General features: G+C 41.9%; 1 protein-coding gene across 1 annotated transcript; it reads left to right on the plus strand.

The window, feature by feature from the left end:
* The first annotated feature begins 1,064 nt into the window (after window positions 1-1,064).
* syt17 (synaptotagmin XVII) lies at window positions 1,065-52,592 on the plus strand. Its single transcript, XM_068003060.1, has 7 exons — window positions 1,065-1,079; window positions 2,255-2,403; window positions 8,299-8,444; window positions 26,742-27,364; window positions 29,177-29,297; window positions 29,490-29,645; window positions 51,077-52,592. Exons 1-7 carry the CDS (start codon window positions 1,065-1,067, stop codon window positions 51,271-51,273), a joined length of 1,407 nt encoding a protein of 468 aa, XP_067859161.1. The 3' UTR covers window positions 51,274-52,592.
* The last annotated feature ends 10,490 nt before the right edge of the window (window positions 52,593-63,082 follow it).

Consider the following 63,082-nt stretch of genomic DNA (forward strand, 5'->3'; position numbering starts at 1 on the left):
GCAATTCATTACAATGAGAGTGATTTTCTCTTTCTAGTTGTTGATCGGTGCAAGCATTTCTGTCATTTTCTAGACAGATTGGCCACTGCCATTGTTCGCTTGTCAGCTGCTTCGTTATCACATTCCATTCCCGTGCTTAATCTCACGAATATTGATTAAAAGCCCAAAAGGATCAATCTACTGCTATTTCATTCCTTTGTGTGTGTGTGCTTGCAGCAGCACAGACCAGGCGGGATCAGTTTGGACATTCTGCTGGGAAACATGGTGTGTGTGAGGGATGGGGACGCAGTTTTGTGATTTTTTTTTTCATTTAAACAGAATAAATATTGGGTTCTACAAACTGAAAGTTGAGAATTTAATAAATGTGACATGTTTGTCAGAGATGTGCAAATCTTTGTCGCTTGTCCATTTTCTATCCAGGCTGCAAGAATAGATGGATAATCCCAATCTAAACGGTGAGGCTTTTAATTTGTGCTACACAACAAACTCAGACAACACAAAGCAGGACACTCACTTCAACACACGCTTTGTACATTGAGAAGCGAGTCAGCGCCAGAAACACACAGCGCTTTCCCCATCGCTTCCCTTTACAGGAGTTAGTTCTTCCATCCGCTTTCCATGGAGTCTCATGGCAGAGCAGGCTGGTGTCGGAAAGCCAAGGATGCGGACGCACTGTTGCGCCATTTGGGCTCGGGTCGCCGCGGCTGATGCGCTGATGGGGAGAGGGCTCCAGGGAATTCCTAGCCAGTCCATGTTTCCCTGAAACGACAAATGTCGGCGAGGAGATGACAGGTCTCAAAGCGTGGCATTTGCACTTAGTGTTGTCCGAGTAAATAAGAGGAGCGGACACGGGGAAAGGGGGACCGCACAGGGAGCTCGCAGCTGGGGGGGGGGTGGGTCTAACAAGAAAAGTGGAGGTGAAGAGGGAAGAGGCGGCAGCAGCGGATTGTTGAAGAATCTAAAAGTAAAATCGGAATGGCCAGTACTATCATTCACACAAGTCACGTCTTTTTGGAGACGCCATGCGCAGGACGAGGTATGAAATAGTAAGACACTGAGCGAAGATGGCGTATATACAGGTAGGTTTGGAAACATTTAAAGGTAAATTTACAGTGCCGCCGGCAGCCTTTTTAAAATGCAGTGGGGTTTTCAAGCAATGTTCGCATAACAACTGGCATTTTTTCTCCCTGATCAGATCAACACCAGAGTGCTCATAATGAACAGCTCTGGGACGTGCATTTACATAAAAGACTGTCTTTGGGCACAATTGTTAGATAATTATTGTTGTAAACATTGTCTGTCTTGCTTTATTTAATTGAAAGCTGACATGTTTTGCATCAGATTCATTCTGGGGCATACTAGTTTTCAATGCATTTTTTTTCCGGTGAAAGCAACTGTTGCTGTGCAAACAGAAATGCTTTTTAAAAATGTCACGTTCTCTCGCTTTGCACCTTCAATTTCTTTAATAGTGGTACAGATCAGGCGATGCGTCAGCGTTCTGGCCATAGTTTCCATGGTGACAGCCACAGCTAATTGAGAAGACAACATTCCACTCCTAAAGCCCATGGCTGCAGCTGTGGCCAAAAGATCATTCCCACCCAGCTGTTCTGCACAGTCAATTCTAATCTAACATCTCCATCAGATTTTTAAAATATCACCTGGTTTTTAACAAGCGAGTTCTTTCATATTTTTCTATTATTTCCAATGGTTTCAATGCCAATACCTGTAGCTCGTACAAGATGATGGGAGAATTGTTTGCTATTAGAACGCTAAACTGGTTTTTTTTTTGTTCTCTCCTTTCCCCCTCTCCTCGTGGGTCTCTAAAAAGGACAGTTGGAACCAATAAACCAGGTGAGTATTTCTTTTCCAAACCCTACAAATGAAAGAGAATATCACTTTTAATAACAGCAATCCACACGCAGCTCTTAATATATTTCAACCGCTTCCTTTGTTTATTGAGATCTAGAAGTATTGCCTTACATAAAGCACAGGAAAAGCTAGCTGCGCTTTCCGTTTATTGTCCTGTGGGTGTGAGTGGTTTTTATTTGTTGCTATCTTACTGTTATCAACAATGGTGGTGGCGAGTACCAAATAAAAGCCAGTGGAGAGAGGGGAAAAAAATCAAGAACTAACAGCAGCTGTTGAGGCGTGTACCTCAAAGCAGCCTGAAAACCTGGGGCACAGAAAGAGTACTGATGTGTGCAGCAATACACCGCCTCGTTGTTAATTCCAGTTTATTTTCCATGTCAAACAGGGGTTTCTGTCTAGAATATCAGATTTCCTCCTGTGCAGATGGACTTGTAGGAACTGTTGTCAAAAGTGTTATGAATGTAGTTGCTGTCAGTCCAGTGAAGATGAAGTGGAAATTTTAGGACCGTTTCCTGCACAGACTCCGCCATGGTTGTAAGTCTTATTTTAAATTGCACTTGTTTTTTTTTCTTTTAGTACTAAAGCATAAGTTTGTGGATGCAACAAGTGATCAAACTGTAACTTATTTAATGACGTGCATTCAATGCATGGACTGTTTGTTAGTGTTTATTTTCAGGGTGTTGTCACTCATCCAGTGTTAGATGTCTAGATGTCTGTTATGGCGAGTCAAACGCACATCAGTGTTGTGGTGTCGCATGGATCGTCTAAAACGGATCATGGGAGAGCCCGTGTACAGGGACCGTTTGATTGACAAAACAATACGTCCGGTGTCCTGCAGGGTGCAATAATAAAATGACATAATCAACAATAACATGTTCAGATCCTTCACTTGTAATACTGAAGGGAAGATGAATAGTTGTGATACCATATTTGCCAAGGTCACAACATTACGAACAGTGAGATTTAATGAAAAAAAACCATGGAGAAACAGTGAGACAGATTGCTAACCAATTGAAATGAGCAAAGCTAAGCTTATTTTATTTCAGTGAGATACACTGAGACAGATTTTAAAATCTGCCGAATTCAGCTGAAAATATGTGAGACTTGAATGGGCCGAGGTACAAAGATGATGTTAAAACTGATGCAACAACATCATAACTTTGTCTAAGAAAACAACTTACATATGGCCTTTCATATAAACATCTCAGGGCACTTTACAGTGGACACTGAACAGGTAGTAGAGGAGAGTTAGCAGCGGTGACCAAAGTCGCATTCAAAAGGGTAAGTTTTGAGGAGGCCTTTACAAAGGTGGGGGGGCGGGGGAAGAGTTAACAATGGCCCAGATTTTGCTGTAGCGGGACATCTGTCTGCCGTTAGTTAGACTTGCCCTTGCATGTCAATTTTTTGCATGTCAAGTTGCTGAAAGTGCGAGCTCATAACTCGCAGGGAGGGAAACAGGGCATCTGGGACCTGAGTGAACAGGGCAAGCAACTGGGTATCTCCTTAACCAATCAGATTGAAGGATTGTGAAATGAACAGTGCAGAGTGTGAACCAGGAAGTGTAAGTTAGAATAGTGAATTCAATGTCAAACCAGGTACAGAAAGAGAAATAAAGAGACGGAAAGAAAGATTGGATTAAGGGAGAGAAAGGAAAAGTAAAAAAAAATGTAAAATTAAAATCTTACGTTTTTAAAAATCTCCAACAACAGTTAATACCTGAAGGAATGAGACTCCACACATGTAATAGTTAATTTTCAGTGTTAGAGAGGTCGATTGGCAGTAATTAACACTTATCACATTGTTAAAAGGATACTTAGACTTGAAATGACAAGACTTAACTTTGTGGTGAGTTTATTTCATTTCAACCACACAAATACAGCAACTTCACACCATTCAATGCATTTCAATGGTGAGGCAGACAGCGAGATGTTGATTTTGTGAAGTTAATGGTGGAACAGTGCAACTCTGACAGCAACTTTTGGATATTGTCATTTAAATGCCCACCTGCTCCTCGCCTGAAATTGCTGTACCATTTGCATATAAATAACGGCGAGTGCCATTAGCCTCACCATTATTTTGAGAGCAAAATTTGGCCCATTGTAAAGAAGTTCAGGGGAAAAGCCCCAAAGTGCAAGGGCCTGCTGGATGAAGGCTCTGCCAATGATGGCGGAGCAGAGGGAAGGGGAAGTATGCAGTAGACCGAAGTTGGAAGGGGTGAGGGTGTGTGTTGGGAGGTAGAGCTGGAGAAGATTGCAGATGTAGGATGGGGTGAGGCTGGGGAGTAGATGGAAAATGTGATTGTTAATGTAAATAGCAAAATGCATAGTGTGTGCGCATGCATCTTTGTCTCTGTGCGTTGGTGCGTTTATGTATAATGTTTCGAGCCTGCGTGTTTCTATGTTTTGCATGTTTGTACACCTCTCCACCTCTCTCCTCCTTTTAAGATGCTCCTGAAAACATACTTCTTTGACCAATGTCCTTATATGGCTCGGTGTCAAATTTTGTTTGATAATGCTCCTGTGAAGCGCCTTGGGACGTTTTACTATATTAAAGGTGCTGTATAAATGCAAGTTGTTAATGTTGTTGCATGCCATTGTATTATCAGTCATTAACAATGTTCCTGTTTTTTGTATGTTATGTAAAAAATACATCTATTTTAAAATACTAATTCTGCACGTCTACTGGTATTACTACAGCACTTGTTAAACAAATGCACTTAACAGCTGATGTTAAAATATAGGACAGCTTGTTTACAGATACATAATTATTCCCAGAAACATTATTTAATTCTAAATTTACTGTTTTATGTGCTTACATAAAATGCTATTCAAAGCATAGGCTGACAGTTATGCAACATGTCCAGCAATGTAATGCAATTTGGGAGGAAATTCTTCTTATTTATTCTAATATTTTGTGAAAAATCAGAAAAGATGGAGATGTAAATTGAAATGGTTCAGTAAACGGAAACATGAGTTTGGTGAAATGAGCAAATGCACCTAGGTCAAATGTTCACTCCAGTTCAGTCTAAGATCATGTTGGAATGTATAAACCGAGTCATGTTATTTGAGGCATTATATTCCAGTTTGATGCAGCTACCTAATAGAATGGGTTGCAGTTTGTGACTCATGATGGGCTTCTGTTATAGATTTTGCTGGAATGTAGGTGTGCCTACACCAGCAGTCACTGGAGAATACTATGGCTAGTTTTCTCAAACTCTTGCAAATTCAAGCTAAACATGTTTAAATAATGATACATTGTTATAAATATCAACAGCAACTTTGAATTGCACTGTCCACCTCAACTTCACCAACACATAGCATTCAGCAATACTGCCTGTGGTTGGAGGTGTGCTTTCTGAGACAGTACATGGGCTAGCTGTTAAATATAATGGGGTAGAAATTAGTCTGGGCCTGATTTTGTGCTGCCTGCCTTGCTAGCTGTGACCCTTGGGTAAGTTCCATGATGGGGATTGGAGAGGGAAACAGGGTGTGGGGGGGAGGGCGATCGCCTGACTGTAAAGTCGGGGGGAGTACACCTGCTCCTTCGGGCTCCACAGACAGGCTCTTTTTAAAAAAAATTAAATTAAAGTATACTTTTAGTTGGTAGCCACAGCGGCCGCTGATGAATCCCAAGCTGGGCATGCCCAATACCTGTCCCGCTCATCGGGAATCAATTTTACACAGGGGTCCTTCAACAGCTATTGGGCCCCTATTTAACATATTCAAGGGGCCTAACACCTGTTAAAAATGGGCACCATGAATTTAGCAGTGGGACCAACACCTGTGCAGATTGGGCATAGGCCGTCCCGTAGGCTTTGCACCCATTTAATGCCCGATTAATGAGCGCAATGCACACCCAATTTCTACCCTAATAGAACTATTAGTGATGCCTAAGGGAAAGTGACCAAATTTGGTATTAAAGGAGTTATATTGTCTTGTTAAAACAAAAATCTTGCAAGATAGAAACTGTGTGCAGCCAATTTAGGGATATCCAGCACAGAATTAACCATGAAGTCCATTATAATTTTTATTATCACAATATTTTTGAACAATTCTAACAATATCATTTTCACTGTCATGTTATACACTGAACTATCAGTTTGTGTCTTGCGAGTCAAAATTCTTCTTTAATTGTATCACTAATAGCAACCAATTTCAATTAGAGTTGAGAATAAATCACATACAAATGAATAGCCTCTTGTGTAAAAAGTCGTAGTGAATATGAAACCGTTTTGACTTTTTTTTAACAGTTAGGAGTTTCTATTTTTCCTACCAGAAATCCTGACAGTAGTGCACTTTTAAAATATTTTAAAATCCCCTTAGTACAAAATTAATTTCATAATTTGAGGCTTCATTTATACTACTAGTGTAGTGTTGGTGCAAAATTGTTCATCTTAATCATTTTGCACTGAATTGATTCCAGAGCGAAGTAGAGTGAAGCTTCCTGAAGGAAACAATCTCACTCTGGAGTCGGATTGGTCCCTGACTCTTGATTCACAACAACAACTTGCATTTATTTAGCGTCTTTAATGTAGGAAAATGTCCCAAGGCACTTCACAGGAGTGTAATCAGACAGAAATTGACACTGAGCCAAAGAAGGAGATGTCAGGATGGAATCAGATAAAATCTTGGTCAAAGAGGTAGGTTTTGAGAAGCATCTTAAAGGAGAAGGAAGAGGTGGAGAGGCAGAGAAATTTAGGGAGTTAAATCCAGCCAATGATGGGGCAAAGGGAGTGGGAGATGCACAAGAGGCAAGAGTTGAGGATTGCAGAGTTCTCAGAGGGGGGGGGGGGTTGTAGGGCTGGAGGAAGTTACTGAAATAGGGAGGGGTGAAGCCATTGAGGGACTTGAACATGAGGATGAGAATTTTAAAATTGAGGCGTTGGTAGACCGCAAGCCTATGTAGGTCAGCAAGCACAGGGTTGATGAGTGAGCGGGACTCAGTGCTGGTTGGGATACTGGCAGCAGAGTTTTGGATGAGCTCAAGTTTATGTAGGTGGAGGATGGGAAGCCAGCCTGGAGAGCATTGAAATAGTTGAGTCTGGAGGTAACAAAGACCAGCTGGATTGCTCTTGCAGAGAGTCGGCACAGACTCAACAGGCCGAATGGCCTCCTTCTGTGCTGTAACCATTCTATGATTCTATTCTAAAAGCATGGATAAGGGTTTCAGCAGCAGATGAACTGAGGCAAAGGCGGAGACAGGAAATGTATTGGAGGTGGAACTAGGCGGTCTTTGTGATGAAAGGCGCTATATAAATGAAAGTTTTGTTTTTACGTGGGGAACCTGACACCTTCAGATGATGTCACCGAGGGTCAGTATTTCAATGAGAAAAGAGGAGGCCAATGATACATCCTTGGGGGACTCCAAAGGTGATGGTGCAGGGGTGGGAAGAGAAGCCATTGCAGGAGATACATTGGCTATGACTAGATAGGTAAGAGTGGAACCAGACAAGGGCACTCCCACTCAGCTGGAGCTGGTAACAGAGGAGAGGCATTGGAGTAGAATGATGTGGTCAAGTGTGCCAAGGGCTGCAGAGAAGTCGAGAAGGATGAGGAGAGAGAGTGCACCACGGCCATAATCACATAGGATGTCATTTGTGACTTTGATTAGGGCTGTGTCAGGGGCAGAAACCTGATTGGAGAGGTTCAAACATGGAGATGTGGGAAAGATAGGCACGGATTTAGGAGGCAACAACATATTCAAGGACTTTGGAGAGGAAAGGAAGGTTGGAGATGGGGGCGGTAGTTTGCAAGGACAGGGGGTTCAAAGAAGGGTTTTTTGAGGAGTGTGTGATGGTGGTAGATTTGAAAGGGAGAGGGACAGTACCTGAAGTCTTGAACTGTTTACAATATCAGCTAACAGGGGGACCAGGAAGGGAAGTTGGGTGGTCAGCAGTTAGTAGGAATAGGGTTGAGAGAGCAGGAGGAGAGTCTCATAGACAAGATCTCACAGAGGGCATGAGGGGAGATAGGAGACAAACTAGAGAAAGATGCGAGTTCAAGGCTACGGCGGATCTACAACATCTTAGCGTCAGCACTATGTGTAACTGCTTTGCACTGACACTACAGTTGTAATGTAAATGCAGGTTTAGGTACTGAGAAAACCTTTGGTACTAATTTTGTCCTAATTATGTTGTTTAAAGATAGCCACTATTTTGTGTATAGAACAGAAATAAACGCGGTTTAATGAAATAAGCTCAAGACCACATTGTAAAACTATAAGTGTCAATATTTGTTTGAATCCTTTGCTGTCATCATAGAAAAATGTTCCATTAGATCAGAGTGGATAACACCAAAGAAAATTTAAAAGACAAAATAAACTTGGTGGAAAATTATTTAGAGAGCTGTTTGCCACACTGTTTTAGAATAGGATGTATCATAAACATACATTGGAAACATAAAAACATCTTATTTTTAAAAAATGAAACAGAATAAGCGATCGTAACAATGACCAAGAAGCAGATGTCGAGAATACTAACAGCGATCCTCCACCAACTCCCCAAGGCATCTCTCCTGACAGAAAGAGTTCCTCAGATACATCACGGTCAACCTACAGCTTCACAAGACGAATTTCAAGTAAGATTGGGACACGTTAAGTGTATTTCTGTTTACATACTTTATTCAACATAGAAACATTGGAACAGAAGTAGGCCATTCAGCTCCTTGAGCCTGTTCTGCCTTTTAATTAGATCATGGCTGATCTTTATCTTAACTCCATTTACCCACCTTGGTTCCATATCTATCAATCTCAGTTTTGAAATGTTCAATTGACGTAACTTCAGCAGCTTTTTGGGGAGAGAGTTCCGGATTTCCACTACCCTATGTGTGAAGAAGTGCTTCCTGAGATCACCTCTGAACAGCCTAGCTCTAATTTTAAATTATGTCTCCTTGTTCTGGACTCCCCCACTGGAGGAAACAGTTTCTCTCCACCTACCCTAGCAAATCCTTGAATCATCTTAAACACCTCAATTATATCTCCCTTTAACCTACTATACTCGAGGGAACACAAGCCTAGTCTATGCAACCCGTCCTCATAATTTAACCCTTTTTACTGGTGAGTAAAGTTTCTGATTTGGCCAAGGATTAACATCTAACATCTGCCATATTATCCCAAATAGAATAGGCAGATATTCACCTGAGGTGAAGAAGGCTGAAATATAAGAGCCAGTGTTGAACAAGGAGTTATTGCATATTACATTGTTATTTTCATGTTTTAATGACAACTGCACTGTTTTGTGAAGATGGTGATATTTTTGTTCTTGATGTTTGATGTGTCTTGACTTGTGCAGGATATATAGGGAATAATGAATACCTGGGATTAACTATATAGAAAATAATGGATACCTTGAAGTGACTACATATAGAATAATGGTATCTAAGAGTCTTACACAGAGAATAATGTATATCTGGGAGTGATTAGGTGGAGAATAATAGAAACCTGAGAATATTTGTATAAAAACAATAGATAGCTTGGAGTAATCATGAGAAGAATAGAAATTTAGTGATTAAAAGAAGTAAACTTTGAGACTGAAACTCATGCAGTTTGTAGTTAGCATTTAAATCTAGGGATGAAGTTTTAGGGTTGATTTTGTGAGTCTCTGCTGGCAGTGCAGAAACTGGTGGCAAGTGTGAGGTGTAAGTTCAAGCAAATGATGTTTCATGCCTGACTCACTGCATTTTGTGACATGCGATTTCAGGTGCCATAATGAGGTTGCACTACATATTTATTTAAATTGGGTCTTATGGCAAATTTCACTATTTGGGGTGAAGCTTCTCCCCTGTCATGCATCTTGCTCCTATAAAATGGGTGCATGAGTGCTGAACAGGCCTGGAGTGCTTCTTAAAGCAAGGTTGTTGCTGTTTCAGTTGCTGCTGAAGTCTAGATTTTGGCTGGGATTATTTCTGAACTTCTGCATCGAGCACCTTGCGTACTTTTATTTCCTTTTTATATTCCTGTTTTTTGCTGCTGCTGTTGCACGTCCTCACTTTGCTTGTCAATTACTGCTGCAATATAGGTTTTAGTGATAAGGTTGGGAGTATGTGAATCTATGGATGAGGAAGACCAATTCTTGAGGAGTCAGCAGCTACGGGTCCAAAGATAGCTCAGACAATATTATTCGTTCCTGCCTACCCAAGTACCTGTGTTTATAGACCACACCAGTCCCAGCTGGGAATGTCAGAGGAGACTAGACTTCACGTCACTGCAGAGGCAGCGATTGAGCTATGGCATTTGCCTCGAGCTGACTTAATGACATCCACAAAGATTGGGATGGCTTTTCGCATAACTGTGAAGGTCATAATGGCATTAAGTTTCAATGCCACAGGATCCTTTCAGGCTACGGTAGGGGACATCGTCCAGATAAGTCAGTCTGTAGTTCATATCTATATAAAGCAGATGACTGATGCCATGTTTGCCAGGAGGAAATGTAAAGGATCCTGTGGCACTATTTCGAAGAAGAGCAGGGGAGCTCTTCCCAGGGTCCTGGCCAATATTTATCCCACAACCAACATCACTAAGAAAACAGATTGTCTGGTCGTTATCACATTGCTGTTTGTGGGATTTTGCTGTGTGCAAATTGGTTGTCATTTTTCCTACATTGCAACAGTGACTACATTTCAAAAGTACCTCATCAGCTGTAAAGTGCTTTGGAACGTCCTGAGGTCATGAAAGATGCTAAATAAATGCAAGTATGCTTTTCCTGATGAATAAGTGAAACCAAATAGAAGTGACACAGAACTTTTACTGCCAGCAGGTTTCCAAAGAGTCTGGGACATTATAGACATGGCTCCACATGTCACCCCAAATGCATATGTGAATATGAAGGGATACCACTTCATAAATGTTCAGATGGTTTCACACCACAGAAATGTCACTCTGCAAGTTAAAGCCCTTTATCCAAGCAGTAGCCATGATGCGTTTATTATGTAGCAGTCCACATTTTCAGCATTATTTGAAGGTCCCCAGAGAATGAATTGATGACTCCTGGGAAACCCTTTGCAGCCGTGGCTAATGACCCCAATAGAAACCCTAAAACAGCAACAAAGCACTGATGTAACGAGGCACATGTCACCATCCGGTTACTGTCAAGCCTACCACAGGGATGCTGAAGCAATGATTTCATTGTTTGGAATGCTCAGGGGGAGTGTTGCTCTGGAGTTTAGCCAAAGTTTACAGAATCATCACCGTCTTTATATGCTGGACAAATTTGCCATTCAAAGAGGAGTGAGCATGCACCAGCATGAAAAGGAAATGCAAGGGGCTGCAGTCCCACAGGAAAAGGATCATGAAGAGAAGGATGACATGAAGGAAGATGACGTATAGGCCTGGGGGTTGGTGCAGAACTCTTGTGATCAAGAATTACATCCCGTTGTGGACACATCCTGCTACTGAGCAGCTTTGGCTTTTTTGGTTAATTCCCACACATTGTAGCCCTAAGAACATGCTGCACATGTCCCCTACTCAGGCTGAACTGCCATCTTTCAGGCCCTCTCAGCACATAACCTTGCTACATCCTACCCAACAAATACCATCCAGATGAAGGAGAAATAAAAAAGATCAATATTTATTTCATGATACATACAGTCAAAATTTTATCTAAGCTGTATGACCATAAAGGTGACCCTATAAAGTTTGCTTGTCGCACTGCTTAATCTAAGGCTAAGTTTAAGTGCTGCCTGAGTGGGAGGAGCAAATGCAGTGGCAGGTTAAGCCTGGATGGTGTAGCCCTGTTGAGCCCTGTTAGGTCTTGAACCTAAGGGTGCAGGGCCATGCAATGACTCTGCAACAGCTGGGGTTATGTCCAACTGGCTGCTTACGTTTTTTCAAGCCTTTGAGGGGTCTGATGGAGTGGTTGATATGCGGCCACCTTGAGAGGAATCTGCCTCATTGGGCCCTTCTCTTGCCATGCACTGGTGCTGGTCACTGTGGCTGAATGACCAGCGATCTGCATGAGAGAAGTCCGTAGGGCACCTTTGTGGGCAAAGCCCGCCATGACTGCTCTTTGCAAACAATCTCCCAGTCAAATCCGACAACAACAGACTCATGCATCTAGGTTCCCAAGGTCTCAATAACACCAGTCATAACGCTCAAGGTAGGATATTGTTCAGCGCTTGTTCTCTCATTGCTTTGGAGATCCCCAGCTGATGGCCGTGAAGATGCCACTCACTCCATGGTACTCTGCATTTCCATGAATCCCTCTCATAGGAATGCCGTGATGTTGGAGATGCAGCATTGCATAGTCTCTGCCAGCTGTTGCAGGCTGCTCATGTTGTCAGAGAATATACAGTGCTACACCTTTATTGTGGCCTCAAAGGATGTACCAAATGCCTTTGGCTCCTGCATTAACTCCCATGTGTAGGCAGACCTAGCAGGACACCAATACAATTGACATGCTGTGGTTTTGCAGCCTTGCCAGATCTTTCTTCTTCCTCTCTTGCTGCCCTCACTTGCTCCTCCTCAGCTATGAGCTGTGACTCACCCGATGCACCTTTGTCAAACTCACACTGTAAATTCTTCAAGTGTTAGGATCTTTGCTGAACTTGGAAGCAAGTGAGATTCTTGACACAAGTTGCTGTGATGTGCCAGGGTCCATGGTGCCACTTGGTCTAGGTGCATCTTGGGAAGATCCAATGCAAACCAGGACAATGCCTTAAAGAGAGCTAAGCGCAGAAGACATTTTATGCATTATGCAGCTACTTAACTATCACTTTCCTCCTGGTGCCATTGCATTGCAAATGAGGTAGAATGGTGTTTCTGTTGTCAGTGCTTTATGCAACCTGAACTTTGACCTGCTATGTGCAAAGGTTCACTCTGCCCCACCACAATTGTGCCTACCATCATCTTTCTGCATAAAATAGTGTTGTAAAAATAGGAAAATGAACTCTGCATGTTATCTCGCTGAGCATGTAACAGGAAAGCATTTCCACTCTGGACACACCTTCCAAGGATGGACAGCAAGTACACATACAAAGGTGGGTACATTTAACCTGGCACTTCTTTAGGTACCAGCAAACTTCTTCCTCATTTGCTCCTGTGTACAAATTGTCCAGCCACCTTGCTCCTTGTTGCTTACATCTTTCACAGGAGGGTACTCCTATCTCATACAGAGCCACCTTCCTTTGCTGCAACTTGTCTAGCAGGTCCTTCAAGTTATTGTCAATGAATGGGGTACTTTTGCTTTCACTTCTCCTTGCAGCCATTTGTTTCAGCAGCCAAACAATTTTTTGTACCACAAAATCTGGTCTCCCCATTAAAGGGCCAGCAGCAGCCCTTTAACAACTACTGCCTGGCTAAATTTAGTGACTTCCAGCATACAGTCTACCTGACCATGCATTGGGAGCCTATTTGAATGAAGGGGAGGGATTTGCCTCACAAAATGTGATGAGGCCAGTCCTCTCCACTGCTGGCATGACTGTACACAGGTGGGTGCAATCCTGCGTTTACCATTGTTGCTAAATTGAGAGTTTTATGTTCAGCCTTGGTCATTGTCCCTTAGACTGTGCTCATTCTCCTCTTCTTGAGTCATCTTGGCAAACTTTAAAGAAATATATTACTAGCTGAAGGAAAGTCATAAAAGTAATTGTCATATTTTATACGGTCTTGTGATGCCCTTTTTTCTTCCCAGTTTTGTCCTTTCTTCTGAGGCTGATGACTCATGCTAGGATATTGTTGTACAAGTGCCAGCAGCTAATCTGGTAGCCATTCTCCATGTGTGAGCCTCAGCAGTGAGTGTCGCCATGTTAATCAAGTATGATAGTATCACAATCAAGTCCTCAAACAATATCCAGATGCACACCTTCAAACAGAAGCCACTGGATAATAATTAGGAGAGGGACTTATGGCTGATTTTTTCCAGTCTGTAGCTTGGAGATGCCAATTATAGCAACCCCTCCATCTCCCTGCCACCCCAGATGAAATCAACTGATAACTCGCAAAAAGGATTTCAACTTGGTCTTACTGACCTGTGTGGCTCAGTAACACACTACATAGTGCATTCACTCAGTGAGCTATCAGGAGGATCTAGTGCACTTTCAGTGAAGGAAAGGCTTATATAGATATAACCCTCGTTATGTAGTTGTGCATGACTACAAAAGCATGGCCTGTTATTGGTGACAACACATCAAGAAGTTAATGATTCAGCTTTGTGATATCTTAGGGAAACAGAAACTTAGCAGCCAGTACGCTTCTAATGGTCAACACAGACTCATTCCATAATTACTCGCAATAAGTTATAAATAGATTTCTGTCAATACGCCAGAGTTTTCTGAAGCTCTAATGTGCTGTGAGATTGCCTATCTGATACTTCTCACGGATGGGTCAGAATTTCCTCCAATTGAAAGATGAGAATACTGAAGCCATTGTTTTTGGAACATGCCAAAAAAACTCTGCATCGTGGCTATTGACACTTGTCCCCTCCTAAGCTATTCGCTCAGGATGAACCAGGCTGTATGCAGCCTCTGCATTATGTTTGATTCAGAGCTGAGCTTCAAATCCCAAATCTTACCAGTCACCAAGACCGCTTACTTCCACCTCTACAACATTGCTCACCTCCATGATCACCTCATCCCCACTGCTGAGGAAACCCTTGTCCATGCCTTTGTCACCTCCAGACTCAATTTCCCCAATGCCCTCTTTGTCAGCTTCCTGATCTCCAACCTTTACAAACTCTGAATAAGCCAAAACTTCATCACCCATATCCTGTCGCACTTTAAGTACTGGCAACTCATACGGCTCATAATTTACACTCCCCCTGACCTACACTGGTTCCCTGCCTCCCACCCCTCCCCCACGGATCAAATTTAAATTCCTTGTCCTCGTCTACAGACTACATCATGACCTCACACCAGCTTGCTTCTGCAACCTTCTTCAGCTGATTGTGGCCTCCTGTGCATCTCACCTTCCTCCACCTCACCTTTGATGGGCACAGGTTTCAATTATCTCTTTGGTACTGTCTCCCTGAATCCCTCCTTCTCTCTGTCTCCGTCTCTACCTTTTTAAAGCCTTTTCAAAACCCATTTCTTTGACCGAGGTTTTGTTCACCTCTCCTAACCTACTCCCAAAGGCTCAGCATCTCCTTTTCGCCTCTGTAAAGCACCTTGAGACATTTTTCTATGTTAAAGGTGCTATTTAAATGCAAGTTGTTGAAATGTTTCTATAAACTTTGCATTAACCGTTCTGAGCACTTTCTCTTTTTTCAGATGGAGTCTCTTTTTAAGGTTCTTTCTCCAATAGCACCTTTCTGCTCCCCCTGTGCTACATGCCATCTATGGCTAAGAAGGTGGGCAACTGTCCTGACCCCAAGGGGTAATTTTAAACTGCAAGAATGGGTGGGTTGGGGATGGGTGGGAGGTTAAAGTAGCAGCTTTTTGGAGCCGGACCCCATCCCGGTTCCAACTCGCCCACCTCCAGGTTTAACCCAGGCGCGTTAGCATGCGCGCGCACAACAGAAACCTGAAGTCCCATCCCCACTTAAAGCCGGCGGGTCGATATTTAAAGGGCCAATTCAGGTAGTTGAAACACTTTAGGTACTTGGCTTTTTGTGGATTCTGCAACAGAATCGGATTTAACTCCTCCTGAACGTGTCTCCCGTGGCTGCTGAAACACGCCTTTGAAATGGAGGCGAGTTGCAGCCGAAGCTCATTTGGACCTTTTTAAACCAGTGATTGATACATCTCAATAAAAGGTGAGGTATTGCAGCTGGGCACTCAGTTCTCTCAGACAAACGTGTGGCTGGGAGTCCTTTGTATTTAGACTGAGATTTCTTTAAGACTGAGAATTCTTGTGTTCGGACAAATTTACCAACATTTTGGAGCCCCTCAAACTGACAAGATCAGGACGGGGGGGGTCGCAATGGATCTATTCCAGGGTACACCTGAGGAGGAGAAAAATGAAGATGGGGAACCCATCACCAGAGCAGCTGGGCACGTTGCTGCCCGGGATGCGAGGGATGCCCTCATCTCTAACTGGTTCTCATAATGAGATGTGCAAATTGAAGACTTTCAAATACTCAGGCCGCCTGGAACAACCACCACCACCATCAACCCACCGCTCCTCCCTTTGCACAAAACAGTCCTTCAACCATGCATCCATAAGAAAGAGGAGCAGGAGTAGGCCATACGGCCCCTCGAGCCTGCTCCGCCATTCAATAAGATCATGGCTGATCTTCGACCTCAATGCCACTTTCTCGCTCGATCCCCATATCCCTTGATTCCCCTAGAGTTGAAAAATCTATCTAACTCAGTCTTGAATATATTCAACAACTCAGCATCCACAGCCCTCTGGGGTAGAGAATTCCAAAGATTCACAACGCTCTGAGTGAAGAAATTCCTCCTCATCTCAGTCTTAAATGGCCGACCCCTTATCTTGAGACCATGCCCCCTAGTCCTAGACTCTCCAGCCAGGAGAAATAGCCTCTCAGCATCTACCCTGTCAAGCCCCCTCAGAATCTTATATGTTTCAATGAGATCACCTCTCATTCTTCTTAACTCCAGAGAGTATAAGCCCATTCTACTCAATCTCTCCTCATAGGACAACCCTCTCATCCCAGGAATCAATCTAGTGAAGCTTTGTTGCACCGCCCCTAAGGAAGGATATCCTTCCTTGGATAAGGAGACCAAAACTGTATACAGTACTCCAGGTGAGGTCTCATCAAAGCCCTGTACAATTATAGTAAGACTTCCTTACTCTTGTACTCCAACCCCCTTGCAATAAAGGCCAACATTCCATTTGCCTTCCTAATTGCTTGCTGTACCTGCATGCTAACTTTTTGTGTTTCTTGTATGAGGACACCCAAATCTTTCTGAATACCAACATTTAATAGTTTCTTACCATTTAAAAAATATTCTGTTTTTCTATTCTTCCTACCACATTTCCCCACATAATACTCCATCTGCCACCTTCTTGCCCACTCACTTAATCTATCTATATCCTTTTGCAAACACTTTGGGCACGATTTTAACATTGAAAAACGGGTGAGCTGGAGGCGGGAGGCATTGAAAAATCGCAAACGTGCCTCCAACCTGCCCATGTACGGGCAGGGACGAGGGCCGGGCAACCAGGAGGCAGATTGGTGATTAAAACCTTTCAAGAAGGCTGCGGGCCTCCGTTTTTGCAGAGATTCCAATTTCAACCCCTGGGGGCTGGGATTCCTGGGCCTTCTCTTTCATGCCACGTGAAAGGAGGCGAGAAGGCCCGAAATTAACAGTAAGTGCCTTTCTGGCACAGCTTGTGGGCCCAGAGAAATGGGAGTACTTCCCCCAGACCCAACTAGCCTATCTGCAGCTTTTCCCCCCACGATCTCCGCGGACCCCCTCCTCTCGATCTCTGAAGACCCCCCTAATGATCGCAGATGACCCCCGATCCCAACCCCTCTCCCTCAGTGACTGACCCCTGATCCCTCCCTCCATGACTAACTTCCCCCCCCCCATGCCCAACGGTGCCCCTGTGCCCACCCATGTTCTCATGCCCCCTGTGCACCCCCCCTCCCCCATCCATACAATCAAAGACTTACCTTAAGACTTACCTGAACACGTCTTCTCCCAGGCTGCTCTCCCGTCCGACTGAGACCAGCTTGTCAATCAGGTCGGTCAGTCAGACAGCAAACCGACAAAAAAAAAAGACGTCTTTACGTCAAAATCGTAAGGACATCCGGGAAACCCGTACTTCTGGGTTTCCCGTCTGCAATTTGACCACCCCCCCGCCCCCTTCCCGGCTCGGGGTCAAAATCCTGCGCATTGTGTCCTCCTCACAGCTTACTTTGCCACCTAGCTTTGTATCATCAGCAAACTTGGATACGTTACACTCAGTTCCCTTCATCTAAGTCATTAATATAGATTGTAAATAGCTGAGGCCCAAGCACCGATCCTTGTGGCACTCCACTAGTTACAGCCTGCCAACTTGAAAATAGCCTGTTTATCCCTACTCTGTTTTCTGTCCATTAATAAATCCTCTATCCATACTAAATATATTACCCCCAACCCATGACCCCTTATGTTGTGTAATAACCTTTTATGTGGCACCTTATCGAATGCCTTTTGAAAATCCAAATATACTACATCCACTGGTTCCCCTCTATCTACCCTGTTAGATACATCCTCAAACAACTCTAATAAATTTGTCAAACACGATTTCCCTTTCATAAAACCATGTTGACTCTGCCTAATCATATTATGATTTTTTAAGTGCCCTGTTACCACTTCCTTAATAATGGATTCTAGCATTTTCCCGACCACTGATGTCAGGCTAACTGGCCTGTAGTTCCCTGTTTTCTCTCTTCCTCCTTTCTTAAATAGCGGGGTTACATTTGCTACCTTCCAATCTGTTGGGACCGTTCTAGAGTCTAGGGAATTTTGGAAGATCATAACCAATGCATCCACTATCTCTGCAGCCACCTCTTTTAAAACCCTAGGATGTAGGTCACCAGGTCCAGGGGATTTATTGACTTTTGGTCCCATTAATTTCTCTAGTACTTTTTCTCTATTGATATTAATTACTTTAAGTTCCTCACTCTCATTAGCCCCTTGGTTCCCCAAGAGGAACATAGGAACAGGAGTAGGCCATTCAGCCCCTCGAGCCCGCTCCACCATTTGATAAGATCATGGCTGATCTGTGATCTAACTCCATATACCTGCCTTTGGCAAATATCCCTTAATACCTTTGGTTGGCAAAAAGCTATCTATCTCAGATTTAAAATTAGCAATTGAGCTAGCATCAATTGCCATTTGCAGAAGAGAGTTCCAAACTTCTACCACCCTTTGTGTGTAGAAATGTTTTCTAATCTCACTACTGAAAGGTCTGGCTCTAATTTTTAGACTCTGCCCTCTAGTCCTGGAATCCCCAACCAGCGGAAATAATTTCTCTCTATCCACCCTATCTGTTCCCCTTAATATCTTAAACTTCGATCAGATCACCCCTTAACCTTCTAAACTCTAGAGAATACAACCCCAATTTGTGTAATCTCTCCTCGTAACTTAACCCTTGAAGTCCAGGTATCATTCTAGTAAACCTACGCTGCATTCCCTCCAAGGCCAATATGTCCTTCCGAAGGTACGGTGCCCAGAACTGCTCACAGTACTCCAGGAGCGGTCTAACCAGGGTTTTGTATAGCTGCAGCATAACTTCTGCCTCCTTGTACTCTAGTCCTCTAGATATGAAGGCCAGCATCCCATTAGCCTTATTGATTATTTTCTGCACCTGTTCATGACACTTCAATGATCTATGTACCTGAACCCCTAAGTCCCTTTGGACATCCACTGTTCTTAACTTTTTACCATTTAGAAAGTACCCTGTTCTATCCTCCTTTGGTCCAAAGTGGATGACCTCACATTTGCCTACATTGAATTCCATTCACCTAATCTATCAATATCCCTCTGTAATTTTATGTTTTCATCAACACTGCTTACAATGCCACCAATCTTTGTGTCATTGGCAAACTTAGATATGAGACTTTCTATGCCTTCATCTAAGCCGTTAATAAATATTGTGAATAATTGAGGCCCCAAGACGGATCCCTTTGGGACTCCACTTGTCACATCCTGCCAATGTGAGTACCTACCCATTATCCTTACTCTCTGTCGCCTTTCGTTCCGCCAACTTCCTAACCAAGTCCGTACTTTTCCCTCAATTCTATGGGCTTCTATCTTAGCTAATAGTCTCTTATGTGGGACTTTATCAAATACTTTACCAATCTTTCTGGTATGCTTTTTGTGTCTTCTACAGTGAAGACAGATTCAAAATATTTGCTTAATGTCTCTGCCATTTCCTTATTCCCTATTTTATAATTTCTCCTGTCTCAGCCTCTAAGGGACCAACGTTTACTTTTGCTACTCTCTTCCTTTATACATACCTGTAAAAGCTCTTACAATCTGTTTTTATATTTCTTGCTAGTTTACTTTCATATTCCATTTTCTCCCTTTTTATCGTTTTTTTTGGTCATCCTTTGCTGGGTTCTAAAACTCTCCCAATCCTCAGTCTTACTACTCTTCTTCGCAATATTATAGGTCTTGCAACACCCGTTGTGCACGCACCCAATGGGTGGCATCATGTCTTGGCATGCGTGATGAAACACATGAAAAGGCGAATTCACAAATGGGACTCAATAATGGCCAAGACGTGGCAGTGGTGGTGATAATGATAATGCACCATAACATATAAAATGTAAATTAATAACATGACAGCTCGTCAAATACCCTTGTGCATACCCTTGGTGAATTACAATTGCTTAGCCTTTCTCTTTCTACCGCTTCTATGTGGTGCATCTCCTGTGGCTTCAACAGATGTATTGGCAAGTTGCTCAGATCCCTGCCCTGACTGCTAAGATGCTTTTGGCCTACGCCATCTGGGTTTTGGAGCCCGTGAAGCCCCTGCCAATGACTGGTCCACATCTGCTGGGGCAGACTCAGCCATGGGGGAGAGGATACTGGTTGAGGAGGAGGCAACGGGTGAGACATGGCTTTGAGTGAAGTCCCTACTTCTATGTCCTCTTTCGCCATCATCCCTCTCCCGGGCCAGCGCAACATCACTCCCACCACTCTGCTGGCCAGCAGGCTGATGAGCAGATGTGCCGCGTTGTAAGGCCACGGGTAACGTATCTGTCTGCTTGTTTAAGGCGGCAGACATGTTGGCATTCAGAGTCCGCACAGTCTTTGTCATGGCCTGCATAGACTTATTTGAGAGACGTGCTTGAAGTTCTCTCCAGCGCAGACATTCTCGCACTTCCCTCGCCACCAATCCACTAGCGAGTGAGTTGGACTCCTCCATCCTCTCTGCTATTGTGGAGAGTGTGTGTGTCACTTTTTCCATTACCTCGCAAAGTTGCTGCTGCACCTCTGTTGTTCTCCTTCTCAATGATGGCCCCTGGGGTTCAGCATCTGTGTCCAGCTGAGCAGAGCTTGGAGAGGAGTACGCCCACCGATGCAGACTCTCCACAGCTGCCCCTGCTACCAGTGTCTGCTCGTGCTCACTTGTGAGTGGTGAATCACCAGGTGACAACTGAACTAACTGTCTAATAGGACCCACTGAAGTGCGAGTATCTGCGCTGGTGCACGGCTGGATGCCCTGTGACGGTGCACCCTCAGAAGGAATGAGCTCCTCTGAGGAATCGATGTCTTCCATTTGTGCTAATTCCTCATGAAGGCCCTGGAAGTCAACAGAAAGCTATATTAATGATTTATCGCAAAAGTGACAATCTTTCCAATGATCATACTTAAGTCTGGCACAGTTACATCATTGATAAAATCAATTCATCATGTGTGTGAAAGATGTTAAAGTTCTGTCACCAGCTATCTGCAGGTTGCCAGTCTCTCCATTTCTGATGGATAGGCATGTGACAGTTCGGCTTATTTCCATGGCCTCCTCCTCCACATCTGTCACCTCCATTATGTGGTGGGCCACCTCCAGTTCTGCTCCTCCCCTTTGCATTTTGCGCTTTTTTTCTCCTACAAGGGGAGAAAGAACAGACCTGTGAGCGACTTATGATGGTGTATTCACCCGCTGAATGCATTGCTTTGGGTGAGGCTGACCATGAAAGAGATGCATCAGAGGGTGACTATCAGACAGATGTATCACATTGCTTTAGGACTGGGGTGAGTGGCATTGGTGAGTGAATAAACAGGCAGTTGAGGAAGTGCCTAGAAAGTGAAGGATAGTTGCTGCTGCTGATACTTAAGTGGGTGTGAGGAGTTATATGATGGGGTAGGTGTGCTAACAGAGTGACAGGGGCGGGGCGGGGCGGTGGGTGGTGGTGGGAGGTGTTGAATAAAACAGGATGTATCACTTTTCCTGACCTGGTTAGGTCATTAAAACGCTTCCTGCACTGAACCCAAGACCTGGGCACCGTGCTCATGTTGCTCACCTCTTCTGCCACCTCCAGCCAAGCATTTCTAGTTACAGAGCCAGGTTTCTTCCTGCCATCCATTGGAAACATTACCCCCCTCCTGACTCTCACTGCAGCCAGCAGTACATCCAGGGAGACATCATTAAATCTAGGCGCAGCTTTTGTTTTCTTGGACTCTATATTTCTCCTTTCTCCTTCAAAATCCATTCTTGGACTGGCCCTTTAAATAGTGGGCTTTAAATCACGTCATTCAGGTGCGCAGTAGGCCCGCTGCGCAGCTTGGAGACACAAAACCCGGAAGCAAAGTTAATTGCCTGCAATCGAGATATAATCGCAGGTTTAAACGCGCTCACTTTACCTCCGGGTTCCCCACGCGCAAATCCACCCACCCGCTGACTTCCCACCGCCATGCTAAAATCATGGCCCAGAGCTCTGTCACAGCTGCTCCGAAACTGACCATTAGGAGGCAAGAGCGAACAGTCTGGAATGGCTCTGTGGTGCTCCTGTCCCGTTGTGTATAGAAATCTGATCTACTCTTAGTGCTTACTAAAGGTCATGATGTGGAGGTCATGATGTTTCACATCGTTCACCTGACGAAGGAGGAAGCCTCCGAAAGCTTGTGAATTTAAAATAAAATTGCTGGACTATAACTTGGTGTTGTAAAATTGTTTACAACTTACTAAAGGTGGCTTGGCTAAAATTGGGTATTTGTCATGTGCAGAATCAACGCTCCACCACTCCATGGCACTTAATGTTGATGCTCCAATGTGCTGCATCATCTACCACACATCTGAAAGCACGTTCCGTTATTTTTTTGCTACCAATTGCCATCTTTTTCTCACTAATTTTCAAAAATCAATTACAAGCAGGTTCATCGCAATAAAGAAAGTGCAGGTTTTTTTTGTATCTGAATATTGAACATACGGAGCTGATAATACGACCTCCGCTGACCCTAGTGCCATTCAAGCACTCTGTGCCTGTGCAGAAACCAGCTGACCATGCCCCAGATGCACCCAGAACACCAGGGCCAGAATTTTCTGTGGCAGCAGCCAGTGAAGGGTTACTGTCTGCCTGTTTAGTGCCAGGAAAAACTGGGACTTACCCTTCAGTGCCCATTCCAAATGGGTGTCGCAAGGGTGGAGGGTTGCTCGGGCACTCCAGTTGCCTTATAAGGCGCCCCTAATTTTTAACAGTTTTTAAAGACCTAATGAGCCTTGAGTATATCCTGTGTGCAGGGTTCCAATGCTTTTTGTGCTGGTTGCCCGTACTGGGCAAATTGGAGGCCTCTGGCCTCCGTATCCGATAACAGAAGGCATGGGTGCCCACTGAGCTTCAGCCCATTGGACTTCTGCCATCAGATTATTGATGCTATAATTTACTTGATATTATTTAAAGGCAAAACTAAATAGTCAACAATAGCTGATGCTGCCCAATTAAACCAAAAAGTAATGTCTCCTAATGAATTTTTATGATTTTTGTACTTGCTGTATCATTTAGTAAAATAAACCCTAAATATCATTTGTGACGTAATTACCTGGTGTAAGATCACTTGTGGCCTAATCAAACAGTACACAAGCGAGATCAAAATATCGTTCTTCGTATGCTATGACACTCCATTAGCAAAGAAGAAACAAAAATGAGGAAGTATAGATTGATCACAATAAAAGGTTAGGGGCGATAAGTTAGGCCGTGTAGCGCCTGTTGTTTCGACATCCAAGATGGCGTCTTGGATGCGCACACACGTTTCCAGTGTGATGTGTGCCAGACGCCATCTTGGTATAGGAATTGGCGCAGGCGCAGATAACGAACGCTGGAATCATGTGAAGTAGGGATAAAATGGCTTCAATCAGTGTACAACGCTGATTTTAAAGTGATAAGTCCCAAAATGGTGTCTAACGCTCAACTCAACACACAGTCTTAAGCCCGACCATCTGAACGTTTCTTAGAGTGCCTGGAGGATCCCCCGACTGGCGCTATTTAAAGGGACCATGCAAGATTTACAGGTTAGTGGCTGGATTATTGCTTCTGGCTGCCGAGACATTTGTAACTGTTTTTGGAGGTCTGCTACACTTGAATACTAGGACGCGGGGACATAGCCTAACATTTACAGCCAGCACGTGCAGGAGTGAAGTTAGGAAATGCTTCTACGCGCAAAAGGTGGGAGAAGTTTGAAACTCACTTCTGCAAACGGCAGTTGATGCGAGCTCAATTGAGAATTCTAAATCTGAGATTGATAGATTTCTGTGAACCAAAGGTATTAACGGATATGGGGCTAAGGCGGGTATATGGAGTTAGGTCACAGGTCCACCCTGATCTGATCGAATGGTGGAACAGGCTCAAGGGGCTAAATGCCACCGCCACTTGCTGCCTCCTGCTATGTGCCAGCTTCTCCCTCAAGAAAGCGGGACGTGTGTCTGGGTGATGTGCCTATCATGGTTGAATAGCTGCCAGTGTGTGTGGCCCGTGAGTTGTGGGTGGGCGGCTTGCAACAGTGGTAATGTGTAAGGGTGAGAGGGTTGAGTACTGATGGAAACAGTTTGTTGGTATGTGGGGGATGGGGGGTGTAGTGGATGGAGCAGCAGATGCAGCTAGTGGTGTAGTTGGTAGGAGACGCCACTTGACAGTTGACCTCACTCACCTTGACCACTCATGTCAAAGCATTGAACTTCATCCTGTACTGCATCCATGTTAATGATGCTGTGCGTCTGGCATTGATTTCATCCCCTACTGCCTCCCACTACCTTTTGGGTGTATGTCTGGAGGGCCTCTTGCTCCACCCCCCCTCCCTGCAGATATAGGATGTTCCTCCTTCTGTCCACCTCTTGCACCAAGGCTTCTGGTGCAGAGAATCTTGGTGCATGGAGTCTCAGATCGGCAGATTGATGAGGTCTGGCATGCAGATTGGAGGATGTGGGATTTAGTGGTGCGCAATCTTTATTCAATGTTTTAACATAACTCATCAGAATGTAAAAATAAGGATGGGACCTGCATCTGTGCTTTACATTTACGATGTCCGTGCAGACAGCAGGCTGTTATATTCAGCAAATAACAGGTTCCAGCTACCTTTAAGAGATTTCTAACAGACAACCTGCCTTTAAGAGATTGGAGCTTCCCCCTGCTGGTGGAAAGTGGAAATTGCATGGAATCCTCGTTCAACGCTGATTTCCAACGCAGATTGCAGGTGAGTCCTCAGGCCTGACGAAAATCTCGTCCTGCCTGCACAGGGACCATTGAGCAGATAATAGCGGATCGTGCTACTCCTGCCCAAAAATGGGCCCTATCCAGTTTCTCCCCCTAGATGTCTTTATATTTCCATATACTATAAGCAACACCATACTCTGACTGCATACCATGGCAGTTACACAACCAGAGCTCTTATGGCTTATGCTGCTTTTGGTATATTAATGCCTTGCAAGACACTGCAACTGTATGTTATCCTACATATACGTGACAAAATTAATTTTGAATTAGGAATTTTCAAATGAGCTGAAAGAACTGAGTCATGATTTGCAATAAAAGGTATACAGTATTAAATGTGTACTTTAATATTAAAGGTAAAAACTGTAAAATTAAGGCCTGGAATTTGCTGCAACGCCAATATTGACGTTAAACACTACAAGTTGGACCATTGTGCTCCCCCATCCACCAGTGGCGAATTTACACCAAAATATGCTGGAGAACTGATTAGAATACACCACAGCGAGCTAACAGCAAATCAGCAGCGGCACAGCCATTGGCCTATGTATTGACCCTGCCGCTAACCGTGCATTAACGATTTATCTTTCAACTCAACAGCAAAGCTCACTGGGCTGTCAAAAGCTGCTGAACACATCCAGCTTTACAGCATCAACATTGACAATGGAAAAGGCGTTAAGGGGAGGTTGAGCTGTCTTATTTAAATCTGTTTGCTATACAGGCTTTGTTAAAGCTAATTTACCGTTGATCGAAAGGACCATATAGTTAACAGATTAGCAATTACTGCTAATTTTATTCCATCCTCACATCTTCAGCTTTAGTAATTAGAAATGTATCGCTTAAATTTAGTTGTGGATAACATTTTAAAGAGATAAATAATTCAATTTTGCTGCTAAGTTATTTTGTATCTCTATTCATTTAGATATGACATATGTTTGTGTTTTCTTGAAATTGGATGCACACCACCGCGATGAAAATTATTTATCAGATTTTTTAAAACTATAATGAAAACAATTATTTATTTGTGCAGACTTTTAATTCCAGGTATTTTTGTCTGTGCATCGGGTTGTATAATATAAGGCTACCATCTCTTTAAGGGCAGCGTTTTAAGTGGCCGCTAGTATAAAAGTGGCTGTCTGTGGTCAGGGTTTTTCTTGGGTTCGTGGAGTTAGAAGACGTGAATATATTTCACAAAGGATCAGGCTATTTCCCAACTCGATAGCTTTGCATTGATTAAGTGAAAGGTCTGGATTGCTTAGATTGTTTCCCAATAATGTTCATCACCTGCTAATTTGGGACAATAGGCAAGAGTTCATGAGTGGTCTGTGCTGAGCTCCGCAAAGACTCCCAAAGTCTCGGAAATAAAACAATCTGCTTCCTCAAATATATTTTCTCAAATACAAGTCCATAAATCACGCTGCTGCCAGGTTTCCAGTGCCATTATTTTTCAGTCTAAGTATCAGTGGCTTAAATGCAGCAAATTCGCAACCGGCGTTGACTTTAATGGGGGCAGAGCTATGATAATTACCTTCTGGATGTTTCTGGTGAGGGATAGCAACGGAGTGGCATAAAAGTCCCAGGTAATTATGGTATGGTGTAAACCACTTGCGCTATAATTTCTTGGAACTTCTGCGCTAGAATAATGGCGTATGTCATAATGGCTCGAGTTTTCAGCCAATTCCGGGCCAATGCAAATCTCAAAACTAGGAATGTGGATATCTTCAAACAGTTGGACAATTTTGTAGACAGTTTACTTAGTGCAGCAAGGCACATATTTTCTCAGTTCCAATAGTTTGCTTTTCTATAACACTACTCACTTTTCTTGTTTGAATTCCCAATTTTGCAGATCTAGAGGCCATCAGACGACCAAGCTCCCCACTAGTTGATATCAAACCTATTGAGTTTTGGGCAATAGGATCTAAGAAGGAAATAGTTCAACCAAATGTATTCCGAAAACCCTACATGCTTGAGGACTACTTCCGAAAATTCGAGCCTCGGCTCTACTCTGTTGATTCGAGCAGTGATGATGTAGACTCTTTAACTGATGAAGAGATTCTGTCCAAATATCAGCTTGGCATGCTCCATTTCAGCACTCAGTATGATCTCCTGCATAATTACTTAATAGTGCGAGTGATTGAAGCCAGAGATCTTCCTCCCCCGATCTCATATGACGGTTCCAGACAAGATATGGCCCATTCAAATCCATACGTTAAAATGTGTCTCTTACCAGATCAGAAGAACTCAAGGCAAACGGGTGTTAAACGCAAAACTCAGAACCCGGTTTTTGAGGAGCGATATACTTTCGAAATTCCATTCTTAGAAGCTCAAAGAAGGACTCTCCTTTTAACGGTTGTTGACTTTGATAAGTTTTCACGTCATTGTGTCATTGGAAAAGTTGCAATGTCCTTAAGTGAAGTTGACCTTGTAAAAGGTGGTCATTGGTGGAAGGCACTAATTCCAAGCTCTCAGGTAATATATTCATTAGATTCTATTATGGCCTCGATTTCCACTTGAGTTCCAATGTATTTCCTGTCATTGGCACCTTAGTACCATTAAGCATCAGGGACACCTCTGCATCCCTGGAGTTGCTATGGGCAGCGGAGGGGCAATTTAAAGTTAAATCTCTTGAAGGAAGTTGAATTGATTTAACTCCCCCAACACGATACAAATTTTTAAAAAAGAATTCTCGTCCTCCTTAGCTGCCTCAGAATCCACTGGCCATGCAATGCTGCATCTGACCTCTGAGGCCCACCATAGTCATTCTCCGACTGTTCCCAGGCAGATTCCTGGGCAAAGTCTGGAAGGTTACCAAAATTATTTAAATGAACCTGTCCCGGAAACTTAGCTACTGTGAGGGGCACATCCTTGTGGGGGCTAGAAGCCCCATTACATCAAGTAATGGCTGAGCAGAAGATTCCGGCTTACGTGTGGTTATTTATAGTATAACGTCCTCGAACAAATAGTGAGTTTCTTCAACTCCCTTTGCGGGGCTATGACTAATAATATTGTTAAAACAGTTCACTGTAGAAGTCAACAACATTTTATTCAATTTGTTACTTTAAAAAAAGTTTTTGAAACATGTGATATGAAATTATCCTTTAAGTATGTTTTTGATTCTGCACATGAGCAGAATAATGCACTCATATATATTGATGACACGTGATACACAAGAAATTAGATTGCATCTTCTACTTAGCCATAACAGGGTGTAACCGTGTAGTTGTTATGGTGCTGGACTAGCAAACCAGATATCGTGAACTTAAATCACACCATGGCAAACTGTGAAAGCGACTTCAATAAATATTGCAATTTGTGGGCTAGCATCAAGACGAATCACTGAGAAAGCTGCTGTTTTGTCATAAAAATCCATTTGGTTCACAAATGTCCTTCAAGAAAAGGATCTTGGCATCCTTACTTGGCCTGCAATATATGTGGCTTTAGTCCTAACTCTTCATTGTAAAAATGAAGATGCATCATAGATGCATTTAAGGGGAAGCTAGATAAACACGAGGGAGAAAGTAATAGAAGATTATGCTGATGGGGTTAGATGAAGAGGGGCAAGAGGAGGCTCCTGTGGAACATAAATACCGGCATAGACCGGTTGGGCCAAATGGCCTGTTTCACTGACTCTGTACATTCTATGTGATTCTATGTTTAAAAAAAAATCACTAAAGAAGGTTCACCACCACCTTCTCAGGGAAACTCAGGATGTACAATAAATGCTGCCTCATCATCATCACCCACATCCCAAGAACAAAACAAAGTGCAGTAGAGTGGACTTCCACCCTATGTAAGGACACAGCCCTGACCCTGGCCATGTTTCTGGGATCGGGCCTATTTAAATAATTGTGGGAGCATTTGGAGAATGGCTTGCAGCCTCTTGGGCAGCCGATGACTTTTTGGCTCCAATATCTTTCAGAAAGATATCTGGTCACGCAAAACAGTTCATTTATATGGAATTGCGCGGTGCAGGATACAACTCCAGAGTGGTATTCAAAACATGCCGAATGTTATGAAATTTGAAGTTAAAGATGCACCTTTCTGTTACCAGATAAAATGTTGTGCGGGAAACCGTACAAGTAACTTTGATTCCAACAGAAACTTATTAGCTATCACATATGAATATGCATGAGAGTGAATATGTGGCTGTGAATAAAAAAATCTGTTAATGCAAATGTTTCATATCCTAAATGTGAAACCAAGCTGTTCCTAAGTATGTTTATTTATTATATCCATAAGTACAAATATTCTGTATTCTAATTCAACACTGTTTTCTTATAGAATGAAGTTGAACTAGGGGAACTATTGATCTCTCTTAATTATTTGCCAAGTGCAGGAAGACTAAATGTGGATATTATTAGGGCAAAACAACTCCTTCAGACAGATATGTGCCAAGGATCAGGTAAAGAAGAGTTATATTAATATTTAATGGGGACTGTTATATAATAAACTGGTAAGGGTTTGGTATTTAAGTCTGTTGTAAGGCAAATAATACACATAAAGCAAGTTATCAATTAGAGCTCATTATATGTTTAATGTGAGACATTATGGCTTATAACTATGTTAACCGTGTTCTGCATTTAAACTTTAATAGATCCATTTGTTAAAGTTCAACTGGTGCATGGATTAAAACTGGTAAAAACAAAAAAGACATCTTGCATGAAAGGCACCATAGACCCATTCTACAATGAATCCTTTAGTTTCAAAGTTCCATCAGAAGAATTGGAAGATATCAGCTTAGTGTTTACAGGTAAGACCACACAGTATTCATCTTTGATTCTCAGATAATTAATATTCAAATGAGAATCGTCAATTGGTTAAAAATACCAACCCATTTGTCAGTTTTCCCCCAAAGCTTCCCACTAAAGAAAACCAATTAGTTGGATATATATTATTTAAAAATATATATATATAATTTCAATTTTCTCTCATTCTCTCCTTAAAGATTGACTTTTGATGAAATACACTTCCACAGGTGCCAGCAGGCCTCGGGCGCTTTGCCCCAAGTGGCCGACCTTCTTTAATAAGCCTCGACCGTGCGCGGTGGCAGACTATTTTACCATGGAGGGCATCGCACTTGAACCCACTCATAGGGGCATCCACACGTGCATGCTTTCCAGCAGGATTATGACTGGATAATGATCAGGTGCAGGAATTGTGCTTTAGTTTTCTCCTTTCTAACTTGGGGTACTGCCGTCAACTGTAGCACTCCAATTGCTGCTCTAGTTGAGATCAGCTAACACAGTGCAAACCAGGAATGGAACTTGTGACTTTATGGCCCATATGGATTATTGCTAGACTGGGTAGTGCCTTTTCCTGCTTGAGCCTACCTCTTGTCATTTTAAAAATAATGTAATTTTATCTATTGAAATATAATAAGCATAAAAGGTGAAAAATTGGAAAACACTATTATAGTATATTATTCAATACCATTTGCTTCTTGTGCACATAATTATATTTACTATATTTTATTTTAATTTGGTACTTTTGTAAGCTCTAATAGTTCTGGTAGTGCTAAAATACATGTTTAAATAAATCAGATCAAGTATGATTTTGTAATTTAGAAGGACTGAATCAGTAAATAGCTTCTAATTAATAGTTTCCAAGAAAAATATAAAAAGAATATTATAGCAGATCAGAGCTAACATTTACAAATTTGCTTACCAACAAAAGCACCTGTGAATCAACTATGCAAATCATGCCTTCAGACCCTATTATTTCCTCGCCAAAACAACAGTAACTAAATTATGTTTCACATCTTCTCCACTTTTCCTGCCTGCATCAATAGACCCCAGTGATTAGCAGCACTTTAACTGGTTAAGTAAATCACTTATGTTAACAACTTTCACATCGTTCACCTGAGGAAGGAGGTAGCCTCTGAAAGCTTGTGAATTTAAAATAAAATTGCTGGACTATAACTTGGTGTTGTAAAATTGTTTACAGTTAACAACTAGAGAACAGAGTTACCACAGCTTTAAGCAACAATGGAAATGAGTTTCCAGTGTTATCTGTCAAGTACCCTTCACAGAGGAATCATTTGTGTAAATGGCTCAATTTATGAACACTCAGGAATCCAGAAATTGCATGATAGCTGGCATTCTGGAGATTAATCAGAGCTCAGCCGTGATAATCACAATTTAACACCTTAGTAAGTAGGAAATGATCCTGTTGACTCTTTTATAAGGGAAAAAAAACTGCCTACTAATCTAGATGTGTTGATTGGAAACTTCAGAGGGTATAGCTCACAACATCATTGACACTGAAGTGTCCTTCATTATGCAGGAAGTATTGGCCAGGAAGGTGGCAGTTTTCAGCTCTGGAGCACAAACCCCAATCCACAATCCAGGCCTGTGACAAGATCATCAGTTGGATGAATGCCATCTCTGCAATGCAAAGAACCTGGAAAGAAGTGTGGGAGGAGGCTCATGTGGAGCATAAACGCTGGCATAGACCAGTCTGGCCAAATGGCCTGTTTTTGTGCTGTAGACTCAATGTAATTCAATGTAAGTGAAAATGTTCCCTGATGTCAGAAATACCACGAATCAAAAGCCATAATTTCCCTGCCTGCCAAGGATGAACACGTTTGACCAGTTGATGGGCTACAAGATCTATGAATTTTAACAGAATCTACAGAGACCTGGGGGCTATCTGCCAGTAAGTATGTTCCCCTCCATGTGATGTTGTCTACCACAACTTAATGGATATTAAACTCAGCTTAAAAAAAATTGTTGGAAAACATATTATCTATGATAAAGCTTGCTTTAAATGCAACATTAACTGTCTTTCAGTACCTACACATTAGAAATACTTCTGACTGTGACTTACCACTCAATGGTGCCTTACTTATATCTATCCTTTTTTCTCTTTACAGAAGAACCTGGAAAGCACTGCTACACCACACACTCCACCAGAAACTATGCATATATCCAACACAACTATACCAGGCATCAGTGCAGATACAGAGGTACTTTCACCTCCATAATTTATTGTACCAACAGCATCTGAGCAATCATTAAGCATGGAGGATGTAGTACCTCCAGTGGTTGGGGGTGCATTGGACAAGTTACTGAAAGGTCACAGGTATCCTAGGCCCAAGGTTTAAACAGAGATATGGCGGTTAGTAGACTCATCTTCAACGAGAGTTTGTTGGAGCTCCAATGAAACATTCACGTTTTGCACACTATGATGGACAAGTATTTGGGAAACCCCATTGATTCAAATACTATGCAGTATAGGTGCATTGCTTCAGAAAAATTCTGATGTGGCTATGTGTTAAACTGATTGATGCCTTTGTTAAAATAGTAGACAAAGGAGTTTGATGTGATCATACTAAGTGTTGCTATGATAACATCACATTGCATAATTACCAGGCTAAGATTGCTAAGCATTAATGACTGTTTCTACTGATGTTAAATCGACTCGCTCATGGTGTTGAACTCAGTAACTTCTGAAGGCCGATTTTGTTTTATGAATTCATCAGTACTTGGTATTTAAATATGCATATTGTAAATTGTTGGTGTTAACAGATATAAAGCCACCTGTTTCTCAGTAGTGCCAAGGAGTAAATTACTGAGGTGCAGGAGCACTCATATTTTACATTTTAAAAATGCATTTTTTAAACTTACTATCACTTTGGATCTTCCACATTTATGACAGCAATCCATTTTATTATTGATAAAATATTAAGTATTGAAGGAAATATAAACAAAACCTAGGAGCATAGTTCATATCACAGATTCAGTGCAAAAGTCTTTGATTCTTTTATTACTTCAAGTAGGATGTTGGCACACTCGGGGCCTGATTTTTGCTGATCACTAAATTGCACTTTTGCGTTGGTTGTAATCCTTTATTTGCCGTGAACAAATGCTTGATACAAAAAGTCTTTGTCTAGATCAAACATTGTTCTATTTATTCATCAATTGAAGTAAGACTAATCAAAAGATTTTGTAAAAAGTTAGTTGAAAATAATAGGAGTATGATGAATGGAAAACTATTGTAGTTTAGTAGGTCATGATTTCTCTAAATGGAATAAAGGCAGTATTGAGCAGGATGAGCAGACTCTGGATATTATATAAGCTGGCATGAATGTGTAAAAAGGCTGCACTTAAAAAATTTCCTGAACACAAAGTAAGATTGTTCCCCCTTTAGTTCAACAAGTTTATCCAATGATTAGCTGAGCTGTGCGCAAAGTGGCTCCATTGCGAACAGCAGAGTACATTATTTCAGATCAGCTTCAGAGCTGCCAAATCCTGGGAAACCATGTCACAGGCTGGAATTGTAAATTTCCCAACCTGCAGCAAGGGCTAGAAGAGATTAAAGTCCTACTCGGAGGTTAGGGTCTCCATTCAGCAATAAAATTGATGTTTTCTCAAAAAGAAATTGAAGAAATATCTGGTAAAAGTATAAATTTCTTCAACAAAAAGGGAGCACATTGAATAAGAAGTCCTCCTCCCACATTTCCTTTTTCCTTTCAGTTAAATTAGAATTCAGTTTCTTTAGAGTATAATCATGTCCACTGCTTCCGTTCACCTGATCCAGTCCATTGATTTTCATCATTTTGAAACCTGAATTAATTCCCTCCCCCCCTGCCCCACCCTTAGTCTTTGTTCTAGTGAGAACAGATTTAGCTCGCTTAGCTTTATTATCGGACATATTAGGTGGCAACTGGAAGAAAGTAATTTTGGTATGCTGGGTACTGGGGATGTGCACAGAATGTCTGGGAGAAATTGTACTACGATGCCAGAGAGCAAACAGGTGAAGTTTCATAGCCTACTACATGCTGTCTGGCTTACAATTTTGTAGAGCACTAATAGCAAAGACTCATCTCTTTAGTGTTGTAGAGAATGCACTCTGGTATGGCTTCACTCATCCAGTCCATTGGTCTGCATGGCGATATTTGCTTTCTTTGTAGCTTGAAAACTGGGCTTCTTCATTCCACTACTGGGTGGGACTTAGGAGCCAAAGATTCTGGGGCTTGTGGGAGCAGATGTGATCGGGGTGGAACTTCTGCTTGCCCCATGGTTGCACCTCAAATCCCAGCCCATCTCAACAACAACAACTTGAATTTATATAGTGCCTTTTAATGTAGTAAAACGTCCCAAGGCGCTCCACAGGAGCATAAATAAACATAATTTGACATCGAGCCACATGAGCTATTAGGACAGGTGACCAATAGCTTGGTCAAAGAGAGAGGTTTTAAGGAGCGTCTTAAAGGGGGCGAGAGAAAGGCAGAGAGGTTTTAGGGAGGAAATTCCAGAGCTTAGGGCCTAGGCAGCTGAAGGCCCGGCCGCCAATGGTGGAGTGATAAAAATCAGGGATGCGCAAGAGGCTAGAATTTGAGAAGGTTACAGAGATAGGGAGGGACAAGATAATGGAGGGTGAGGGGTATTTAAATATTTTGGGTGGGTGCTGGTGCCATTGGCTGTGCAGTTGGGGTGCCTGCCTCAGGTGTTGGGCAGAAAAATCACTGTGGTGCCTTGTCACAGTATAAATGGGTCCTAATGATCCAAAGGACATGTTGAAATTTTAAAAAATTACTGCTGCTCCATTATACCAGTTTCAGTAATGCAATTAATCAACTGCATTTCCAAAGCTGGCTTTTTAATTGTTAAATTGCCCCCAGCTCTTTGTAAAGCTGAGCACCAGGGATGCGCAGGTGTCCGTTGTGTACAGCATTGCCTGTGTGAAAATGATGGGAAATACATTAAATGACATATTTCCCTTATTTGTTTATCATCATAATACAGCTGCCCATATGCCGACAGACAAATATGCCTGCTGCCAAATTGGCTGGATATTTTGATTGGCAGTAAAATGGGTAGAGACCTGGCATAACTGTGTTCATAAGAAATAGGAGCAGGAGTAGGCCAATCGGCCCCTCGAGCCTGCTCCGCCATTCAATAAGATCATGGCTGATCTGATCCCAACCTCAAATCTAAATTCCACCCCTACCCACTCAGATAATGGCCAATCTACTCACTTAGACAATGGTGACTTTGTATCTCCAGACCCTTAGGACATTTGAGGCTAGGATTTTTATATCATGTAAAATGAGATCTGGAGGATTCCTATATTCTACCAGTGCTTCCACTCATCTTCAATACTTGTTTGCCCCAGTGTAATTTGAAGGTTAGCTGAATTATCGTAACTTTCATCTAATAGAGATGAATGGACAACATCTCAACAGTTGTTGACTTGTCTTCTCATGACTGAAGAAATGTCATTTATCTATTCAGTGATCAATTCTATACATATCTCCCTGCAATGATTCAGTCAGTGCTTGCCTATCAGGTGGGGAGTTAACCAGAACTGCCCCGATGATTCGATGTTAATGCATCTGATGTTATGGCACTGAGCTTTGTGGAACAGGACGTCTCTAGTCTAAGCTGATTTTTTTTTAACGGTATATTGTTGAACTTTTTTGCTGGTTATTAAATCCTGTCAATGCTACAGGTTATACCTATTTCACTGTATACTTTGAAACCTAACATCATACTGGAAAATGAGGGTTAACCTTTACCTTGTTGAAAGTTTGTCTAAAAGTCAACAAGAATTGTGTCCCAGGGTGAAATTCGGTAAACACCGATGTGAGATTTTTGTACTTAGTGTGAAAAACACTAGCAGTAAACCACAAGTGCCAACCTTCCATATGTTGTGTCTGGAGAGAACATTTGGAGATGGACATAAACCATTGATGGTTACAGGTCTGCCGCTAGTGGAGGGAAACCATTCGAGATGATGAATGCGTGTCACACCACATCAAATTGAAATCTTTCCTATTGGTGCTAGTACACTGAATAAACCGAGTGACAATTCTGTGCCCTAAGTAGCATATTACTTAAAAACACCAAAACAAAACTTACTGAAGCTATGGAACTCTTGAGCATTTGAACATTTAAGAGGCGTATTTATTGGTGTCTAATAGAAATACAGTGCTTGTGGAATTGCTGTTGGCAGCAGTGATTGTTTTTGTATGTGTTAGGCGATTGAGAACATAGATGCATTGCTGTCTACTTAGTCGTGACGATGAGCCAGTGTAACCTGTCACTCTACAAATTATTAAAATACTGTACTTATTGTGACGAGAATATTTTCATGCAAAATTGTTCAGCTTGACTGCAGCACACTGAAATATTTAGTCTGTCAAATATTGTTAGCAGTGCAAACATATAAGAGTACAGCATTTTAAGAATGGATATCAAAACAGTTGAAAGGTAGACCATTAACCACTTGACTAGTACAATATCAATTTCAGATGTTAACTCTGCAATGGAGAGCACAATTCAGGGTAAAATATGGCACAATACTGCAGACAAAAATCTTGTTTTGCTGACAAAGCAGTCTGAATTGGTTGATGCTGCTCTGGACAGGATAAATCTTTTTGGATCTATGGGAGTCACTACCGCCATGCCTGGCGTTATCTAACCACCAGGGTGAACACTCTATCCCTGACCCTCAGGACATGGCTGGGAGCTCCAAGAAATTTAACAACTGTTGGGAAAACTATCAAGGTAAGATAACAGTAATTAAAGGAAGAATAAAAGGACAGACCTGGATTTTGAGCCCATACGTTGCAAACTCCTTGTAATATAAGTATCCTGTTGCCATCTTAGCATGAGCCAAATGTAGTATAAACAGGTTAAATGAATATGCAAGTGATCTACAAATAGTGTAGACGCACACATGGTGGAAACTCAACCTAGCTGTAATTTTATAGGCATTTTTGTAGTAAAAGCACATACTGTGTAATAAAGGCAGGCGTGTTTCAGAAAATGGAGATGGAACCCTTATGTGGATAAGATAAGTAAGCACCTACTGTTAGTCATGCCCTTTGTTTGTACACCTATATATGATTTGGCACAGCAGGTATGAATGACACACGTTCTGTTGATCTGAAGTGCTATTCCTGATTTGCCCATACAGGCAAAAAAGGGTGTTGGTTTCTTTATCAGCACCATTTTTAGAACTTCACTTTTTGCTTGTTCCAGGCCAAGCTGGCATACAACACAACTAGAAGTGACACCAAAGATAGAAGTTTCTGAGAGAATATCATGGTGTCCTGTTCATTTGAATCGACTGGACGCAAGACCTTTTGGGGTATAGGTCCCCCCCAAGATGAGGGGACCTATATCCCTATACCCCTGGAACCATATACAGGAATGACAAGACCTACATATGTGGAGTGTGCTGAGTATAATACTTTCATGGCAAGTATCACAGCATCACAGTATGTACTACCATGACTATACAATAATAATGTTCTCCCATTACTCGTGCTGGCCATTACTCATACTGTGCATATACTCTCTTCACAGGTGAAGGGTCATCAAGTGCAGTTGCTGGCACCTCACAGGATGAATAGCAGCAGTAGCTTCCCACCCCCGTCCCCATCCCCTCACAATCTGTAGGACAGAAACCACAGAGCACATGTTCGCAGGTTAATGATGTAGAGCAGGGTTCACTCTGAAGATAAAGGCACTATTGGTGAGGGGATATCATCAGGAGAATCTTTAGCAAGGCCCACAGGTGCTGAGGCAAGTCCCAGCCACTTCTGGTGTTGCTGGAGAATTAACCATCTTTGAAGAGACGATGCTGGAATATGTGTTTGATGTATCCACTTTATATGGCTTCCCAGCAAACACCATGAGGGAAGGTCTGAAAGCATTGAATGAGTCTGTTGTCCTCATCCCAAGTCGCCTCAACAACATAGTAAGGTGATTCAGGAAGGCACCATCAGCCTTAGGTCTGATGTACAACATGCCAGAAGTTGTGGTGCATAATGTATCAACTTCAGTAAGTGAGACCATAAGTACAGTATGGATAATCACCCAGCAGGTGTGTTACTCTTAGGAGACAAAATGCAGGAAGCTGTGGAGGCTGGTTTTCATTCATTAGAACCACCCTTATACAGGGATTGCAGGAGCTCATTTAGGTGCATTATTCTGTGCTCCAACAGACCAGTGCATTTCTTGAGCACATGCTTTCTGGTAGCATTGCACATGCTGGTATGTAAGGTTTTCTGCTTATGTTGGCAACAGATCAGTATAACCACCAACCCTAGCACAAGTACCAGTGGAACACATCTATGACCTCTTGAATGTTGGGAAGCTTCTGTGACTGATGGTCCCAAACTTGCGACCTCCAGCACCTAGAAGGACAAGGCCAGCAGATGCATGGGGGCACGATACCATTCTGACTTGGACATATATTGTCGTTCCTTCATCGTCGCTGGATCAATGTCCTGAAACTCCCTACCTAACAGCATTGTGGGAGTACCATCACCATACAAGCTGCAGCAGTTAATGGAGACCTTCTCAAGAGCAACTAGGGATGGGCAATAAATGCTGGCCTTGCCAGCAAGCCTACATTCTGAGAATGATTTAAAAAAAAGACTTGCTTGTAGCTAAACACGAAAGTCCTTTGTCATTCTCAAAAGCAGATGGGGCAATTGGATAGCTACCGGGTCCAAGGATGTCCCCAAGGATCACTGCACTTCAAGGTACGTTAGGATACACAACAGGGTTGAAAAGGACCACCAGGACCACAAGACCATGGCAGCATACACAGTAGATTCATCCTGCTCATCACTTGTTGGCACATATTAAAATAATCTTGTGCTGAAAAATTTGCACACAAATACTGCTTTTTTTGATAAAGTAAGTGTCAGCGCTGTCCAGTCCTGCTGTTGCCAAAGATTTGTTTGATTAGCATATTGATGCAGATGTGGGCCTCATTACAATGGACCTCTGCCCAGCTGTGCAAATTGTGAAGAGGCATTATGATGTGCAGTTTCCAATGCATAGTCTATATCATGTTGCAGCCAACCGTCTCGCCTTCTGCCCCCTAAGAATAGCTGAGTAACATTGAATTGGCAGAGAATGTAGGCATCATGGATAGTCCTGGGGAAATGAACCTCTGAAATTTGTGGTCATATACCATCTTGCACATTAAGGGAGTGAAACTCCTTTTGATTGATGTGCACAATGGCATTCCTGGATGGTGTCTGAATAATCGATTAATCTTAAACACAAGGAAACCCCACCAGTTAGTAGATAACCTTCTTCCTTTGAGATTGTCAATGTATTGTGTTTGGCTAGACACCAGTGCAGTGACTTGCTGGATGGAGGTATGGATCAAGTTGTGCCTAGAAGCTGCCAGTGGTAAACAAATTGAGTGTAATCATTAGCTACTCCGCCACAGGGAGTGTAGTACTCACTGAAGATTGCAATTGCATTCTCATTCTCCCTTAACATAAAAGTATTAATTGGCAATAATGAGCAGTGGTAAGTAAACTAATGCCACACGCGAAGTTAATGTCAGAGTGGAAAATGAGAATAACGCTAAAATTAAGCAGACCATTGGTTTCTCGATTTGCCACTCTTTTTTAAGGCTAACCTCCATGGGTGCAAGCAGAGGAAAATATGGCTGCACATTTTCTTTGTTTATTATAAAGGCCCATCACATCAAGTCTCTGTGACAGGTAAAGCTTTTAGGCACAGCTTCTGTTAAAGATTCCTGTGCTGCCAGCCAAATGGCCAGAATGCTTTTTGTTGAAAACTATATACATTACATTGTTAAAATAAATGTATTGTAAGGAGGTGGAGTGAGAATGCTAATTACTCTTAAGAATTTAGGCTTACTAAAATAACCAATCTGTGCAAATTAATTTTGTTAGTAAAGGTCCAAGTTCCTTTTATTGAAAGCAATTTCTGAATTACACACATTAAGACTTTGTTTATGTTGAAATTAAACTACGGACAGATGCAGAATATTAAAATGACTAATCCTTTTAGTTTTTAATCAAAGTAAGATCTCATTCCTCTTATTTTACATCTTCAAGAATGGCTTATAAAAGTCAGCATATGAATTTATTACGAGGACTCAGAAAATGTATTGAAATAAATCACATGACAAATCCTATTAAAAGTGTCCATTAAGTTAAAGTTCTTAAAGTTAATATTTTTAAGAAATTGGGCCTTTGTCTAATTTGGGGTGGGGCGAGGAGTTGCCATTTTTTACCTTTAAATCCATTCCTCTCCTGAAGATGCTCCCTTGTGCCAGATATGTTGCTAAGGGCCCTTCAGTATCTTGCACAGTGGCCATTCTTTACATGTGACCATTGGTCGTGTATGCCAGCAGGCTGTTTGACCATCATGGTGGAGGGTGGGGGGAAGGGAGGCCATTGCAGCTGAGCTTGACTTCTTTCCTCAATTGGTATCCATGTGCTTTGGAGATGTGAATCTTTGGAATTCTCCACCCCAGAGGGCTGTGGCTGCTGAGTCACTGAATATATTCAAGGCTGAGATGGATAGATTTTTGGACCCTAGGGATCAAGGGATACGGGGATCGGGCGGGAAAGTGGAGTTGAGGTCGAAGGTCAGCCATGATCTGATTGAATGGCGGAGCAGGCTCAAGGGGCTGTATAGCCTACTCCTGCTCCTATTTCTTATGTTTTTATGCTTTGCAGCAGAAGTCACTGGATCGCAACCTACACTAAAAACCCTAGCTTATTTTCTGCTTCCTAGCCCAGAAGCATCAAATCTAGTCATAGCACCCCAACTGTTGCCATGGCTGAGATCAATTAACTCAGTTCAGCTTTATCTGGCTGTAATAACAAAATAATTGGAATTAGCTTTTTTTTGTATACTGCATATTATTAATTCATGTTCTTGAAACTGAACAAAAACAGCCAAAATACTACTGTACCATAACTGAACAAGCAACTTACTTGAAAACTATGCTTGACAATATTAAGTAAGAAGGTTTGAAATTGTATTATTTTTCCTGCAATAAGCATTCGGGATCAAAGTAATTTCTTAAACAAATGATCTAATTCTCTATGCTATTAACCAGTTGATAGTAAAGGTGACCTGTATGTTCTCCAAATGTAGTTATGTCATGTAATGTTATCCTTTTATATTACATACTTGAACACAGCAAACCCAAATTAGGTTCAGTGCTTGGGCAAGGGAGGGTTAATGCCAATTTAATTTCAAATTGGGATTTAAAATGAACAGAGTTTGTAAATTTCATCCACTGTATTATCTAAGTGGCAAACACATTTATTTAATTATATTTGACATTTTACATCTTCCAAACCTCAGTGCAAATGGAGGAATTGGCTTGGCAACAAACTGCAATTGTTTTTTTTTTCTTTTTGAGATGCTAAATGAAATTATGACTGTAGCTTCCGAGAACTAACAGCATTATGAAAATTGAATTAACCTAAACAGAAATGATATGGAAACCGATATTTGGTGCCTTGCTTATTTCCGTCATCGCTTGAGGGAAAAAAAATCTCAAAAGTTGTTTTTTAAAATTCCTGTTATACAAGGTTTCTAAAGATAGAAAATGAGAAAATAAGTAGTTTTTGTTTACACTTGTGTAATTATGGTTTCAATTCAGCTGCTAATGTCGTGTCTTCAAGACAACGGCCTGGAAATTGGATCGCGCTGAATCTGTTTTCCGGGTGGAAAAGGGGGTCCACATTAGAGGGTCAACCTCCTGTGTCAAGAACGTATGTGATGTGGAGATGCCGGTGATGGACTGGGGTTGACAATTGTAAACAATTTTACAACACCAAGTTATAGTCCAGCAATTTTATTTTAAATTCACAAGGTGAACCTGAGGAAGGAGGTAGCCTCCGAAAGCTTGTGAATTTAAAATAAAATTGCTGAACGTATGTGATGTACGTATTGGTTCGGGAGCTGTCGAGGCGTACCTAGCGGCTGCACAAAACAGGCTAACCCCTTGATTATGCTAATAACAGACCTAATGCCTGTTTTAGGGCCCAAACTGGAAATGTGTTTATGCTGAATGCAGCAGGCATATTGGGCTTGCTGCGTTCAGGATTGCCGGCTCTGCACCCTTTTAAAGGGACCGCTGGGGGCAGCTACCAAAAAAAAAAGGTTTAAAAAAAAAACTTACCTGCAGGAGGTAATTATATTCCAGGTGGAAAACGGGCAAAAACGGACTAATTTCAGAGCACAACATTTCGGGCCCGATTTATTGGTAAAGGTGGTTTTCTAGGAGTCCCTGGCAGTTGCCTAAAATGGGCTTTGGGCCCCTGGTAAATGTTAACGAGGGGCCTAACATCAGTTTAGGGACCCCTCTCGGATATTGAGCAGCCCTGATCAGAGTCCTGAGCAATATATTTTTTTTAAATTTTGTATTGACCTTCATGTGGAGCGGGGACAAGCAGGAGGTGCGCCTCTCGGTTCCACAACAGCTCCCTCTGGAGGCGTGTCAGGTGCCGGCAGCTCGCCGCAATTATTAAAATGAGGCCCGGGACCCAGTTTTCAGCGAACCCCTGGCCTTTGTCACCCCTGTCATCACCAGCCAGTGCCCCTTATCCTTTGCCACTCCCCAGCTTGGACCCTTACACCCCACATTGAGCTGCAAACAGTCACTCACTGGTTACTGGAGCTCCACAATATGGCCCTGGCAGTGCCAGCACATCATAGAGAAACACCCAGAGCAGCAGTGAATTATGCAAACGGGATTGGCCTTGTATTATCTGGTGAGGTCAGCCCAGTTGCGCCAAGGTACACGTATTACCTGCAAGATGGTGGTCGCACACCACTCGGGCTGCATTATATGATTTCTGGTGTGTGACCTGCTAAATGCAAGATTTTCCTATATGTACACTAGTAAATTGCCTGTAGCGTTTCCCATAGTCAAATAACCTCACTGCATGCTTTATCAATATTTGTCTTACTGTATACTTTTACAGAGTAATGACCACTCATGCACCATCTGTCCCCAAAGGGTAGCAGGGCCCCATCCAGGAGAGGAACACAAAACTTTACTGATGCAGACCTCCGAGCCGCCCTCAAGAGATTGAAACCAGGAGGTACAGACCCCTGGGTGTGGGTGTCACCAGGCCTCCCAGGAATGTGACTTGTGCCGTCACGCTCAGTGTCAAGGTTCAACAGCCTCACCAGGGCTAGCAAGTAACACTGGACACTCCCTGGGCACCAGCACACTTTTCACCTTCTTAAAGCAACATTTCCATAATGCACTCTTCACACTGGGCAGCTCTAACTCCACATCCTGCCCTGCGGCTACACGGCTCCCCCAACACCAATAACTAGCATTCACAACCCATAAACCCAAAACCCTTCCTCCACTTTAAGAGCCCCAGATCCCCACATCTTACTTCACCTTTACCGTGCTGCTTGGCTCAACTGATAGCCTTATGCTCGTTTACTCAATCTTCTTGCAGGACAAATTGGCACACAATGCAGGCCACCAGAGAGGACAACCGCACCTTTTAGACCTCTCACTCCCTTTAAGGGTAAGACCACGGAGCTAGTAGGCACTCACTTGGTTCTTGCCTTCGGAGATGACGAGGTCAGTGGCATCTTGGGTCAGGCTAGTGATTGAACAGCCGCACTGTCGCTTTGGCATTCCTGTAAAGCAGCGCCCAGGCTTCCACTCATTTCTCTTTCTCCTTAATCTCAAGGGGCTAATGCTTACCCATTCTTGGCTTCTACCCTCCTTTCCTGCAGATCCACCACAGCAACAGAGGGGGGCACAGGTGAAGGATGATGATGATGAACATGTCTCCTGTCTTCCTCTGCCCTGACACCTGCCAATTCACCACCTGCAGCACTTGCTTCCTCGCTCCCAGGCACCAGCTCAGACTCTTTCACCCGGGGTGATTTAGATAGTGGTAGTGAGGAAGGATGTGGCACCAGATGATTCACAGAGCATGTGGGAACTGGAGGAATGAGTACTGAGTGAGGATGTGCCACCTTTCCAGCAGAGGCTGAAGAGAAGACTGCCTATGGCTTTTGGAGTCGTGGGACCCACTACTCATGGCTACTCACCTGAAAAGAAGGATGCGTGAGGAACATCATACCTACATGCAGACTCGGGTCAATCTCCAAGGATGTATGGCAAGTGACAGGTGTGACTCTTAAGTCAACATCACCAAAGTTTTGTTTTCGTTTCAGGCACTAATGGGGCGAATGGCAGCTTTATTGGAATCTGCAGCAGATTCCCCAACTAAGAAGCAGCCAGGGACCAGTTGGAGGCAATAGGAGACAGTATGGATCGCGGCTTCCAGACCATAGTGATCGCTGTGCCTCGGGGTTTTCAGGATCTGATAGCTGCCAATAGACCAGCCACTGATCATTGGAGCCACAGATCCAAGGCCCGGTGGAATGACGACAGCTAGATTCCAACTACCTGATACCGTCGTCTCTGAGGACAGCAGCATATGCCAGATCTCCAGTAAAATGTGGGCGTCGTGATCAGGTTGCTCAGTAGCACTCTCCAGATGCAGCCAATACTGGCTCCGTGCCAAAAGCCAGCTGCCATGAGACAAGGCCCACCTCAGTTCCTTGACCCTTTTGTACAGCATGAGGAACCAATCTCCTCCTGCGATCCAGACCTTCAGGTGGCACTTAGAAGGAGCACTGAAATAGGTTATAGAAAGGTATGTGTAGGCACCCAAGGAAAGCATTGTGCTAGCAGAGAGTAGGGTGATTGTTTGCACTTTGCAGTTATTTATTAAAATAGACTGTGTGCTTTGTTCATGGAGATTACAGTCATACAGGAAATGGTGCACTGATTTTGGTAATGATTTACTCACTCAGGTGATGATTACTGGCACAGTCATTTAGGAGCAAAGAGGGCTGATGTGTTCTCTTGTGGTAGAATGGGTAGTGTCTATTATTTGCAAATGTGGGAGAAGGAATTCAGGCTGTGATGTGAAAGTTAGCTGAGTTACACAAAGGAGAACACTTCGTGAGATGACCTGTCCTCTTCTGTCCACTACAAGGGGCATCAAAGACACTGAGTGCAGGTTATCCTGATAGTCTGCTGCATGTAGTGCAGGATCCACTGAAGCAAGGGACCCCTCGTCAGCCTTGTCGGAGCAGCTCTTCCTGAATGGCAACCCAATCTGGAGCATACTGCAGATCCCCTCCCAATCTGTCCAGGAAACTAAAGCGTGTTTTCAACACCACGGTGGTCTTCTAGATAACCAGTTTAGTCGATGCATGTGCCTCGTTGAACTACTCCTGTGCTGCTGTTCAGGCCACTCTGATTGGGGTCAATGGCCATGAGAGCAGGGGGTAGGCTTTGTCACCCAGAAGCCTTCCGTTGATTTGATTGATGAAGGCATCGTGGCAACTTCTGCATATCAGGTGTTGATATAGAGGATCTCTGATTGCTGTTGCACAATATTTGGACAAGTGCTGCACCTCGCGTATCTCCGCATAACTCGCCCAGAGTACAATAGCTGCGCAAACCCAGGAAATGTGTAGCTGCTACCTAACTGGCTTTCACTCTGACATAGGCAAATTAAGCCAGTGGGGATTTGGTGAGCAAATTGCAGGAAGGATCAAAAAATATGAGGGAATTTGGTGGAAGTGTTTTGAAGGTGTACAATGGGCGGCAATGACTTCCATTCGCTGTTCCTGGCTCAGAAAATTCCCTACTCCGTTTCTACACCACTAATGTGTGTGAAACTGGCGAGGCAATTCCCTCCTCAGAGTATTTGCAGGTTGTATATTCATATATTATGTTTTCAACTTGTATATTCATATCTCGTGTATTTTGCAGCCTTTGTGTACATAGTCATATGTAAAGATGTAATGCTTTACACAGAAACACATTTGTTGCTTTGAACGTTCACTCTTGAATTATGGGACTAACTGAAAATTATATTTGACACATTCAGCAAATCTTTTGCAACAGAGGTTGAAATCCCGACCTGTTGGTATTATTTACAAATGGTGCTGAGCTCTGCTCTACACTGACAGTTCCTGGCTCTGTGATTGACAGAAATTAGTGATGCAGAGTATACGCAAATATTACCGACAGTTCAGAATCTCACAATCCACAGGGCATTTTTATATTTTATTTCAAATGTGATCTTCAGTGAGTAATCAATCTACTCTAATGAGAAACTTTAGCAGCTTAATGTGTGAGCCATTGTATATTTAGTACTTTGGTTTATCTTTAAACTGTACACTTTAATACTGGAAATAGGCAAAACATTTTACTTGTGGAGCCAGGTCAGCTTTACAAATATGGATCTGTTTTGTTTCCCCATGCTGGCTAAGTACTTGTGTTAAATGTTTGATTTGGATGAGTTTAACAGTAAATATAAAACATTTAGATCAAATATACAATGAAATGTCACCATATTATAATCCATTTTACCAAATCTTTCAGTACTTTTAGGATTTCGGATCATTCGTAATGAAAGGATGCATTCTTAACAGAGAATTGTGCATGCTTATAATTTAAAGGAATCATAGATGCACAGTGTCCAATCTAGCCAATTTATAATTACCTAAGTTGGACATTTTAAAAAATGTGGATGAACTGGTATGTGAGAGGTTTGCAGCCAATCCACAATAAGAGAAAAATTTCACAGAACATTTCAATAATTTATGAACAATTCCTCCTCCAAAAAGGAGCAATTCCATTATTAGCATTCCATGCAATTTTCATTTTCCCTGTAGCTATCACTGACATATATTAAATGCATCATCTTTTTAATGAATTACTCCCTTGGAGTAGTACCCCCAATTCAGTTTAATAATTTTCCCCCACTTTAGTATTTTTCCCTATCAAGATCTCCCCTCGCCAAGAATCTTCAATGCCCCATACCCGGCTGCTAAGAAACTGTGGAAGCTACCTGAGGTAATCTGGCCTCCAATTTACCTTCCTTCCCTGCGTGGAGGCATTTTGATTCCATTAGGTACCCTGTCTTGACAGCCAGCAAAACATGAGTTCCCAATTTATGTACGATTACTGATGAGAACGCATGTTCTGTCTTTCCATTGTCAGGGCATTGCTACATCAAAGAGCAATAGCATCTGACTGTCAGTTCATTTTTAAATGATTTACACTATATTCTTCTTATCAGATGCACTAAAATCAGCTCAGGTACACGGAGCTTACCATTTGACAGAACTGTGAAAGCGGTCTAAAATTGAGAGGGATTTTATTTCTGAAGACAAAATTATAAAGCTAGTTTAAGATTAAAATAATTATGACCATTTTTTGTAATATAATAGGTTTGTTCCTGTTTTTAAGCTGATTTCCCATTTCTTTGTGTCACTAAATATAGGTGATAAAATCTCATCCAAAAATGAGATTTGGTGAACTAATATTTTGTATGAATCGCAATCAGTTTGAACTTCAAGCAGTACCCATTGTTCACTCATCAATTCTGACCTGACTTGTTATGAATTGACACTAAATTAATTTGCCCAATCAATATTCCATCCCTGTAGTCATTTCTTTTGGACCAGCTGATGAGATTGATGTAGCTGGTTGAAATATAGCATTCATAAATTATTAGGTGAGCAAAAGAATATTCCAACACTTCACAAAGGTGGGACATTATTTTATAATAAAAGCTTGAACAGATCCACAATGGAAGATGCATACCCTCAAATGGAAAAGGAAATTGAGGGTGCTATAAAAGAGGCTGCCCATTTGCAGTCAGCCTGTTTTGCACTAAAGGTGTTGACCATTTTCTACCCCTATATGTGGTCCTGCAATTCATGAAAACAAAAGGCTTTGACACTCTAGTATTAACCAAGAGACTTCCAGTTCCCGGACTTACCTATGGGCTAGCCCGGCATCTGAGCCAAAGGGAATTCGAAGAGCGTCAAGGGGCCAGCAGCTCGCCGGATTTATGCCAATGAGGCCAGAGGTCGAATTTAGGAAGGTCCTCGGGTCTCTCACTTCTGGCGCACTTCTAGCGAACCGAGTTGTTATTGGACGCTATCGAATTGGCCCACAAATCTCTCAATATCTTAAAGACCCAGTGTGTATTGTACCAGTTGTTTGAGGCACATGGCCCTCAAATTGATAGAAAATTTTGCAAGTCTTTTTGCTTCTCTTTGCCAAGTGCTGAAAGAAAGAAGAAAAGAACATTTTCAAATAGATTGATAAGGATTTAATTGTGAAACCACCTTTTAGAATTCAAATAAACTGTAAGGGCTGGAAATCTGAAATAAAAACAGAAAATGTTGTTTGAAATTCACATTGATTGCTATCGACGTTAATATCATTTATAGCAGTTTTTAGTCTCACGTATATACTTAATGATATAGACAGATAGAAATGAACATTATAGTAGTGAATCTACAGAGATAGAAAGTCATGGAGCACCTTATCCCATTCCTACCTAACATCTGGTTAAAAGTGGCACAGCAGAATCCTCATGACAGGTTCCCATTGGCAGAAGGGTCGAGAACCAGAGGACACAGATTTAAGGCGATTGGTAAAAGAACCAAAGGCGACATGAGGGAAAAACTTTTACGCAGCGAGTAGTTATGATCTGGAATGCGCTGATGGTGGAGGCAGATTCAATCGTGACTTTCAGAAGGGAATTGGATAAGTACTTGAAGGAAAAAGAATTGCAGGGCTACAGGAAAAGGGCAGGGGAGTGGGACTAGCTGGATTGCTCTTGCAGAGAGCCGGCACGGACTCAACAGGCCGAATGGCCGCCTCCTGTGCTGTAACCATTCTATGATTCTACCCAGACTCAGCAGCAGAATGGTCCACATCAGAAGGTCCAAGGCCCACTGCAGGACTTGAGCGAATATTCTATGCTGGAACTTCAGTGCAGTACTGAGGGAGTGCTGCATTGGCGGAGGTGCTGTCTTTCAGATGAGATGTTAAACCAAAGCACTTTCTATATATTTAGATGGACATAAAATATCCCATGATATATTAGAAGAAGAGAAGGGAAATTCTCCCAGTGTCCTGGTTTTCAACCAACCAACCAAAAATCACCAAAAACAGATTAGCTGACCATTTTCTCATTGCTATTTGTGGGACCATAAATTGTCTGCTATGTTTTCCCACATACAAACACTTCAAGAAGAAATTCATTGGCTGCGAAGCATTTTGGGATATCCTGAAGACATTAAAGGCACTGTATAAATACAAGTTCTCTCCTATTATTGGGGAAAATGAATCCTAAAATCTGAGGGGGAACGGGAGAAAGAAAACGGCACTTGTTTCTGCCACGCAGATGTTGTTTTAGGAAAATGAATTGCTGAGACAGCATGAAACTTTTAGCTAACCTATAGCAAGGACAAAATGAAATTTCCACCTTGAATGTGAAACAGTTCTACAAAATGTGCAGCACTTGAGAGGTGTGGTACAACCTTACAAACAAAATGCTACATCTTTCAGTGGCAATGGTAAATTGATGTTTCTCTCAGGCTACATTACTGAATAGGCTGCACCCTGCTCTTCCTCGTGATTTTCTTTGGAGTGCTTTGTTTTATTTTTAACTTTACTGTTTGTTGATCCTTGCAGTAACTTAGACTGGATTTTTTTTTAACAGAGTAATGGCAATGATACTTTCCAACACTGACTTCATTTTACTGTTCTTATACTTCAGGTTGGATTTTTACTCCTAGAATTATAGAATTGTTACAGCACAGAAGGAGGCCATTCGGCCCGTTAAACCCTTGCTGGCTCTCTGCAGGAGCAGTTCAGCTAGTCCCATTCCTCCACCTTTTCCCCATAGCCCTGCAAATCTTTTCCCTTCAAGTACTTATCCAATTTCCTTTTGAAAGCCATGATTGAATCTGCTTCCACCACCCCCTCAGGCAGTGCATTTGCGATCATAACCACTCGCTGAGTAAAAAAGTTTTTCCTCATGTCACCTTTGGTTCTTTTGCCAATCACCTTAAATCTGTGTCCTCTGGTTCTTGACCCTTCTGCCAATGGGAACAATTTCTCTCTATCTATTCTGTCTAGACCCCTCATGGTTTTGAATACCTCTATCAAATCTCCTCTCAACCTTCTCTGCTCTAAGGAGAACAACCTCAGCTTCTCCAGTGTATCCACGGATTCTGTCCACATAGAATCTTTGATTCTACTTTTACTCCTTATTTTCGTTTCAGTTGCATGTTTGTCTAAAATGTCAATGTGAAGCATTAGAAAATATCTTATAATCACAAACTTTATAAATACTGTATTTCAAAATAAAACCTGTTGAGGGCAGCAGAGGTTTTAATGCTGGTGTTACTTGTTTTATTTATCTACAACTAGAACCTTTAAACCTTTGCCTTTAAGCCACTTACCAACCATCCCATTTAAAGCTGCCATTTGGTTAGTATCTGACCGTCATTCCTTACCATTTTTGGTTCAATCTAATATTAATGCATAATATTAAGTACAACTTTTGTTATTATTTTCTTTGCAGTTTCTACACAGGCCCTTACATTTGGAGAAAAACAAATCAGTAAACATCATGGACTATAGGTTAATGACAGGATTTTCAAATAGAACTCTATTGAAATGTCTCACTTTTGTTTTTAATGTTTTTATTTTTCTCTTTAATCCCCCTTGCCTGAACAAAGTATTTCCCGGTCAAAAATGTACGGAGGCAACCTGCTCCAAGGCTTCTGCAATGTTACCTTTAGCCAGTCATTGGGGATTTCATAAGAGTATCATAGAATAGACTTGCTGTGAGGAAACCTTGGGTGCAACCCCATTTACTGACATTCAATTCTGTTTCATATTATCTGCTATAAATATCATTATTTTGCTGAAACATCAGTTGAGTAACATTTTTAAATGCATCAATGGGTTTAAGTAAATTGGATCACAATCCTGACAAAATGTAAATCTGGGAAGATTCTATTTTACGAGCAGTGGATTTCGTCCAAGTGTTTTGGTATATTTGCCAAAGGTAATTATAGTGCAACCGAAGTTTGCTGTGGTTTGCAGTCCCATTAAGACTGTAAATAGTTAATATCTTTGTCAATTACTGTAGTTGGAACTGAAATTTCAGCCCAGGATGCTTATCTGGGATGCTTATCTGATTGACCGGTATAACTGTCTGGCATCATTCGTCCTATGTGGCATAACTCCAGGATCAATGTGACTTCTCTGAGAATCTTTGTTAGTGACTTTCAACCGACAAGATAATTGTGTTATTACAAGATCAAAATGATCTAATTAAGGAACAATGGCCAATCCTACAATCAATACTGACAGTTGTAAATAATAGTCTAGCAGGCAATGAGCCATGTTATTCTTTCACTGTACCTTCTGTGGCTGTATCAATAGGAACATTACTTGGGAGTTTCTGTGCTATTGTAGGCTACTGATCATATTCCTCTGTACTTGCTGCTTTGTGTATTTGAATCTAGTGTACTAATTGTCTGTTTTGTATTTCCTTTTTAGTCTATGGTCACAACATGAAAAGCAGCAATGATTTCATTGGCCGGATTGTTATTGGTCAGTACTCCACTGGTGCACCCGAGTCCAATCACTGGCGCCGCCTGCTGAACGTACATCGGACCTCGTCGGAGCAGTGGCACAGCCTGCGTTCACGTGCTGAGTGTGACCGTGTCTCCCCAGCATCACTGGAAGTGACGTGATGGAACCCCTTCACTTACCGCCACCAAGCTGAACCTTGCTGGTGTTGCCACCAACTGGACGAAGAAAGGGCAGCATTAGATTACGTACCTCGATGAAGAAAAACAAAAACTCTGCGGCATTAAAAAAAATGTATCAGTAAATTAATTTTAAAGCACTAACAAAATGATTCGTATAGAGCCATGTTGTTAATGTGCTGTCACATGCCACAAGCGCAAGACATAACTGATTTAAGGTGAACTTGGCTGTCCCTATTATTTTAAAAAGATCAATGTGAGCTTTCTTGGTGTAAGTGGTGAAATAGCTTAAATTTGAATTTTTTTGATGGGTTCGTATTTGTGGAAGCCATCAATATTTGAACGATTACTATTATATGGATATGACCGTGTTATCTCTAGTGCTGTATGCCATTCCACCACGCTTATCAATAATCAGAGCCCACTATCGACAAATTATCAATACATTAGATAGATATTTGAGCACATTATTGCTGTAATAACGAGTGGAGACCCATAGAACTATTACATAAATTGTGCAGAGCAGCTGTGAGCCCTTGTATCCCTAGTTTCAGGACTTTCTGCTATCGACATTTTGCTAGACTGATGTATTGATGCAATATATTATGCAGATAGTCTTGTGTGATTGGTATACAGTATTTGAGTCCTTAGTTAGAATGATGTATGGCTATAATTCTAGTTATTCAGTCAGAAAGTTGCTAGTAACAAACTATTGCCATCTGTGTTTTAATAGATGCTTCATCACAATTTTAGAGCATATTGTTTTAGTTCAAAGTATATATTCCAAATAAAGCAAATGTATAGATGCCATGCATTCATCTTGTCAAGCATTGCTGCTAATTAAGCAACTACTTGTGCCCATTATTAGCCAAACTGGAAATAATATGGCAAAGGGAATGTTACAGATACATGTATATGGTTCTGTCAAGGAATGAAAAGGTTCCTTCACATATGGGTATCACAGATGTAATATACATGTTCAGTGTAAGTTATAAATGTTTGTACTGTACCTGCATATGATGGGCCGTGAATGAGTATTAATTAAAAAGTAACCTTTATATTTTCAATATATTTTGAAATTAGTGGGGAAATGCTTTAGCACATTTATTAGTACTAAGACTAATATATTAGCTAAACAGTTGAATAAGGCCTTTATCTAAAGTAAAACAGTAGAGAACTGTTAAAAGGGTAAAAATCCAAAAGTGATCATTCTTAATGATTCCATTCTGGAATGTAATGATGTTGCCCATCTTTATAAGTGTGTACATGTGTATATGCATACGTGTGTTATATAACAGCTGTAATAATCCACCAATTATAAATTAAATTTGATCCTGTATTAAATCAATAGAGAAAGAAATGTAATTTAAAATTGACAAAACACTTATTTCAAAATGAGAAAACATAAAAGTGTTATCATAGACTTCAAATGAGGTTTGGAACATTTTGGTATCATTGAGTTTGTCCTGCCTGGTAAGTCTAAACAGGAAGGGAGTGATTTTAACCCTACCAGCCTGGGGGAAATTGGGAAGGTAGGCAGTTAAAATCCCCTAGGTCAGTTACTTGCCCTGGAGCCACCGGGAGCTGACCTGCCGATAAGGACGTCCGCCCAATGCCGGCAGGGTCCATTCATAGCATTTGACGTCATCGGGATCTAACTGCAATTTTTACCAGTAGGCCTGAGTAGGAAATGGCAGTGAGTTTCCAACCAGGCCTACCCAGCAAGGAACCGGATCGGGACCAGGAGACAACCCAACAGGTGAGTTCAATTTTAAAAAAAATTTTCATGTGGGGTCAGGAGGAGCAGGAGGAAATCTTAGACCTCCCCTGCAGTGATTGCGCTCCCCAGCTTTTCTGCTGGTCGAGTGGCCTCCAAATCCCCCCCTCAGTTCCCAGGATCAGGATCCTGCTGACGCATTTCCCGTTTAGGTGAGTTATATTTGAACAATTGTCTGTCAGAACCTGAAAGTGAGAGTACAGTTGACCTGAAATATGAGTGTAATCTCCCAGCAGGAATAGGTTTTCCAAGTTAAACGAAACAATATTATTTAGAAAGAGCCAGCAAAGGGAACTCAGTGATGCAGTGGATTAGACACTTACCTTTCATCTCTGACACTTGGGTTCAAATCCAGCCAAGACTGATGGGATGAAAATCTCCTGTCTGGTGGCTGTACGAATTCTATGTGAAATGAGTTTTGTGCCGCCTCAATCTAGTTTCTAGTGGGCATAGGCCTACAGAAAAATCTGTCCCTCATTTGGCATGAATTGGCTGGTGTGGGAAATGGGAAAAATGCTATACTGGTGCCGTCAGGGCTGCTGTCTGAGGCTGAGGTTAAGGTACATTGTTGGGGCAGACTAGAGGAGCTTTACTCTACATCTGGCTGTGCTATACCTGACCTGGAAGTCTTGATACTGACACTGGGGAATGGAATGAAAAGCCGGCAGGTTCTACAATGGGCAGACGATCCGCTCCGCTACGCTTAGCACGTAGGCGGTGAAGATGAAAATTTACTCCTGAGTGAAATGGAAAGAGCTCCTTTCGCCAGTGCAGACATCTCTCACTTTCATGAGCACAAGAGAAAAGCATTAAACAAAAGAAAAAGAGCCAGCCGTTTGGTGAGATGGTGCTGAGCAGTTAGGTTTTCTCAAATTTGACTGGCTACACATCTGAAACGGTTTGCACATTATATAGGTTTCTCTATGGTAATTATACTTTGAAACTACTGAAAAATAATGTTATTGCAAAAGCCTTGACTTGGAGTGAGTATCTTCAGTGTTAGATGCAATTATAATCTAAACTAAATTATAATCTAAAGTTTGGTTCATTTCTCCAATGTCAAAACTCAGGCTCCTAAAAAAAATATGAAATATTTGTTTCTGACCACCTGTACTGCATCCGATGCCAAACGTTGAAAGCTCATCTCTAATAATGGCATGTTCATCTCAATATTTGATTCTTCTCATTCCACAATCTTGCATTACTTGTATATAAGCATCTCTGTCTTGCAACACATAAATACGTTTCTGCTGATAACACTCTGAGGCTCAGCTATCAGTTTTAGTGTATTAATTAAGAACACAGTTGTTAAGCTACATTTTCAGAAGAACTGCATTAAAGGTTTGAAGGAATGCATGTTATAAAGCAAGCTGAATGTTGCAATCTGTTGGCTTTGTGAAGAATATGAAACTCAAAGAATCCAGGTTAAAAACCCACCCTTGATTGAAATAACTCAGCTGGTGTTATCATCGATGGATGAGTTTTGCTGAACCACGATAACTCATGGTAGGGGAGCAATCTCTAACAAGGTAAAATATGGAGCAACAATAATGGCTGCTGTGGAGAAAGGCACAGCCCAAAACATTCTGCAACCTCCTCTCCTCCCCAAAAACTGCATGTTGACTGAAAGGAGGGGAAAAATTGGCACTGCAAAAAAGCATATTATTCAAGTAGACCTATTGGTGATAAACATACCAGCTCTTTAAATCACAAGTGTATTCCATTTTTTATATTCGTCCTAAGGATGTGGGTGATGCTGGCAAGGCTACATTTATTGCCTATCCCTAGTTGTCCCGGGAAGGTGGTGGGCCTTATCTTGAACCAACTTATTCTGATTGTGCTCCCACCATGGTGTTTTTTTTTTAAGTTTAAGTTTCTTAAAAAGGGGGTGGGGGGGGGCTAGGTATAAATGTGTCCCTTTATTGACAACACTGGGCAACCCATGTCACCTTGATAACTCAATCACTAAAACCAATTAAGTAATAATTTTATTATCAGTAACTATTATGCCCTGTGGTGCCCACCAGTCGCAGAAAGCCTCAAGCATGCTGATGGACACCGCATGCTCCTTCTCCACGACCACCCGGATGCAGAGAATGCCGCAGAAGAGAGGCAGACAGCCTGAGCGACCGCCCCTCCATGGTGTTAGGTAAGGAATTCCAGGATAGTTGCCCAATGACGATGAAGGAATGGAAATACATTCAAAGCAGGATGCTGTGTGAATTCACAGGAACTTGGAGGTGATGGTACTCCCACAACATTGCTGCTTCTTGTCTTCTCAAAGGTAGAGGTCACAGAGGAAGGAAGTGCTGTCGAAGTAACCTTAGTGAGTTGCTGCAGTGCATCCTGTAAACCACACATGCAACAGCCACAGTCCATCAGCGGTGGAGGGGGTGGATATTGAGTTTAGTGGATGGGGCACTGAATTATGAGAATGGGTACATTTGATGGAATACAAAATCTGATGGGGCATGATTTGTGTTGCTAGGCTTGTTCTTGTTCCAAATGCTTTATGCATGCTGTGTTAGATTGTTGAAGTGTTGAATCTTGGAACAGACTGGGAATTGTGAAGTCCCGGGTAATTAATTAACATTACCATGAGAGTCACTGAGTGTAAGTGTGAGATAGTGTGTGAATTCAGGTGTGTGTGAGTGAGAGAGTGATGGGCAGAATGTGGGAATTTCCATGTGAATGTGTGTTTGTAAGAGAATTAGACTGTGTGATTGTACCTCTGGATGCGTATCTCCATGCATGTGAGACTGATTGTATGAGAGATTGACAGACTGTCAGTATGCATGGATGTGTGATAGACAGAATGTCAGTGCATGTATGTGCGATAGACAGAATGTCAGTGTATGTATGTGCGATAGACAGAATGTCAGTGTATGTATGTGCGATAGACAGAATGTCAGTGTATGTATGTGCGATAGACAGAATGTCAGTGTATGTATGTGCGATAGACAGAATGTCAGTGTTTATGCGATAGACAGAATGTCAGTGTGTATGCGATAGACAGAATGTCAGTGTGTATGCGATAGACAGAATGTCAGTGTGTGTGTGATAGACAGAATGTCAGTGTATGTATGTACAATATACAGAATGTCAGTGTATGTATGTACAATATACAGAATGTCAGTGTATCTGATAGAATGTCAGTGTATATATGTACGATATACAGAATGTCAGTGTATGTGTGATAGACAGAATGTCAGTGTATGTATGTGTGATAGACAGAATGTCAGTGTATGTATGTGAGAGATGGAATATCAGTGTACGTGTGTGAGACAGGCTGACTGGATGCAAATGAGTGAGTGTAAAAAACAGAATGCAAGTGTGCATGTAAATGTGTATGTGAGTGAGATTGAATGTGCATGTAAATATGTGTGAGGAGATCGATTGGGTGTGCTTGTGGCTGTGAGCATATGGACAATAGGTCTTATTGATTGTCATTATGTATTTATGACATGCTGTCTTCATGAGAAAGTGTTGTGCAAAAGCTTTTCTCATTTCAAACAGGTTATACAATGATGTAAAGTACATTGGAAGCCATCATTTGTTACTTGCATGTGATGCATATATATCCTATGTCAAACAAGAATGAAAGAGTTTCTTATAATTTTTTGTGATGATGATATCCTGGAAATGTTCCCTTGCTGTGTTTTCTTTCTGCGCTTCTGTTTTCTTTACTTGCTACTTTGTTGTTGTTCTTTTACTGTAACTTAAATACAGACATACGAAATTGATGGGCAGGAAAAAACCAGCTGGTCCATCAAGCCTGCCCCACACTCATGATGGCTGGAGCATCATGACTAGGCACTTCCTCCCTCCCTCCCCAGCCCCCCCAACCTCGGCAGCCATGTAATCTCCTGGGAGAGGCAAAAAACAGAGAAAAACCCAGGGCCAATAAGGGAAGAAATATTCTGGAAAATATCATACATACTTTGTCCTATATATGTGGATAATTTTTGGATCATTTAATCCTTTTATTTAGTAATATTGTTGTACGCTCCATGTTCCTTCTGTGCATTTGAATTTGTCTGTGTTTCTGTTTATTTTTGTTAACCATGGCCTACTAATAGATTTTTGGTAAAGTAATATCCTGTCCTCCATAAAAATAAAAGCATAAATGCTGGAAATATACAGCAGTCAGTCAGCATCTGTAAAGACAAAAGACAGGTTATGATATTTTGGGTATATCCTTCTTCAGAACACCATAACCTGTCCTTTGTCTTTACATATGCCTACTGGCTGGTGTGTATTTCCAGCACTATCTGTTTTATTTCAAATTTTTAGCATTTGCAGTTGTTTTTATTATTTTCCCGTCCTTCACCCTGCAGAGTTAAACAAAACACAGCTGAAAAGCAATATTAAAAAGTAGCATTGTACAACTTTAAAGCTAGCATTGCAATATCCTACGCCCTTCTTCCTTTTAGATCTCTTTTGTTAATTATTTTGATGGTCCTCAAGTGTTTGCAGCTGGCTGCATCGAAACACTGACATTTCCGTGCTGAGTTGCACCCTTTCCAATCAACACCATTGAACATCAGACTCCTGATCAGATCCATTTTCAAACAAAATCCTTTGTGCAATAACCATGAAATAAAGGGAGCTTTGGACATCCTGTTTGAAGATTGGTTAAAAACCTTTGCAAATTGTGATTTTAAATGGGCCTTCCATTGTTCTTTATGTGCCACAGGTATAAGTCAATGAGTTTATGTGCAGTTATTGGTAAAACTACTCTGCATGCTGAACAGTGGTGATTTCTTTAAAAATTGTTGAATGATTGACCTTCAAAATGTTCTTTGTTGGCTTTTTGATGCAGTGACCCAGCAGGTAGGAAAGCTGCATAGAAAGAAAAAAAAGGTGTTTCCCAGCAATCAAAATAAACCTCTCAACTTTCAGCATTGGTTTAATGATTGTAGATAAGCTGGAAAGCCAATCATTATAATGAGTTTTTGTTTTGTCTCACAGATTAAAGTTGTTGGTGTCACAACACACAGCTCACCAGGGGGTTCAAGACTGCAGCGCTGTCTGTACGGTTCACTTCAGAGGTCTGCTCAGCAAATTGCTTTAAATCAGCTTTTCTTTGGAGTGTAGCCAATCACATGATAATTTAAAGATTAAAACCAAAATTGTCTTAACAGGTAAAGATTAATGATGTTTTGCATTATTTTATGTTACTCCTGTATTATGTTACTCCTGCCTCTTGCGCATCCCCGATTGTAATCGCTCCACCATTGACGGTCGTGCTGCCTAGGCCCTAAGCTCTGGAATTCCTTCCCTAAACCTCTCCGTCTCTCTACCTCTCTCCTCTTTTAAGACGCTCCTTGAAACTTACCTCTTTGACCAAGCTTTTGGTCTTCTGTCCTAATACCGCCTTATGTAGCTCAGTGTGAAATTTTGTTTGATAACGCTCCTGTGAAGCGCACTGGGACATTTTACTACATTAAAGGCGCTATATAAGTGCAAGTTGTTGTTGTTGTTGTTGTTGTTGTTGTGCATTCATGTACCTCTGTAACTAATTCACTAATAAATCGAATTAAAAAACTGTAAATGTTCGAAGTCGGCAATAAACACAGAGGCCTGGGCCATGATTTTAACTTGGAGCTGGGAACTCAGTGAATGGGTAGATTTTCGGGCGGGAAACCCGGAAGTCAAGTGAGTGCATCGGAATCTGCGACTGCAATTCAATTGAAGGCAATTATTTTTGCTTTTAGGTTCCCCACGCGACAGCCAGCCAGATTGACAGGCTGATTGGGAGGGAAAGCAGCTGTGGAGCAGATGCCAGGTAGGTCTGAGATCGGTGGGGGGGGGGGGGGGTGGAGGGGGGCTGAGACATTCCGGGTGGGGCGGGGCGCAGTCAGCCATCGGGAAGGTCTCGGCCATGTGTGGGAGACTCAGGGTAAATATTGGTTTAAATCCTAACCAGTAATTCCTGAGATGGTGGATGGTTGGGGGTGAATGCCAGAATTTCTGCTCAGTGGCGGGGATGGGAAGGTTTGTTACCTTACTCTGAATTTCCACGGACATTTACTCTTTGCAGGTTACACATCTTGCTATATTTTTAAGGTACTCTGCATTTCCTTATGTTTATTACTGACCGTATGTTGGTGGGGAGAAGCCAGCAGACAACATATACCAATATTAAGCAAGGAAAGACCTGCAGCCAACATACTGAAGTTGAGTACGCAGTCAAAGGGAGCCACCAGCATCTTGCACCCACTGCAGTACATGCCAGGCTGCACGGGGAGGATGGCATGAAGAGCTGGCTCCAGATTCAGGCCAGGAATATGGAACCTATACCAGGGTGAGCAGGAGAGAAGCGATTTGATGATCAGTGCAATATAAGTAACATTCATATTTTGAACTTCCCAACAGCACCAGCACTAGGATTAGCATCAAAAGATGAAAAGCATAACGGATGTCCCCGGCAGTTACTTTCTGCTGCATATGGGAAATGTGGTACATTCAATCAAACGGCCTGTCAACCACTGCTGAGAGCAGACTCAGCTGAGGAAAAAGAAGGACATTTAGGAACTCTGGTGTGGAAAGTAGATTTATTAGAGCAGATATGACAGAGAAGGAGAAAATTAGAGAAAGGGATGAAGTATTTACTGGAAGTGGGGTGGGAAGAAACACAATCCAAATAGTAGGAGTCCGAGTTTGTAATAAAAATCTATGGAAAGCCTATTACCAAAGATGGAGAGAGAGAAAGCCAGAAAAAGGGAAGAGATGGACCACACAAAGGTAAAGAATAGATGAGAATTGTAAACCTATTTGGAGCGCTATAATTTATATTAGCAAAATAGCCAGGTTCTTATAAAATGTTACGATTCTTTCAAGTAACCTGATGGCAGAATATTTCAATATTTCAGATATTGTCATCATCCTTAAAAATATAAGCTTGTGGACATACTCAAGATTGATTCTGAATATTTTTTGAATCTTTAATTTAATTGAGTGATGGCTGGAAGAGTGAATAGAGACCCAACACAAAGAACTCTCAGCCAAACGTTTGCCTGAGAGAACTGAGAAACCAGCTGCAATGCCTGAGCTTTTACTGAGAAGTGTCAATCACAGGTTTAAAGGGCCTACTCAACTTTGGCTGCATCTTGCCCCCGTTTCAATGGCGAGATTCAGAAGCCATGGGAAACCCGTGCAGGTGAAGTAAAATTCGTTTCAGGTTCAGAATTAACAAAAAATTACCTACCTCAAGTATTTCAACTCGGTAAATTGCCCCTTTAATGATCCGCTCGTTGGCATTAATTAGGGATGTGACTTGTGGGTTTCGGTTGCCCGCGTGCATCCAAACGCGCCCACGTTAAACCCAAAAGTTGGAGCCGGGTTGCGGTCCCGCTTCAAAAAACTATTATTGTAACCTCCCACCCACCCCCAACCCACCCGTTCTTCGGAGTTAAAATTACCCCCCTGGAGTTTCTTCCAACCCAGAAATTAGGCCTGAAAATGCATCCATTTTGCCGATGTCAAGTTTTGCCCAATATTAGAATATGCCCAAACTTAAAATGGGTGTAAATGGGTATAAAGCAGTGTAAACAATCAGGGCCCAAGGAAAGCACAAACCCTCACCAGTATATTTCTTCTTTAAATATGAAAATTTAAGTTTCAACTCATTTCACCATCATTCCTGCACAGCATGTTTATGAACTTGCAATTGGGGAACTTTTTCAATTTTTAATGTGACTTATACTTATGCCATAAAAATGCATTAAAAGAAATAAAAAATTCAGATCAGGTCTCAGTGAGAATATTTTTTTTTCAAATGCTCCAAAAATTACAATAAAACACTAGAAGAATGACTTCCCTTCCTACTGCACCTGAAAATCTGATCGCAATGTTGAGCGACCATCGAACAAGCACAATTGGAGAATGCGCGCATTTAAGAGCCAGAGGCCTGGCCTGTCATGTGGGTAGCGATTCATTCGGATGGAAGGTTTGATGGATGGACTTAAAAGATCGAACAGACTTAGGCATAGTTATGAGCGTAATTCACTTGCGCCCCAAATTCTACAATCTTTTAAGCCAGGTGATTGGCTTGCACCCAGATTATGCGTCTCTCTGGGCCGAAATGCAGAGGAAACACCAGGCCAGAAATTGCTGAAATACACAGCAGGCCTTTGGTTAGATGAACATCGGAGACGTTGGGCCTGAATTTTCTGTCAAAATAATGGTGAGGCTAATGGCGCTCACCGTTATTTATGCGCAAATGGTACAGCGACTTCAGGTGAAGGGCAGATGCGCGGTTGAAAGCGGAAATCCAAACATGACTGAGATGCACTGCTCTGCCATTAGCTTCGCGAAAACAGCATCTCACTGTCTGCCTCACCATTGAAATGCATTGAACGGCGTGAAGTTGCTGTATTTGCACGGTAGATACGAACTAAACTCGCCACAAAAAGTGGCACTGAAAATTAAGTTTTACAAGTGTGGAGTCTCATTCCTTCAGGTATTAATTATTGTTGAAATTTAAAGATAAAATGTTTTTCTTACTTTTTCTTTCTGTTTCCTCTAACTCTTTCTCTTAATTCAATCTTTCTTTCCCTCTCTTTATTTTGCTTACTGTACCTGATTTGACATTGAATTCACCCACTCTAATTTACACTTCCAGCTCAGTCCTTGCACTCTTCATTTCACAATCCTTCAATCTGATTGATTAAGGAGATACCCAGTTGCTTGCCCTGTTCACTCAGGTCCCAGGTGCCCTGTTTCCCTCACTGCCCCGTTATCAGCTCGCACTTTCAGCAACTTGCCACGCAAATGTAAAAGCTTGACGGTGCAATGGCAAGTCTAACTGATAGCTAACGCTGTTAGAAGCCCTGCCACAGCAAATTATAGCCTAAATACCTACTTCACTTATATTGCGGTAAGAAACATTATCCAAAATTTGTGTTACTTTCAGATTAGTCTGCTAAAACGTATATTAGGCTGCAAATCACTGTTGGATAGGTCAATGGACGTGTTAACCCATTTAAACTAAATGGATTGTCTCGATTAAAATTGGGAACAGACATTTCCGTTATTATCACTTACAGAATCGTGGAATTTGACAGCAGGAAAGCCATTTGGCACACTGTGCCTGAAAGAACTCTCCACTTGGTCCTTTCTCTATACTCTTTTAAAAATATAGTAATCTTTCCCTTATTGTGCATCATGCTTGTTTTTGGTGGCATTATAAACGTCCCTATTACATGTATGTGAAAAGAATGCAATATGCATCTTCTTACCCAAATCCCTAACGTTATTTTTTTCTGAGCTAAACGTACCTTTTTAGGCTGTAAAACCAGCCTCCTGACCTAGTGTCCTATTTCCATAAAGGGGAGGGTGTAGACCCCGTGGTAGGAGATCTGCACCAGAAATCAGAGTATAGAGATTTGTACTGAATGAAGTACAGAGAGCTCGCTGGGTTTGATCAGTGAGTGGGAGACAGTCCAAGTGCTATCACAATGATTAGAAGGAATGTGTGTGTAATTTTGTCTCTCGCGGTGATTTTAGAAGCAGCCGTTCCCCCGACACAAATTCAAATTAGCCAAGGTAAGAAAAACTTTCTGGAAACATACTTAAATATTGTTAAAAGTTAGAAGAGGGAATAGTTTAATGACTTGGCCAAGTACACAAAAATTTAAGACTTTTCTGGAATCTCCACAATTGCAATGCTACCTTTTAGATAAAGATTATAATGACGTTTAAGTTTTTTTTGCTGTTAATTTCGCGTCAAAATAGAATAATAAATTGGGCATAGCATTAGACTCGGACATGTTTAGTTGGTAACATTTCTCGTAATTTACAAGCTTATTAAACTAGTGAATGAAGACAGCCTGGAAAACATCGCAGTGCGTTTGTTGTTTGCAACCCAGCAGTGTTAGTAATTCAGTATAAATCTCAATATAACATTTCCCCCTAGAATTTAGCACATTGGTCAGTTAACAACATTCCGGACTAAATTGGAAACTTCACGAGCTACTAGTTGTCAGTTTCACTCTGTCCGGCACTTTCCTCTTA

The sequence above is a fragment of the Heptranchias perlo genome, chromosome 22, assembly GCF_035084215.1.
Source record: "Heptranchias perlo isolate sHepPer1 chromosome 22, sHepPer1.hap1, whole genome shotgun sequence".
In the NCBI taxonomy this organism is placed as follows: domain Eukaryota; kingdom Metazoa; phylum Chordata; class Chondrichthyes; order Hexanchiformes; family Hexanchidae; genus Heptranchias; species Heptranchias perlo.

Excerpts from the sequence above, each read along its gene's own strand:
- syt17 (XM_068003060.1), top strand. Across the intron at positions 2,404-8,298 it reads GCACAGACTCCGCCATGGTT|AATAAGCGATCGTAACAATG; the intron begins GTAAGTCTTATT and ends AAAATGAAACAG. Across the intron at positions 8,445-26,741 it reads CTTCACAAGACGAATTTCAA|ATCTAGAGGCCATCAGACGA; the intron begins GTAAGATTGGGA and ends CCAATTTTGCAG.